Source organism: Ambystoma mexicanum, chromosome 9 (genome assembly GCF_040938575.1).
Source record: "Ambystoma mexicanum isolate Mex_15411 chromosome 9, UKY_AmexF1_1, whole genome shotgun sequence".
NCBI classification, from domain to species: Eukaryota; Metazoa; Chordata; class Amphibia; order Caudata; family Ambystomatidae; genus Ambystoma; species Ambystoma mexicanum.
Genome location: NC_090931.1, coordinates 877,837,716 through 877,909,804, shown reverse-complemented (window position 1 = coordinate 877,909,804; position 72,089 = coordinate 877,837,716).

Genomic DNA, 72,089 nt, shown 5'->3' with positions numbered 1-72,089 from the left:
GTATCCCTGGGATAATCATAGGGAGGGACGAGAAGAGGTAAAGCAGCCAAGGCAGAACATTCATTGTAACGAATATCATCCAACAGTACCAGCTATGATGTCCTTTTTGAAAGTCTCAAGCATTGGGTCGTAGTTGACAGAACAGAGATTAGCTAGGTCTCTCGGGAGCCAAATGTCTAAATACGTTACCGCCAGCTTCTCCACCCTCATTCCAATACATTTGGTTCTGTTGTCTAGGCTGGATTCCCCGGCCGGATTGGCATAACACAGCATTTAGCCACATTAATCTTAAGGCCCGAGAACTGCCCAAAGGTCGATAGCTGGGAAAGAAGGCTAGGAACAGATGAGTGTAAGTCATCTAAATAGGCCAGGATGTGATTGGCAAAGGGTGACAAATTGGAATGTGATTCTCCACACTGGATCACTTTAATAGCCCGGTTGGCCCAAATGGCTGTAGCCAGTGGCTCCATTGACTTTGCGTACAATAACAGCGAAAGGGGGCTTCACTGTCTTGTATCTGTAGATAGGGAAAAGAGGGGTTTAACATTCCATTAACCTGCACTCTCACTGTTGGGGAGCTATGCAGTGCAGATTTCCATTTACAAACATTTGACTCAAACCTAATTTTCTCCAGTACATTTGTCATGTATAGCCATTTGACTCAACGCCTTTTCGGAGTCCAACGAGATCATTGCTGCATCAGGATCAGATCTCTGAACTATATGTATAAGGTCTATGGTCTTTATTACGTTGTCCTATTCCCTGCCTGCCCTGAATGAAACCGACTTGATCCCGATGGATCATAGATGGGAGGACCTATTGAACCCTTTGCCCTAGCAGCTTCGCTAACATCATCACATCCGTATTGAGGAGAGGTATGGGCCTATATGAAGAGCACGCCATTGGGTCCCTACCTGACTTTTGAATGACCACTATGATTACCTCCAGCATAGAGACAGGGAGGGCTCCTCCCTCCAGTATAGCATTAAAGACCCGTGCCAGGTGTGGGGTCAATGTGGATCTAAACATTTTGTAAAATCGAACAGCAATCCGGTCATCCCTGGAGTAGGTCCAGTCTTCATAGTTTTGATTGTCCAAACCACCTCGTCTGGTATTATCAGCTCATCAATGCTGCCCGATGTCCCATCCGAGAGCCCCGGAATAGGGAGGGTGTCAAGAAAGCTTGCTATATGGGACCCATCTCCCGTATACTCAGACGATTACAGTGATTCATAAAGGTTTTTTTAATTCTCCCCCCATGTTCGTGGGGACATAAACCACCCCTCCATCCAGCCTCTTAATACTACCAACCATTTTTACGTTCTTCTCTTAGTGTCTAAGCTAGAATTGTATCCCCTCTAATCCCCTTTTTCCTGGTATTCTTGCTTCAAAGACCTGAGCTTTTTTTTTGTATAGAACACTAATAGGCTGTGTAATTGTGATTTCTAATGTCTCAGCTGTGCTGCTCTTTGTGGGTTCATACCTGTAGTCTTTGCACTCCGTGGCTGTAAGTCCTCCATTTGAGCTCAAAGGTCTGCTTCCACTCTCTGCCTTTCCCATTTATTTCGGGAACCTATTCCAATTAGGATGCCCCTCATAGTGATCTTAAACCCATACATACGGAGCACTGACCTCACCTTTGTCATTAAACTCAAAATAGTAATTTATGTTCCACAACAGAGCCTGGGCTATCTCCCCATCCTTTAATAGAAAATCATTACAGGTCCATCTCCTCTTGGGCCAGTGCTTCCGTGAAAGTCTGCTGGCGGGTGCTGTTCTGCCCGCCAGGGGTCAGACCTGGCGGGCAGAACGGCACCTGCCAGCAGACTCGTCGTTTGCCGGTCTGGAAACAATGGTGCTGTAAACTTACCAGCACTGTTGTTTCCGGACTAGCAAACTTTTAATGCGGGCCATAGTCTTTTAGGGATGTGTCCAAAGAGACAAGGAAAATTCTTGAGAGTCATGGACTCAGGAGTAAAATGCGAAGGGAGACTCATCCAGAGGGGATAAAGTGAGAGAGAGTCAGTCAGGCCCAGATCCATATTAATCACATTAAACTCCTTGGCCTTAAGCACTCTATCCGGACTTCTCCTGTGTCTTTCATCCTTTTCCTATCCCTTAGCGGGTCTAGGACCATATTGAAATCGCGTCCAACAACTAGTGACCCCCCCAACAAAATCCTTAAGTATCTCCTTGAGAGCAGTCCAGTAGAAGACCTGGGCTTCATTCGGAAAATAGACAGAGGCTATTGTGATCGTGCTTCCCCTTAGGAGACCTATCACAGCTACATAATGCCCTTCAGGATCTCTAAGGACCTTAGCAACTGAGAGTCCCAACCTAGATGACAGGACTATGGCTACCCCTCTCTTATAAACACTGCCCGAAGTATTGAAAACCTCCCCAATCCCTCTGATTTCAGACACTGAGACTCCCCCCTGGTCCAAGGAGTTTCCTGAAGGAAGAGCAGATCAAGCCTGGAGCACTGGAATTATCTGACTACTAATGAGCACTAGGTGGGGAATCTATACCTTGGGCATTGAGAGAACACATCAGGTCAATATTGGCATCAGTTATAACACCACGTAGAAGTTAAACTCTGAACCACTCCTGAAACACTAGCCCTACGACTCATCCTTCTGTAAATACTTGGCCCTGAGACTAGCCAGGTCAACATTTGGGAATGCTGAAAAACCCCTAACAACAATTAAATATTTCAATAACATAAGGAACTCGAATTTACCCCCCCCCTCACCCCAGTGGCATCCAGTCCATCCAGTCCCCCAGGTTAACATCACCAGGCCAGTACCGAACCACCAGGAAGGCCCCAACCACTGATTTGTGAAACTCAAATATACTCCTTTTAGAGCCCCTCTCCTCCCCTTCCCCCGTAGATAAAAAATCCCCAAAAACAGTTTTTTACTAGACCATCACCCTAGTACACAGCCCATTGCCTGGGTCCCCTACAACTGCATGTGTGCATACCAGATGGGCAAAAGCCCCCTGGTCTGATCCCCACATGGTATCTACAGTCTGCCCCCCTTGGCCACCATGGTGAACAGAGAAAACACATCACAAACATGTCAGCACAAAAAGGAAGGGTCACTGGCGGCCAGGGTGGGAAATGGAATAGGTATTACACATTGTCAACCAAAGTGTCATGTTTTGCCCCTTGTGAGAGTGTTCAGTTTCTTGAAATTCCTCGTCTCCTGCTCCCCTTCACCTTTTGAAAGCTCTCTTTGTTTGCCTCCTCGTCAACTGGGACCAGCTCATCAGGGGACCCCATATATTCGCTCCTGACCATCTGCATGTCTTTCTTAATCAATTTGTATTTGTGGCCCTTGCGATCAAATAAGATAGAAAAACGGCATCCCCACTGACATTGGACTCCTTCCTCAGTAAGCCATTGGGTGAGGGGGGCACACATTCTTCTTTTTTGTCAAAGTCAATGCAGAGAAGTCCTGAAAGACTGTTATTGTCGAAGAACCCAGGGAGACTGGGTCTTCTTTCCTCACCTTTTCAAGAATCCTTATTTTCTGCTCAAAATAGTGGAAGCGGGCCAGCACAGATCTTGGCCCCCTGCCCCATCTACCCGCTCAGTGAGCCCCATCTATTGTGGGCTGCACGATTGCATAATTGGCAAAAAAAGAGTTTTACCACCTCATAAATGGATCTTTTAATGTCTCTCTCAGTTTCTCCTTCTTTCTCTTGGGACCCAAAAAAATGAAGGTTATTCCTCCTCTTCCAATTTTCAAAGTCGTCCACCTTCAGGGTCATTTTAGCTTCCCTTGTTTCAAGTTCTGACAACCTCCTGTCGATTTTAAGTTCCACTGTATCAAGCGAGGATTGAGTGTTTCCTGACCATAGTACAGAAATGTAGACAGGGAAATATGCCCAGCTACCTACAGTACCTACTACCTGCAAAGACGTATAGCAGAGCCTTGAGATCGAACAACCACCATCTCCTATTCGTTCCAAACTGTAGAACTGTGAAGGTTTCCAATACAGCTTTTTTTTGCCATTGGACCCAAAGCCTGGAACTCTCTCCCTCCAGAGCTGAGAGGGATTGAATCTCTTGAGATTATTAAAAAGAAACTCAAGACCCATCTTTTTAACTAGGTTATTGATCTTCGTGTATCCTGTTGCAATGTTCTGAACTGCATTCTGATATTGGCTTTTATCTGTTGATTGTTATTGGTCTTCTGACGCCCTCAGGCCCCTGGGTCCATGGCCGCGCTTTATAAATAATATAAAATAAAGTAAAGTTCTCAAGACCCAGAAGTCCATCATCCAGTTTATCAACTCATTTGTCCAACATATAAAGCCTGCCTCCTATATCAGTGCAAATCCCCCCTTATTTCCCCAAATAGGGTGGCAATGTCTTTCTTAGTTGACACACTGTCATCCGCTACCTCTGCCATGTGAGGTGGATGGGTTCCAGCTCTTTTCGGGGCTGAACGGGACTCTTACAGTGAAACCTCTTAAGGGAAGTCTTCAAGTCCATTAAGCAGGAGGGAGAAGAAAGCGGGATCCTCCATGCTCCCAACCCGGTAGAATTATCAGCAGCCAGGAAGGAAAGGAAAGGAGGCATGGAATGAGGCAACAGGGCTGAGGAGAGGCTCAGGATGTAGGGCTCACCCACTAACCAAGCCCAGTGGACACATTCCCAAGTGCCTGTACAAGGAAACACTGGATCTGCCATCTCTTAGGGTATGCAACAGCCTATAGCACCCTAACAATGGTATCCACTGACAGGGGGTATCTGGCCCTTTCTGGGGCACAACTTCCTCAGCACCTATGGGCCTTGTTCAGCTCCCCAACAACAATCAAGGGCCAAAAATGGAAACCTGAAAAACCCCTCAGTACCTGTTGAGGTCTCTCCAACGCGCTAAAAAAAAACAAAGTCCAGAGTCCAGGTTCAAGGGGCTGCTAGACTGCAATCGAGCCCCCCCCCCCACACTCACCAGAAACAGAAGAAACCGGGTTCCTGGATGCAGAATGCAAGGGCCACAGGCAGCAGCACCTGGGAAGGAGATTACCAATCTATGCCCCCAACCCAGCAGGGTGGTGCTGTCCTGAATTAACAGTTTGCACCAGGTCCAGCCTCACACTTCACGGGCATCAAGCATGAAATTCCTGGTGCCGGGCTGTAACCCCTTGCTGGGGACTGGGCACAGCTCCCGTCAAGCAGAGAGCAGTGGGAAGCTCCTATGACCTCCACTTCGTTGTTGCTTGCCCGGGGAAGATGCACACACCTATGGGCATCTGGGCAAAATCTGAGCCTCAGGCTCTGGGGCCGCTTCTCCTGTCAGCCCCTCTGCGAAGCTAACTGTCGCACTGGCAAGAGAACTGTGCTTTGGCCAGACTCGGGCAACGGGTCACAAGATCCTGCCACTACTGAGTCTGTGCTCCCTTACCAGAGAGCAAGCTTGATCCCGGGCCTGCGGGTTCTCTCCTCCTGCCTCACTGCAGCCCCTTCCACACCTCTTCTCACCAGAGAGGCCCTGCACCGATGGGACTGCCAATGTGTCATGGAACTCAGTAGCCTCGGCAGCTGCCCCTCAGTCATCCCGGTGCACAGAGAGCTTATTCCTGCTCCGAAATCCAGCAATCGCTGAAACCGACTCACAGAACAGGGCCCATGGTTATAGGACCCAGGATGAGCCACAGTCCCGAATCACAGGAGGCCGTTGAAGGCTCAGATGGATGAGGTGGGGTTTTCTTTCTCTTTCTACCAGCTGATCTTCTTTTGAAGATATCTCAACTCCTGAATCACGGAAGGGTATGGCCAGTACACAACGTTCAAGGGGGTAAGGAGGGCAAAGTGCGGGCTCAGGTCACTTTTCCACCCTGTGGAGCGGGAGCAGTACGCTTAAGCAGTTACCATTAGTGCACCCCCTTGTGGCCTCTCGGACAAACTTGTTTTAAAGTTTGTCCTAAGTTCAACCATGTAGCCCAAAGAGGGGCATGTAGTTGGAGCCATATTCAGTCTCAGGCAGCATTCAGAGAGGCATGTGGTTGTTGCTGAAGTTGTAGCAGAGGAAGCTTTTGGTGCTGCGGTGGGGAGGTTGAGTGACTCCTAAGGGGGCACTGGCATTCAGTGTCTGCTGGTGAATTTTGCGGGTCACAAAATTTCTGAAGAAGGGCTAAAACCAAAACGAGTTGGTTGAAGGGATCAAGAGAATACAGTCACCGAGAGACAAAGATGAATTGAGGTCCTTTCTGGGGACAATAGAATTCTACCATAGATTTGTAGATAACTTTGTAGATGGCGTGTGGAAAATGAGGTCTCTTCTGAAGAAAGGGATACATTTTAAATGGGATGTTGAGTGTGAGGAGGAGTTTTGTGAAAGCAAAGGAAAATTGATATGTCTAAGGCGTTAGCCATGTTCGATACGCGCAAGGAAACAATTCTGGCTGTGGATGCCAGTGAAGGTGGTATAGGTGCAGTTTTGTTGCAGGTGGATATTGAGGGGAACGAGGTGTTGGTAACACATGCCTCCAGGATGTTGAGGGGTGCGGAACAGAATGATTCAATGCTTGAAAAGGAGGCCCTGGCTTGCCATTGGGACATCGAAAAGTTGAGGAATTTTTGGTGGGGTAAGGAATTTATTTTACGGAAGGATCACAAACCGCTTAAAGCAATCTTTGAAAGTAAAGGGTTAGACAAGGTATCAAGGAGGGTCGCTTGCTGGGTGACTAGACTGCAATGTCATAAGTTTAAAATTGAAGTGATACTTGGCAAAGACAATGTTCAGGCAGATCATGTTTCGAGGTTGAGAGCAGATGACAAAGTCAAAAATATGGATAGTATGAGTGAAATCACCACTGATATGGTGTTTGTCACTAGTGAAGGAGTGATAACCAAGGAAGAGTGGGTAAGAGCACTGGAGAGTGCTGAAATGTGGAGACGGATTGTTGGATTTGTGTGGGATGGATGGCCTGAGAAGAGGTTGTTAAGTGGTGAAGAGAGGGCGTTGTGGGAAGTGAGATTGGAATTGAGTTTGAAGGAAGGACTGGTGTATCGCTGGGACCGTCCGGTGGTACCCAATGGGTTGAGAAGTAGGTTGATCGAGGTAGGACACCAGGGTCATATTGGAATCTTTAAGACCAAAGAAATAATAAAAGATTGATTATTGGTGGCCATGATTTGATTGGGATGTGGAAAGGGTTGTTGGAAGGTGTGAAGAGTGTGCTAGGTCGGGGGAAAATGTTCAGGCTAAATTGTAACCAATGAATAAAGTAGAGGTTCCGGGAGGTGTCTGGCAAGATCTGGCTATGGACATTCTTGGGCCAATGGACTTAGGGTGTGGACGTGGAAGATTCGTGGTTCTGCTGATAGATACCTTTTCACGATGGAGTGAGTTCAAAGTGGTCCACTACAAGGAGCATTCGGTGTAGGGGAGTTCTCCCTGGAAATATGTTTTAAATAATTGGTTAAAATGTCACACACATTTTGTGAATAAATGAGTGAAAAGTGAAACAAATTGAATTCAGTTTTGTAGGGTAACTTTAGAAAATATCCAGCAGATGCCAGGTCACCAAAAGAATCAAAAGAACACAGGAGTTATTCCCAACTCATTTTGATGATGCCTTTGTACACAATAAAACCCAATAGTATATCTGTGTGAGAAGACTTTGTCATGCTGGCTCTGCCCATATGTGTCAGTATCCCAACAAAAGAACACTCACTTTTGCTTTGCTCATAATGCCACTGTTAATGCCAACTCACCTCAGGAAATGTATCCATGCTGGCTGTACCCATGACAGTATCCCCACATAAGAGAACTCACTTTAGCTGCACAAAATACCTGTACTAATGCATAGCACTTCATGAAAAAATGTCAATGCATTGTCTATGTCCACTATACGAATATACACTTTGGCTTTGCTCATACTGCCAGCAATAATGTCAGGCCACTTCACAGAAACATGTCCATGCTTTGGCGGTGACCATTAGACCAATACCAACGCATTTGAACAGTCAGTTTGGCTTTGCCCACAATGCCAGTACAAATGTCATACCATGCAGGCAGGGTGTGCTCATATATGTTGGTATCCCCACTTAAGAATACACTATTTGGCTTTGCTGATTATGCCACTTGCTATGCAATGCTATATCAAGAAAACATGTCCATAGTGGCTGTGACCACAACAGTATCCCCACATAAGAACACTCACTTTGGCTGCTCATAATACCAGTACAAATACAAATGTCACTACAAGATAGCCTGTCCATGATTTGGCTATGTCCATGAGACCAGCATCCCCATATAACAACACTCAGTTTTGCTTTACTCGTACTGCCAATAATAATGTCATGTCATTTCAAGATAACATCTCTGCTGAGGCTGTGCTCATTAGAACAGTATCACCATGTAAGAAAACTCTGTTTGTTGTTGCTCATAATGCCAGTATTATTTCCATGGCATGCAGGCAGTCTGTGCCCAAATACGCCAATATCTCCACTTAAGAATGCTCTCTTTGGCTTTGCTCTTTTTGCCACTGATAAAACCATGCCGCCTCTGCCCAGGACAATATCCCCACATGAGAACACTCACTTTGACATTGCTCTTAATGCAAATAATTTAGTTTTTAAACTGATGAAATGTAGTTATATATTGTTGATTTTATGGTTGTACCTAAATAAATCAATTACAACAATGCCAGTAATAATGCCATGCTACATTACGAAAACATGTCCATACTTGCAGTGCCAATGATACTATCCCTATGTTAATGTTAAAGGACATTTATACTGCGCACTATCACCACTGGAGTGGTCCCCTGGCGCTCTCTCAGATCTGAAATTTAGGTAAGAACACGAACTTTGGCTTGGCAGTAAATGCCACTTAATGTCATGCCATATCAAGAAAGCATGTCCCTGCTCGTAGGTCAGTATCCCCATGTCAGCACACTCACTGTGGCTTTGCCCATAATGCAAGGCAGTTCAAGGAAACATGGCATTGCTGGTGTGCCAAACTCCCCAGGCCATGATCTGACAACGGGTAACCTGCCCCCTTCTGCTGATCCCACTATTGCATTCCACAAATTCATTCTTACTCACTGCCCCCCATTTACACATATTCTTTCTTACTCACATTCACCAGACCTCCCTCCCATGGCCCTCTTAGAACAAACAGACAGACACAAAAACACCTTCTTTCTTTAATAGAAAATGTACATTTTCTTACACAGGAAGGGGTAGCACATGTGCTGTTTGGTTATTGCTTGCTAATTGCCAGCTCGGGATCAGAAAGAGGTTGCCAAGCAATGATCTTGTGTCACCTCGAGCTTGAGCATGTGATGACCTCCTTACCAGGGACCTCAAGCCAACTCACAACATTATATGCACAGGGTGCTGCTAAGTTCATGCCTGCCAGTTTGCAAGAACAGGGAAACATGAGGCAGCTGGACTCAACCAGGCCTAGTCCAACTGAGCCAGAAGGCCAGTCCTTATCAGACATTTAAGGGTATTCATCTCTAACCAGTTTAAAAAATGCCCTGGTATGTACTTCTGACCAGGAGGGCTCCTATGATGTGAAGACCAGGGAGTTAGACTGGCAGAAAATAAAGTTACAAAGGGACCACCTGGTCTGCTTTGCAGACAGAAAAGAACCAGAATCCAGGCCTCAAAAGAGTATTTTAAAAACATTCACACATTCAGAGAGGTGGTGGGAATTCTCCACCATACCCGGAAGAAGGGATGAGGAAGAGGAGTACACCCCTGTGCAAAAAGGGGAGTCCAAGGGAAGTGACCCTGAGAGCTCACAGTACCACAGGGGAGAAGAGACCAGACAACTTCATTCTGGGAGGTATTCCCAGTGTCATAGATGTAGGGAGCAACAAGAGGACAGGGAGAGGACCACCAATGGTAGCAGCTCTGATTCAGAGGATGAGTGGACTCAGGTGCAGCAGAAAAGGAAGGCTGCCAAACAGAGGAGAGGTCTTGTAAAAGACCGAATTGGGCAAATAAAGGCCATAAAGAGCTTTATGACACCCTATGACAAAAATGCCACAATACTCAGTATGGGAACATCTAGAACGGTATGACCAAATGATACTGTCATTTGGTATCAAGAATGATCTAAATTCCATGGAGTTCGTCAAATGGACATGGGGCCTCATTACACGGATGGCGGAGAACCATGGCGCTATTAGCGCCATGGTTCATGCCGGTAAAATACCGGCTCCGCCTTGGCGGAAAGGGGAATTAGCGCCCCATTCCAAGGTTGGTGGGGCGGTAATTCCCCCTTCCACCATTGCCCTTCCCCATTCCCATTTTTGGCCCATAGGGCTCAATGGGAATGGGGAAGGCGCTAATTACGGTACCGCAAATTGCGGTACCGTAATTAGCTCCCTGGGTCCCTTTGCGGGTTGGTTTTTAACGCCTGCAAAAAGCAGGCGTTAAATCCCCCAACCCGCAAAGGGACCTCGTAGTAAGGCGGTAAGGATTTACCGGTACCAGTATTTTACCGGTAGCGGTAAATCCTTACCGCCATCCGTGTAATGAGGCCCATTGTCCCTGGAATACTCCAGCTTCTTTGCAGGGCTGGAGGATCAAGATCACCAAAGATGGTCCACCTATAAGGTGGCTATCTTAAAGCATTTCTCTGTTCACAGGAACCCTCAGGAGGCCCGCAAGACAGCCTACAACTTGCAGTGAGGGAAAGACCAAGCACCTTCAGAGTTTGGGCATTTTCCCAGACCTCTAGGCGGGTGAACACAAATAGCCGGGAGTTCATTAACACTTACTTCCATGAACTCCCGAAAAACATTATGAACAGACTGGTAAGGGACTTCCATGAGCGTAGGACCCTGTATTAGGTGATACACCAGGCCCCCGGATTTATGAAGTACAAAAGCCCTCTGAAAATAAAAATAACGATACAAACCCCAAACCGTCAAACAAACCCACCGCTGCAAAGGTGGCAGAGGTGAAAAATACCCCCATATTGGACTTGGAAATGGGGTGGGCTAAAATACTCCTCCCACTAACACTAATTAGCAGAAGGAGAGGCAGAGGAGACCCTCTGATCCAACCCAATCAGGTGGTAGCCAGACAGGGTATCCGACCTATGCTCCTTTTGAAACTGCCACCTAAATTAATCCTAGATACAAGGGTAAAAGACCCATCTTGGGGTATGTATGGACTCCCCTGGTACAAGAGGGGTGGGGTCCAATTAGGAAAGTACTGCCCCAGGAAGTTACCCTCAGAACTTCCCTCAGGAGGGAAGAAATACTCCACAGCCAACCTAAGTTTCTTTCCCGGATACCCTTCAAACCCCAATTTCCTGAACAATCCTTTCTCTTCCCACTTTCAGGACAATAGATTTTCATATCACGGAGAAGGAAGACCAAGGATGGAGGGTTATCAGGGAAACTCTCAATACCTGAGATACTCTGGGAGAAGGGACCGCTATCCTTTCCGGGAGCAGCAAAGGTATGAATCCAGACCCCCCTACCAACCAGAAAGGATGTCTCAACTAGAGTGCCAGGTCCAACATTTGACACAATACCTGGGTCACATGTTGAGGGCTCAGAAGAGCCCTCAAATGGAAATTGCTGCCCAGAACAGCTCAACACCCAGGTCTGGTGCCCCGGAGCTATGACGGGAAGAAACCTCCGACAACCAACAGGTTCCAGAGGAAGGGGGTCGGGGAAAGGGAGATGCACAGCCCTACAGGAAGCTTCCTTTCTCACCAGAACAAAACCCCTGGAAACCTCTGAACCTGAACACAAACCTTCTACCCCCAAAAAGCTGGAACCTAGAGAACAGAGGGTAAGTAGGAGAAAGCCAAAGAGAACCCACTTTGTGGAGGAATTCTGCATTATCCTGGTTGTTTGAAGGGAAAGAATCCCTTGAGGGTTCAGGGAAGAAAATCTTCTCTTTCAGGGATGGACGGATCCCTCCCGAGGAAAAATAGGTCCCAAAAGACCCTGACTTAGACTGGGTAAGTATGGAGACGGACCCAGAGCAACACATTCTTAAACCCCAGCAATGTCACCCAGATGACTCTGAAAGCACTGAGGGATCCTCCAACCAAACAGGTTCGGGTAACTGTCTCCAGGAATAGGCGAACAGCAAAGAATCAGGGGAAAACGGGGACTTCGCAATCCCATAGATTTCTGGGTACAAAATCTTCTTTAAAGATTCCCAGATTCTGACACAGAAAACTGTTCAAGATCACACAGTGTCAGGGTTCAACATAAAACAACTAACTGCCAAACAGGCACAAAATGCACATTTTCTTAGTTCCCTTGAAGAAAGAAAAGGAAGATTTTATGCCTCTGTCAAGGTACAGGGTCAATGTGCATCATCAGCGCTGGTGGATACTGGATCCCAAGCCACTCTCCTGTCCAAAAAGGCCTTTGACCAAATTAATTCAGAAAGGGGGTAGAGTCACCAAATTCCCCTCACACCTCTTCCTGGACAACTCCAAAACTTCGATGGAAATCATAAGGAAATCATATTTCCATCGAAGGGACTGAGGATCTGGAGATCAGGATTGGGCGGCGTAGGGTTTAACACCCTGTGATAGTCGTCAATCCAGACGGCACACCTTGTCCACTGGGAAATGACCCCTTTGGAGGTTATCACCCCTGATTGACTGTGTGAACAAGGTTCTCTGGACTCAGACTATCCAACCGATCAAATGAAAACAAAGTACCAATTATGTGAGTTTAAATGGCACATGCCACATGATTGAACAATGGTTTGACCAAATAGAATTCCACTTTAGCAACAATCAGGTCCCAGACATCACTGTCATCTCGGTAGGAGAGCAAACTGGTGATGGGAACCCTTCTCCATTTTTTAAAATTAACCTTCCTCCGAGTTTTAGTGGCATTCCACACTGGAAGGAAATACTCTGAAATTGTACACCAATTCACAATCTGAAGAAAACCAAAATCACAAAAGGTGATGAAAAACCAGCTCAAAGTTTGACCGACATCCAGAGAAAGGGTGAACAGCTGTTTTTCCCCATTCAGGTAAATGAAGGGGGAGCCTCTTCTCGCCAGAGTATGCCTGAATAATGGAAGAAGCTTCATCAGTGAAGCATTATTCAGGAAACTCCCAAAAGATCAGACCATTCCAATGTTTAAGTTGATTGATAAGTGGGAAATGGGCCTGGAAATTCCAAATTCCAAGCTTCTCCTGCCTAGCAGGTGCATGCTAAAAATGTCCATTTGCGACAAAAGCCTAGAACATAATTGTTGGGTTGTGAGAGATGTCCACTCCACCTTTTACTTAGGCAGTGACATTATCTATCGATTTGCAATTAATTTGGACCTAATTAATTATAAAGACTGGCCCGACTGGGTGAGGGGGGGTAACCTCATGGCCTTTTGACAACCCTGAGAAAGCGTTTCGGTCAGCTCAATTGCTGCCAAATGCGGTTGAAGTTCAAATGGGAGAAAAGGTCACCATCCCAGGACAGGTACGACAATTTACAAATCCCCTAAAAATTATGCAAGGACAGAACCTTAAAAACAAGGACGCTTATATACATTTGAATTATCACCTCCAACAGCAAGGTTTGTATTTACATCCGACACCCCTAGTTGAGCTAGAACCAGTGGACGAGGTGTACAAAAAGAGGTAGTGGATCTATGTTCCCTGCTGGTCTGGCCCTGATCTCCACAAACCTCATCACCACGCCCCCTCCAACACACAATCCAAACCCCCAAACAAACACACCTGTTATTTAAGAGAATGTTTAGTGCGGTGCACTGAAATGCAAGCTTCAACCCCACACTACACTTTATTTTAAAACGAAACCTTTCCAGAATGGTTATCTATATAAATAGAAATGTAAATGTTCGTTTGTTCAAAACCTCAAATCTCAGAAAGTTCTTCACCGATTGCTTTGAAATTTTGACACAACGTTGCATTCGAATAGGTGCGTGTTATTACATACCTACTACACATAGATCTCACAGCTGTGACAGGTAAAACATGCTTTTTCTGAAAAATAGCAGCATCTGTTGGACATAAAAGCAACACACGCTAGCTTAAATACATGCCGAGGAAGCAGCAAAGCGACGTGACGTAAAAGCAACACATGCTGGCTCAAATACATGCCAAGGAAGCAGCAGAGCGACGTGCAGCCAGACTTTGGGATGCACGGTTGCGAGCACAGCAATTGCCTTCTGCAGCTTCAGATCTGCTTTGAATGCGACAGGCTGAGAGTGGCTGAGCAGATCAGCGTCAAACATGACTCTGTGCTCAGCAATCACGCAATTATGATCGCCTTGCATTCCGGTACAACCCAGCTGATGATTAAGGTTCGAGCCGGCATGTTCTCATCGGCAGCATGACTGAAGTGTGTCCTTATTGGAAGGCTCTGAAATTTGATGGAGAAACAAAAGGAATGTGTTGTGCCGCCGGGAAAATTAAAGTGCCTCAACTTGGAGAACTGCCAGAGCCATTAAAAACTACCCACAAGCATTTTGCGTCAAACACGACTCTGTGCTCAGCAATCACATGATTAAAATCGCCTTGCATTCCGCTACAACCCAGCTGATGATTATAGTTTCAGCCGGCATGTTCTCATCGGCACCATGACTCAAGTGTGTCCTTATTGGAAGGCTCTGAAATTTGATGGAAAAACGAAAGGAATATGTTGCATTGTGAAATTAAACATATTACAAACGTGCGCTTTCTCTTTTCTTTCTTTTCCATTTAAACATCCTGAGCCACAGCAACGCATGGCCGGGGACAGCTAGTTTTTCAAATAAAAGTATAGGAACAGTGAAACTTAAAAATAAAAAGTATAGGAACACCGCTCCAAACCGCTCCCACCCACTTCAATCTTTGCCTAGAACATGACACTATTCAAATACTGGTGGATAACAGCGACCCTAAAAGTATGACTCTGTGCACAGAACCCTTTATTGGAATGGCGGTTGATGCCCTAAATCATTCTATTGACTTAGATAATGAGATCATGGGACCAATTCCAAATGATAGTTACAATTTGGACGACGATATCCCTCCGGAATTTTTTTTTCACATGGCAGGTGGGGAATTTCTAAGTGTACTCTTCCTGCCCGTATGGGGGGTGGAGGGGAGAGGTGACCTGTGACATCAGGAAGCATGAGGTGGTATTTCAAGTCAACAGTGACTACATACCATCCTTGAAACCTTATGTCCAGGCAAATACTATAACAAGAGATCTCTCCACCAAACTGGAAGATACCGCTGAAATTGCCAAACCCAGGGTCTTTCCAGACTATAAGCAAATGGTCAAAGAATGAATCAATCTCGCTGATGCCTGTGAGGCTGAGGAGAAAAAGCAGAAGCTGAAACATGTATTTGGGATTTTCAGGATATCTTTGCTGTGGATTTGTACGACTGTGGACGCACCGAGATACACTCAACCTCCATAGCTACAGAATCCCAGATATGGCTCCCATATTTGTGAAGCAATACCGGTTGCACCTTGCGTCTATGGAGTCACTCACAAAGATTATCAGAAATGTAGAATTCTGTGGGTTAATTTGTCCAGTGCACAGTACCTTTAACAACCCGGTACTGGGGATACTCAAACCCAATGGCTAATGGAAACTGTGTGCTGGCCTTAGAGAGTTAAATAAAACGTGTCCACATGTCAAGCTGGTCCCTTCCCTACATCGATCAGGGACTGGCTCAGATCCAAGGGTCAAAGGTGTATACCGCCATTGACCTGACCAATGGTTACTGGACAGTACCCGTGAGTAGGGAAGACCAGAACAATCTTGCCTTTACCTTCGGGGGGCAGCAATACATGAGGTTCTGAACCACCTTTGGATACATAAACTCTGGCAACAAATGTAATATCTTACTACATAAGGCCATGCCCAACTTGGGCGAAAGGGGAAACCTAGCCTATGTAGATGATGTCTTAATGAAGAGCTCAACTGTGGAGGAACGCGTAGCTGAAATACACTATGTACTGAACCAGTTTCAGAAAGCCAGAGCAAAACTGTCCTTTCAGAAGGCTCAGTGGTGTAAGACCAGCATGAAGATCTTAGGGCATAAAATCAACTCTGAGTATCTCAGTCCCCAGGCGGAAATGGTGGAAGCATTATTGAAATTAAAAGACCTTACAACTCTGCGAGAACTAAGAATTCTTCTTGGACTCACTAATTATAGTAGAAAGTACTACGCAGAGGTTACACGACCCTTGGTCAATTTATTAAAGGCCGGGCTCCAGTGAGAGTGGGGTCCCAAACAATCACAGGCTGTAAAACAACTAAAGAGAAGCCTCTCCCAAGCACCTTATTTGGCTTACCCTATAAAGAACAAGGAGTTGTTCTTGGAGACAGGATTCTCAAATACTTGCTTAACAGCAGTGTTATACCAAAAGCACAACAAGGTCAACAAAGTAATCTCCTACGCGAGCAAGTCTTTGTCCACTATGCAGGAAAAATTCAACAATTGCGAAAATGGCCCTCCTGGCAACAGTGTGGGAGTTGAAGAATTACTGCCCATTCATCCAGGGGGATCACATCCTCACCAGCCCTTCAATATCTCCAAAGTGACCGAATCCGAACAGGGAACATGAGTAATTCCAGAATTACTTCCTGGATTCTGTCCATGCAAGGCTTTCCTGTGGAGGTCAGATATGGCCATAACAAGAAGAGTCCCCTAGCGCAAGGATTGGTGACTTGCATGACTGTGCTCAAGAAAATTGTCTTGAGGATGAAATTCTAAAGACCAAAGACAATATGGAGGCCTACCGTACTTCCCCGCACAAAGTCTATAAAGAGGACACATGCCAGGGGATATCCACAGTTTATGTGGATGGTTCTGATAATCACAGGGAAAAATAACTACTGGCTGGCATTGAGAATGCCTGGGTGAATGATGCCCCGGAGACCTCTGCTGGGTACAAAAGAGGTCCCCAAAGTAGTCAGGTGGCAGAGTTGATGGCAGTCCATCAAGCCATCCTCATTGCCGTGCAACACCAACCAAAAGAACTGGTCATAATCGCGGATTCAGATTATGTCAGGAATGGGTTAGTGGAGCACCTGATTAATTGGAAAATATGAGGCATGCTGTGTGCGAATAACAAACTGCTAAAGCATGGAAAATTATTCCAAGCAATTGATTATCTGGACACCTCTAGTGAAATGTCCAACTATTGGAAAAGACTTTAGAGGTCACTCCAAAATAGAGGGACCAAACAAAACTGGAAATGACTTGGATGACCAGTTGGCCAAAACCAGAGCCATCCACAGGATCTCATAGAAACCAAATCCCTGTTGGGGGAAATCCAGGTTGCTGCTGTCAGGAAGTCCCAAACACATTCTCAAAATGAACTTTCAACTGCCCAGTGGAGTAAAGAAGCCCAAGATGCTGATTTGATTATGGCAGAAAAGAGGACCCGATTATTGGGAAATGTTATCAACATATTGAAGACCCAGTGAATTTTCCTCTGACAATATCCAATTATATCGGGAAAGAGGATTTCCGGGTGTTGATGAAGTTTTCCAAAATGTTCTGAATCCAAGACGGTTTGTTGGTGCAGAGATCCACATCTAGAGGAGACCAGTTGTGAGGTGCATTTCAGGCTCTAAGCAGAAATCTCCTTCACCTAAAAAGCACCTTTAAACATTGCCATGAAAAACACCTGTCCTCCGCTTCCTTGGCACATGTGTGGCAAGCATGTGAACCCAGCAACCCAAAGAATGGCTCTGTATTTGCTGTTCTGCCATCAGAATACCAGGGAGGATAGCTCAGTGGCAACATGCTCGCCTTGGAAGCAAGACGACATGAAGCAACCGTGCTTAGAAACCTATGGGTATTTGAGTGAGTTATAAATATGCAACTAAGACAACAACAACAAAAAATTCTGTAACAGCGCCCCGATACCCCTGGGCTGTCTGAGCGCTTTAAAAATGCAAATACATAAATAAAGTTGTGCACTGCATTGAAAAACGGCTCCACATTTGCTGTTCTGTCATCTGAATACCAAAGTTGTGCACTGCATTCAAGACGGCCCTGCGTTTGTTTCTTCTTTCATCTGAAATACCGCAAAGTTATGCGCTGAATTTAAAAACAGCCCTGCGTGCTTTATTCCATCTGAATGCCAAAAAGTTAGGCAATACATCTGAAAACAGCCTTGTCTTACTGTTCATTCACATGAGGGGCAAGGATTTCACATTGCAACCCAACATGGTTTTTTGTTTTTCCTTTCATGTAAACGGCAGCATTCTGAAACACTGCAAATTAATGAAAAACGGCTTGGCTTTTTCTTCTGTGTCAAATCAAAAGAACCTTGTGCAGAGAGTCTACCCCTTCATGTCTATGGATCAACTACAAATGCAAACCCATTCAAGAAGGATAAATCAAAAGAATCTCCTGACTTACAGAACCGCAATTCAAATATGGGATGAAATCCGGCTTGCACACTTGTAAAACAGGAAAAAGGAAATCACTTTTAAAAGCTACCAAAAAAGGGTAGGTTTGCTTGCACAGAATTGTCAATGAATATGTTGGGGTTTGGGGCCTGATAAAGGCATGTATATTATGTATTTCCTCCACAAGACTTCAATCATCTTGTCAGATTCAGGAATACTAGTGAAACCAGTTTGGCTCAGGCATGAAAAACTCAATTGGAAGTCTTTCCTCCCACTTGAAGTCACACAAATAAGTGAACTATTCTGCAATGACATACAAGGTGGCTGAGGGTGTGATAATTACCTGTTCCGCCAGACTAGAAGGCAGCCCTAGCAGAGAAGACAAAGAAAGCCAGTGGGGCTAATGCTTGACCAAGAAGTGCGAGTTCCTCCAGCACCCACTCTGAAGGACAAACTGACAAACTTCAAAGGGGCAATAAAAGTATTTTGTTGCAAGCTGGGCCAGGTGGAGACAGTTTGCTGTGGGGAATGAAGCACCACTCTCCTATATGTGACAGATCCTCCAAAATGACATTAAAATAGTGATTCATTTTAGGCATTTTTCCCAGCACAGAATAAGAAGAAAATGTTGTTTTGTGCTATATTTCCATGCAATTTTCATGCGGATGTGAAGAGACTAAGTACATTTTCCTAGCACTTTGTGGACTGAAATGGCTAGCAAAGACTTGTTTCTGGCTGATGTATAAATAGGACAACGAGGAAAATTGGTGGACAGATGGGAAATGAGATTATGAACATGTTGAATTATTTGCAGAATTATAACAGTTGTGCATTTCGTGAAAAGCTTAAAAATGCTCCAAAGGGCTATGCTACCTTGCACAAAGTTGGCAATCGGACTGTTTCATTCTCTGTGGCCACTGAAACCACCTATCTACTTCTTATGGCGCTGGCTAGTATAAGTTGGATGTTATGATGCATGACTCCGTGTTGCTAAAAAGTGGACCTGAGAAACAAAGAACTGTCATAAATGACCAAACAGACAAATGATGCTCTCTCCCCTGAACCAATAAGGCCAGGGGCAGAGAGAAGAATGATAGACTGTACAATCCTGGGGGTAGGGGTAATTTTAGAGTTCTCCCCTAGAATGTAAAATGGGTGATGTCATTTGGGCTATATAAAAGAGTGGACTGTACTAGACACAGGATCAGACACACACACAAGAATCCAGGGAGACAAGAGAAAAAGGACAGAGGCAGCTGATCCCATCCAAGAGAGTGCAGAGACCAGACCCTTGCCCAGCTGATCCCATCCAAGAAAGTGCAGAGACCAGGCTCCTTGCCTAGCTGTTCATAGAGTCCTGAGATCCAGCTGACTTTCCAGAATCGAAAACCAAGGCTTACTTTGTAAGTAGCAAATAACCCCAGTCCTAAATTGCATACCCCTCTCCTTTTGTAACATAAAACCCATTGAAAGTCCCAAATTGCCAGTACAATCCTTTCACCTTTCCATGGAAGAATCTGTATTAGCCTGTGTATTTTAGCGCATTCCTTTGAGAAGTCTTTCAGTTGTCTGCATAGGTCCTTAGTATCATTTTGAAATTAATCAATTAATTTTCCATTGAAATTCACGTTCAATGTTGTTGCCATTAAAAATTAACAATTTTGTTGAGTGTTTTACTAACTATAGTCATTAAAGTATAGGCTCAACAGAATTAGTCCTTGTCACTGAAAACAAAATTAGTCCACATGTATTTTGTGCTTACTGGACAAATTCCAATTTGCATCTGTGCCATTGAAAACCCAAACCGTAGTCCTAAAACAGGTTTTAATTTTATTTTCTGACTTCCCATTTTGGGGTGGTGGACTGTATTCCAAATTCGATTTTTCTCTCTTTATTCTTACTCCTTGCCACTGCCTTTCATCCAATAGGAATTAAGTTAGCTGATGTTTGGGGGTGAATGTTGCAGTGGGAGTACATAACCATAGGGCAATCACATGCTTTAAAACTCTTTTTCCTGTTTGCCATTAAAGATTCATGTGAACTGTTTTTAGGATTTTTGAACCCATTGTTCAGTATGAAACATTGTATTGTGTGCCACAACATTTGTGGGATCTGTAAAATTGTATTTTTAATATTTTCCTTTTTCCATTAAATAATAAATCAATAAATATCTTATTGATATACACAGCCTGGTCCCATTGTGACACAGGGTGTTAGGGTGTGAGACGGGTGGTGGGCCTACTCAAATAAAGAACCCATGTTTTTTTAAAGATAAAACGTGTTTATTGTGTGCCACATTTGTTGTCAGGGGAAGGGGACCCTGGTGGGTGCGTGCCGTGTTCTAAAACTGTGACACAGTGGGTGGTACATAACTCATTCCGAAGCATGATTTTAAGTCGTGTCCCTGAAGTGGCCACTGCCGGTCATAGGGGGTTTCATACAACCTTAGAAATGTTATCTTGAGAGAGGTTGCATACTGGCCAAACATGGGTCAGGACCTCGACCTTTACCTAAAGTGGTGTCTAGTGTGTGCTCAGTTTCAGCCAATCTCCCACACACACAGAGCTCCCCTACAGAAAAAGGGAATGGCACTGCCTTGGTCAGATTTGCAAGTCAATTTCATCAGGCAGTGATTCACTCCTCTAGATTAAATAAATACATGTTGACTGTGACATGCTTTTTTACCAAGTGGGTGTAATGTCTTCTAGCCCCAAATTGCAGGGCGGAAACAACTGCCAGCTTAATGATCAATCACATCTTCTCTCATTTCGGCCTTCCCCAAAAGACTGAGTCAGACCGCAGAAGTAATTTTACCAGTGAGGTGATGACAAAGATGTGGGAGATACTCATGGTGAAGAGAAAACTCGACATTGCCTACCACCCAGCCTCGAACGGGGGAGCTGAGAGTTACAATAAAATAATTGTGGGCATCTTGAAGAAGTTTGTGGCAGACTCTGGACCTAGGTGGGACATCCGATTACCGCTTGTCCTGATGGCCATCAGGTCTACACGATCTTCTGGGAAAAAATGGCACCATTCGAGCTCATGACTGTATTACCTCAGCATCTGCTCTACAGAGCTCAAGAGCAGACCCAGATCAACGCGTCCTCGACCCATGATTACGTTGAGAATTTAGGAAAACACCTTCAGCACACTTTTGCTTAAGCTTAGAGAAATTTAGAAAAGTTGACAGAGGGGATAAAAACACACTACGACTTAAAGACCACCAAGAAAGAGTACGAAGTAGGAGACTGGGTCTACTTGTACAATTTCAAGGGAACCAGACCAAAGAGCGGAAGTTCCTCCCCTCCTGGCTTGGTGCTTTCGAAATTGTTGATAAACTCTCACCTGTCACCTATAAGATCCACATCCCTAAAGGAGAACAGACGGTAGAGAAATGGGTTCATATCAATCAGTTGAAAAGCGGTCACCCCAGACAGAATTTAAAACTGATTGAAGAACCCAGTGAGGGTAGAGCCCAGGAACCATCTGAAGAATACAGGTAAAGAATGGGAACCCTGATGGAAATAATCACACATTTACAGGGAGTACAGCAACTTGTACTTATTAGTAATGTACCAAGAGTAATGGTCAGTTTCTGAATTGTAGATTCCAAAGGAAATGTAATGTGTAGCTCCTTGTTTTGTTGTCAATTTGCACATCAATCATACCAGGGAAATTAGTACTGTATGAAATACTTTACCTCTCTTTTATTCTCGGCAGATTAAATAACTCCTTGCCTCTACAGGCCGGAGGTGGAGCTACCGGAAAGGGAGGGGTCCAGGAGCAAAACCCAAAATCTGAAAAGAGTGGAGTGCAGACCAGAACGCCACTCCCTTAGGACAGGGAAAAGAGCGGATGTGCTCCAGAGATCCCTGGATTGAACCCAGGTCACAAGGAAACAGAAGCCCCACTCTCATCTTGCTCTTCTCTCTGTCTCACTGGAATCAAAGACCCAGGAGGGGGGACCTGTGGGGTAAAATATAGCCCCTGAATGCCAGAAAAAAAGAAGCCAGATATGTGTAATGCCCATTGAAGTATAAGGCCAGCACAGAAATGGTGATGTCAGACATGAGGCCTATTGAACCAAAAACAGGCCTAAGTAAAGAAAGTGTGCTTGAATCTCAAAAAGGCAAAGATATGCACAATGTATTTCAGCAAGGAAATGAAAGACATGTGGCTGACATTGCCGTTTTACTCAATCCATGGATAGCTGCACTTTTACTTAAAGAGACAGAAGCAAGTACATTATCTTCAATGTAATACCAGATTGTGCTCCATTCATCTAAATTGAAACCCAGATTCTTGCATTCACAAGAAATAAAAGTAGTTCCTTTTTTGTTTTTCCTCATTCACATGACAATATGGAGGGAGAAGTGCTCACTAGACTTTCAGAGTTGAACATGATTTTCTCATATAGCTGCCCTATGCATATGGACAATCCAGAAGTGATACTTGTGTATTTTGAAACTGTGAAATGAAGGAAGTGCAGTACATATGGATAAGGCCCAGGTGCTGGTAGGGTGGAACTCCCAGGCATGCAGAGTGATGTAATAGGAGTCCGCGGATGCCAAACTCATGCAAGGCCTAACTCCTTCCCAACCCAAAGGAACGTAATGGTCCAGAAAAGTAGCAAGTTCAACTGGGTTTATCACAGCCAACAAACCACAGGGATCAAAAGCACAGAGGTGAGCACAGGCATATCTCAGCAAATTCTGGCTCACATGCCAGTTTTGATGACGAATGGCGTCACAACATCGTCACATTTCGTGCCTATTTCAGAAATCTAACTCCTCTCTGGATAGGCTATTGAGTGGTAGTTCCCCTATAGGAGCCCATGTAGTGGTTAGGTCATTGGATGGGGCGATGTCAGGTGTCAGGCTGGACTATCCCCAAAAATTGCTACTTACTGATTGTTACAGTGTGCAGACCCCGTGATTGGTCAGTGATCCCAGCTACCCACCCCTAGGGTCATGATTTGTGATTGGCTGAGCTGAGAGCCCCCAGGACTGGGATAAAATCAATTCCCAGCTCGGTATGCACCTGTTCACGGTGCTATGTGCAACTATGTGTCTGCAGCATAACCGTGTGTGGATCACCATTGCCATGAGTGTGCTCCCTATCCCATCGCCTGGCTGTTGCTCGAGTGTAACAATTTTGTTGCAACCATTGTCTGGTCTTTGAGACAGTTGCTCTTCGCAGTCACCAAATCTTGGCTCCAAATCAGCTCGGCTGGGTCATGTGTTTGGAGACCGCGTTTGTGAACTCTGTGGCGTCCAAATTATTTGGTTTTTATGAGGAATTGGGTTCTTCTGCCGTTGGTGTTACTTCGGTTTAGGGTAAGGAATGTCACTTGCAACATTGAGACATTGGTGGATGCTCTGCTCCGGGCGCAGCAGTTCTCTGCGTGGCTTCAGGATTTCTAAGCTGGTGTCAGCCTACTATGAGTTCCTAAGCCATGGTCTGGTCTCTATTGCAGGTGCCTTCCATAGTGTCCATAGGTTAGTGTGTTATGGTCCAGTCAGGCCCCTCAAGTGCTCCTGCCAGTCCATAGGGTTATTTTCATGTAAGCATCTGCAAGCATTCACACCTGGTCTTCTTTCTTCTTACGTTTCTGTGCTGCTGCGGTAAGCTAATGGCAAAATAATAAACATGCAGACAGTATCTATATGTCACTGTCCTCTAGCTCATAGAACTGTACGCATGTGTTCTTCGTGCAGTTGGGTGTGTGAATGTTCCGAATGGGTGGATGGCACTTGTGCTTCATGTCTGACGCTGCTACATCATCATGGTGTCTCTAATGCCTTGAGGCATGGTTCTCAGTGTTGTAGTCGATTCTGTCCATGTAGCTGTCTCCAGTTGGCTCTTGGGCATCTTCATCCACTTTGGGTAGAGTCCACACTGATTCTGAGTTGTAGGGTCAGATAAGAGGATATTTCTTGCGGTAGTTGTCCATCATCAGAGCAGTGGGGATTGGTGTGAGGTTGTACAATCGGTGGCCATATTGTCTTTGGTGCTTCTTCCGGTTGGAGGGTCTTCCGGAATGGGGAGCGTATTCTGACCTTCTCTCTTCAGTCCCCCCTCTGGTCAACTTGTCGACTACACCACCACAATCTCTACTATCATCCACCAAACTCCACACCTCTGTTATCCCTGCCAGGTGTCCATAGTAGTTGACATGATCTTCAAATGACCAGTACATGTAGACACACCCACATTTAGGTTTGCACCACACCCATTTACCCACGTACTTCTTTGGGTTGCATGGATTTTCTTCCTTCATTCCAGGTGGGAATATGTCATATTCTGCTATCTTTTGTCTTAGTCTCTCTCTTTCCTTGACAATGTCATCCATTGCTTCTCCATTTTCCAGTCCCATTAGTACTTGCATCCCTACCACCTCTTCTGCCATTTTCTTGCACCTGCCAGTACATATATTGATCCCACATAGAGATGCTGCTCCCACTGCTAGTCCTCCAACTATCACCATCAACCCATCAGCCAGCGAAGAAGGCATCCATGACCAAAGATAGGCAAACCAGCTCTTGTCCTTCCACGTTCCTTTTGTCTCTTCTTCTATTTTTGCATGTGTCTGGGCCAGTTGGGCGACTGCATCTGAGAGTGTTCCATTATCTTCGTCATTGGCAGGTCTGAATGGTCAGCAGGAACTCCATATTTTTGCGCAAACACTTCCTTCCATAACTGTGAGGAGATCCAGGACATGTATATTCTGGAGTGCCACCAACCTTATAGCTCTGAGCTCTTCTTTTATTGCGTTGAACCCGTTCACTGTTGAGTTTATGGCTACCATCAACTCCCATCTGCAACCATTGGCATTTGCATATGTCTGTACTCCTTGTATTAGTGATGCAAAGAACATTTGCGTTCTGCTGAATAATCTGTGAGATGCTGGTACTTCATTCAGTGCTGTGTTACGCTCACCTGGCTCTCACAGGGGTGTCGGTCGGACCCGGACAGCTGCGGTCTCCACCCACGTGATGCGTAGTGCAGCGATGACTGACTGGATCTGCCCTCCTAATCTTGTCTGCTTAACCCGTAGAAATATTCTCCTGCAACAGAGAGATGGATTTAGCCACTTGTGGATTCTAGTGATGGCACCCCCACAGTCCTCCCCGACTAATCACCTCCAAAATGCCCTCACAGCAATCTCACCTTATATTCTTGAAAGATGAGCTCTCCATCCTGCGTGGATTTGCAGGGGCGCGTCGATTCCAGTTACTTCACTGGTTTGAAGGCTCGGGAGAGTTCTGGAGAGTATGGACTCTGAGGTTCCTGGTGAGGACCAGTAAGTATTAAGTTCATACAGTTCAATGTGTCCGATGTTCACTCTTGTTCCCCCCTTCCTTTCTTGTCTTGCAGCTGGCTCGTGAAAAGATGCTCTTGTGGCAGCTGGTGGCGCTCAGGTAAGAGTCTGTATTACCTGGCGCTGTCCGGTAAATGTTGCACGTGGAAAACGTGTTTTGTCTCTTTACAGATGCGGCACGTGAAAATATGGAGAGTCACAAAAGGATGCCTCCGGTGGTAAATCAGGTAAGTCTAAGGTGGTAAGAATTATATTTGTTGGTTCCCCCGGCTCACTTTGTGGTTTTCTTTTGTCTCCTAGGTGCCGAAGTTCGGCAAAGAAATGATGGAGACCTTGTCCTTCTTTAGAAGGACAAGGTCCCCTATTAGCACAGCTGGTTCCTTTTGTGTTTCCTTCTCTTGGTCATTAGTATCTCCTTGTATGTTGTCTTCTGGCCTGCCCTGTGTCCACTGTATCTGGCGAGAGATAAAAGAAGTGCTAGAAACCAGTGAAGTGACATACAAAAACATTTCTTGAGCCAACACGTCAGCAGTATTCTCACAGTCCTTTAGCTCCCCAGTGGGAGGAGACAATGGGAGGTGCATGCGTTGTCCTGTTACTACCTCGTGGGGCATTAAATGGTGGTCATACCCTGGCTTGTTGCACAGTTCAAATAGTGCTAATGGCAGACAGTGCAACCAATTTTTCTTGGTGCTTTGCTGAATTTGGGCAATTTGTTCCTTCAGGAGACCATTGAGGCTTTCACACATCCCATTTGCTTGTGGGTGGTACGCACATGTGAATTTGTATTTAATTCCTAGCAGTGTGGTGATGTGTTGGAATATTTCATTGGCGAAGTGAGGGCCAATGTCAGACCTCAGGACCTCACAAATGCCCCATCTTGGGAATACTTCCCTGACCAGGAATTTAGGTGCTTGGAGAGCATCGGCATCGGAACACGGTCCAGCCTCTATCCATCTTGAGAAGGAACAGACAACCACTATTGTAACGCTCACCTGATTCCCACAGAGGCGCCGGTCTTGACTGGGCGAATACCGTATCTTCAAAGGTGATGTGTAACACACGGTTGGCTGTTTGGGCTGGACCTCTGTGCACTGTATGTCTGACTCGAAGAGTAAGATGTCTGCAGATAGAAAATATGGGATTAATGAACTGGGTTATTGGGTGTCTCTCTCTTCTTCCCTTTCTCTTCTCCTGTAGAACCCCAAAGGTTAACGCTCTCACCTTAGGTAAGTGAACGCCGTGCTCTCCATCTGCCTCGGGGCAGGGTGCCGTAACCAGTTTCTTCACTGGATAAGGGTGCAGGCCTCTTGACTTCAGAGGACTGCTGTCTGTCGTTTACTGCACGAACGGTAAGTTCCGAGCATTTCAAATGTCTTTAAAAGTCTTTTGTAATGATGTCTCTTGTTTTGCAGGGTTCCGGCGATGGCGGATGACGGGCCGAAGTGAGTTGAGGATGGAACCCGTGTGAGGAATAGAAGCGCCTGGAAGCACGTAAGTAAGCGCTTGTTGCCTGCTTCACGATGCGCACTAACTGTCCTTTTATCTTGCAGGTACAAGTTCGGAGCTGCTGAAGGGTGCCGGAATACCCACTGGGTTCGGCATGGGAAGGAGTAATGGCACGTGAGTATTAAAGTTACCCAATGTCTTTAAACGCACCTTCTTTTGTCTTTCAGATGCGAGATGCAGCGCCGAAGGCCTCCGGAGCGTGCAAAGAGTTGGTAAGCTTTTGTCTTTCAGATGCCGGAATGCAGTGCGAAGACCTCTGGAGCACGCGAAGAGTAGGTAAGCCTTTGTCTTTCAGATGCCGGAATGCAGCGCGAGGCGTTGGTGACAGCCAATGGACCAGGTAAGAGATGCGCTGTTACTGAAGACCGTAGTGCTAACCTGTTCTTTCTTGTCTTTATAGGTGTTGCTGAAGACTGGATTCAGGATGGTAAGCCTTTTTCCCTTAGGCCCAGGATCAGATGCAGAAGACACGATGAGCGTTCTGCTGCAGAGGATGCAGAATAACGCAAAGCAAGATTCATCCATCGGGTGTGGTTTAAATAGCCTCCTGTAGTGCTTAGGTTCTCCTTCCACAGCCTCGCCTAGAAGAAAAAGAGTTCCTGCTTTCCAGAAGAGTTCCAGTGTTCTGAACCTAGGGAGTGGCTCCTGCCCCACCCAACAGGAAAAGTAGTCCCAAACAGAAGAGGATCAGAGGCTCAACTGGCAGGTAAGTAAGCAGCATGGTCTGCTGCAGGTAAGTCCACCCAAGCATTATGAGCCCGGCGCTTCCAGCGCTGGGACTGGGCATATTTATGAGCCTGGTGCCACCACCAGGACAGGGTCCAAAAGGTCCCAATTGGGACTGATTGGCACTCGGAACCTGGGTTATGGGTCTGCTTCCAAGGGAGTTGGGTAAGTCCTGACCTTTTGGAAGCAGAGATCATGACAGCACCCCCTCCCAAACCGGGCTTCTCCGGGGGTTTGGGCTTGTCAGGAAATGTTCGGTGAAATCTTTTGATTAGACGAGGAGCGTGGACATATTCTGCAGGTTCCCAGGATCTTTCTTGGGGGCCGTAGCCTTTCCAGTCAATTAGGTAAAATAGTTTAGATTTGGAGATCTTGGAGTCCAGAATGCTTTTGACTTCAAACTCGAGTTCTCCATCGACTAGGATAGGTTTTGGAGATTTAGTTAGTCGGGTTTGAGGTTGCACGGGTTTTAATAGAGAGACGTGGAAGACCGGATGTATCTTCATGTGAGGGGGCAAGTCCAACTTGACCGCTACTGGGTTTACTATGGTAGTGATGGAATAGGGACCAAGGTACCTTGGGTTGAATGTGCGTGGTCCTTTTAGAGGTAGATATTTGGTGGATAACCAGACTTGATCTCCTACTTGATATTGGGGGGCTTCCTTCCGATGTTGATCTGCTCCTTTCTTGTATTGTTCCTTAGCCCTTTGAAGGTGAGAAACGGCTTCCTTAAAGGCTTGGGTGATTGTAGAATGCAGGTAGTCTACTGCTGGTGTTCCAAGATCTTGGAGTGGATCCAACTCCGAGGTTCGAGGGTGACTGCCGTATAAAAGAAAAAACGGGGTTTTCCCAGTTCCCGAGTGGACAGAGTTATTGTAGGCATATTCGGCTATCCAAAGGATATCTTTCCAAGTTTTTTCAGTTTGTTGCAGCATGCAGCGTAAATACTGTTCCAGAGTTTGATTGGTCCTCTCGGTTTGTCTGTCGGTTTGAGGGTGGTGACTGGTCGATAGTCTCACATCAATTTGAGCCGACCGACAGCAACTTCGCCAAAATGAGAAATAAATTGACTACCTCGATCCGAAATTAGAACTGAAGGAAAACCGTGCAGTCGGACGATGTTTTCGAGAAATTCTCGGGCCAGTGTTGCTGCTGTTGGCAAGCCTTTGAGTGGAATGAAATGCGCCATCTTGGAGAATAAGTCCACGATTACTAGGATCGTATTGTATCCGGAGCATGGAGGTAGATCGGTGATGAAGTCCATAGAAAGCGTATGCCAAGGGCGAGGTGGGATGTCAATAGGGCGTAAGAGGCCGGCTGGTTTTTCCTTTTGACTCTTGTTTTGGGCGCATACTCCACAGGACATTATAAAGTCTCTGATATCTTTTTTCCAAGACGGCCACCAGAAGTAGCGCTTGATCTTTTCTGAGGTTTTGGCCATACCGGGATGTCCTTCCATTAAAGAATCGTGATAACAAGAGATTACCTTGGGCAGGTATAATCGTTCTTGGAAATACAATAAGTTGTCCTTCACTGCAAAGTCCTTTCCCTGCAGATGCCAATTCTGTATGTCTGCTGGAGTTACAAGTTGCCTGGCTTTATCCTTAACTTCCTCTATGGATTGTGTGGCGATTACACCCAGAATTCTTTGTTCGGGAATGATAGGTACAGGTTTAGGGTTGATCAAGTGTTCTTCCACTCCCATCCGAGAAAGGGCATCAGCTTTACCGTTTTTTGTACCAGGTCGATAGGTAATTATGAAGTCAAACTCGGCAAAGAATAGTGCCCAACGGAGTTGTCTAGAGGATTGGGCTTTTGCGGTTTTCAAATATTGCAGGTTTCGGTGATCCGTAATCACAGTAACGGTGTGTCGGGCCCCCAGATTATAATGCCGCCAAGCCTTAAAGGCAGACTTGATAGCCAGAAGTTCCTTATCAGTAAGGCGAGAATTTGCGGGACCAAAAAGCCACGGGATGCAACTGATTGGTTACTGGGTCCTTTTGTGATAGAACTGCCCCCATGGCAAGGCTCGAAGCATCAGTTTCAACGATGTAGGGGAGTTCGGGGCGAGAGTGTTTTAAAATTGGTGCAGAGATAAATTTAGTCTTCAAATTCTGGAAAGCTTGTTCCGCCTCGGTAGACCATTCAAAACGTTTGTTTTTCTTTAACAAGGCGGTGATGGGCTGGACTATTCGGGAGAATTCGGGGATAAACCTGCGGTAAAAGTTAGCGAAGCCTAACATGCTTTGAACACCTTTCACGGAGGATGGTGATGGCCATTTGAGAATTGCATCGACCTTCTTTGAATCCGTACGCACTCCGCTAGGTGATAATATGAATCCCAAGAATTCAACTTCAGTTACGTTGAAAACACATTTTTCCAACTTAGCGAAAAGTTTGTGTTGACGCAATCTCTCGAGGACCATTTTCACGTGTTTCCGATGTTCAGATTCCGATGAAGAATAAACGAGGATGTCGTCAATGTAAACAACAACACACACATCTATGAGCTCTCTGAGGACATCGTTCATAAAATATTGAAAGGCTGCCGGGGCATTGCAAAGTCCGAAGGGCATGACCTGATATTCAAATAGCCCATACTTGGTGCAGAAGGCCGTCTTCCATTCATCGCCCTCTTTTACTCGTACCAAGTGGTAGGCTCCTCTAAGATCCAGTTTGTATATATGCATGCTTTTCTGACTTGGTCCAGGAGTTCAGGGATCAAAGGTAACGGATATCTATTCTTAACGGTGATCTGATTCAGGGCGCGATAATCTATACAAGTTCTAAGGTCTCCTTTTTTTGGAACGAAGAACAAAGCTGAAGAAGCAGGGGACTTGGAAGGACGAATAAACCCATTCGCTAGGTATTGATCCAGGTATTGTCGGAGGTGAAGGTTCTCAGGCTCGGTGAGGGCATAAATTCTACTACAAGGAGGAGTAGATCCAGGTATCAGGTCTATCTGGCAGTCATAAGACCTATGAGGAGGTAGAGAGTTAGCCTGATCCTTCCGGAAAACATCTTGGAATTCTAGGTATTCGGGAGGTAACTGGGGAGTCTCCGAAGAAATTGCTGCCAGTGCAACACCAGGTGGAGGGTGACAAGTAGAGACACATTCTGGAAACTGAACCGTTCTTGATCGCCAATCGATCTGAGGATTGTGTTTCTCTAACCAAGGTATTCCTAGAATAATCTGGAACTGAGGGGCCTTGATCACATCGAACACGATCTTCTCATGGTGTCCATCTTGACTTACTAGCGTCACTTCTTGAGTGGTATGCGTTACTGGTCCGGAGGCTATCTCCGTACCATCCACCGTAGTAATGACGTCCTTTACAGCCTTGGAACAAAGAGTTAGATTCATCCTCAAAACCATTTCATGATCCACATAATTGCCGATGGCACCGCTGTCGACGTAAGCTTCAATCGCATGTAATCGATCCGGATGATCAGGGCTAATGAGGACCATAGGTATCACGAAATGCGAGGTCACGGAACTGGTTTTAACGCTCGGCAAGATGACCTCTATTCTTGTCGGGCGAGGTCGTTTCCCTGCTCAGAGTTTGTGACCTTGGTAACTGCAGCTCCTACTGCCTTCTTGGCTGGTTTCACCGGACAGTCTCGAAGAAAGGGCCCTGAGTTTCCGCAATAGAGGCATAATTGCAACTGTTTTCTCCTTTCCTGCTCCCTTTGTGTTAGTGGTCCTTTCAGGCCCCCTATTTGCATGGGTTCCCTGGAGTCTACTCCTTTGGAAGGAGTTGGTGGTTTGGAAAATACTCGAGCATCAAACTTGGAACGATCGGCCTTCCTGTTCTGCAGTCTGTGATCTATTTGAACGACTAAGTCTATATAGTCCGAACAGTCTTGCGGGGGATTCACTACTTGGGCTAACACATCTTTGAGCTCTCCACGTAGACCTCTATAAAACAGCGTAATCCTTTTGTCCTCAGGCCATTGAGTTTCCACTATCAGTCTGTTGAAAGACGCAATATAAGCCAAAAGGTCTTGATTACCCTGTCGCAACGAAAGAAGCTCATTGTCCAAGGCCTGCCCCTGTGAATGTCTTGCGAACAGTTTTTCCATACTGAGCTGAAAAGCTTGAAAATCATGGAGAACCGGATCATCTTGATTAACTAGAGGGATCGACCAGTCTGCCGCATTGCCACTAAGGTACGAAAGCACGAAAGCTACTTTAGCTTGATCAGTTGGAAAGGCTGCTGGCCGGCATAAGAAATGCAACCGGCACTGATTAATAAATACTGCAAACCTCTTTGGGTCACCAGAAAACCGTTCGGGCGGAGCCAGAGGTACATTCCCAGTTCGGTTGATCTGCAGTGGATTCATAGAGGATGTTGAAGGAAGATTTGCCCCTGATGCGGGTAACGGGGTCTGTCCAGCTTGTGACTGTAGCAATTGTCTAGCGAGATCGTCTGTTCGCTCCTTGGAAATAATCAGTTCCCTTCTTAGAGCGTTCGTTTCCTGACGGGCTGCATGCACTTCTGCTCTTAGTTCCCCAAGTAACTGGGGTAGCTGGTCGGTATCCGAGGTTTCCATAGCGCCTGGGCGGGAGTTTTGCGGTAGGCTTTGCGTTCTGTAACGCTCACCTGATTCCCACAGAGGCGCCGGTCTTGACTGGGCGAATACCGTATCTTCAAAGGTGATGTGTAACACACGGTTGGCTCTTTGGGCTGGACCTCTGTGCACTGTATGTCTGACTCGAAGAGTAAGATGTCTGCAGATAGAAAATATGGGATTAATGAACTGGGTTATTGGGTGTCTCTCTCTTCTTCCCTTTCTCTTCTCCTGTAGAACCCCAAAGGTTAACGCTCTCACCTTAGGTAAGTGAACGCCGTGCTCTCCATCTGCCTCGGGGCAGGGTGCCGTAACCAGTTTCTTCACTGGATAAGGGTGCAGGCCTCTTGACTTCAGAGGACTGCTGTCCGTCGTTTACTGCACGAACGGTAAGTTCCGAGCATTTCAAATGTCTTTAAAAGACTTTTGTAATGATGTCTCTTGTTTTGCAGGGTTCCGGCGATGGCGGATGACGGGCCGAAGTGAGTTGAGGATGGAACCCGTGTGAGGAATAGAAGCGCCTGGAAGCACGTAAGTAAGCGCTTGTTGCATGCTTCACGATGCGCACTAACTGTCCTTTTATCTTGCAGGTACAAGTTCGGAGCTGCTGAAGGGTGCCGGAATACCCACTGGGTTCGGCGTGGGAAGGAGTAATGGCACGTGAGTATTAAAGTTACCCAATGTCTTTAAACGCACCTTCTTTTGTCTTTCAGATGCGGGATGCAGCGCTGAAGGCCTCCGGAGCGTGCAAAGAGTTGGTAAGCTTTTGTCTTTCAGATGCCGGAATGCAGTGCGAAGACCTCTGGAGCACGCGAAGAGTAGGTAAGCCTTTGTCTTTCAGATGCTGGAATGCAGCGTGAGGCGTTGGTGACAGCCAATGGACCAGGTAAGAGATGCGCTGTTACTGAAGACCGTAGTGCTAACCTGTTCTTTCTTATCTTTATAGGTGTTGCTGAAGACTGGATTCAGGATGGTAAGCCTTTTTCCCTTAGGCCCAGGATCAGATGCAGAAGACACGATGAGCGTTCTGCTGCAGAGGATGCAGAATAACGCAAAGCAAGATTCATCCATCGGGTGTGGTTTAAATAGCCTCCTGTAGTGCTTAGGTATCTCCTTCCACAGCCTTGCCTAGAAGAAAAAGAGTTCCTGCTTTCCAGAAGAGTTCCAGTGTTCTGAACCTAGGGAGTGGCTCCTGCCCCACCCAACAGGAAAAGTAGTCCCAAACAGAAGAGGATCAGAGGCTCAACTGGCAGGTAAGTAAGCAGCATGGTCTGCTGCAGGTAAGTCCACCCAAGCATTATGAGCCCGGCGCTTCCAGCGCTGGGACTGGGCATATTTATGAGCCTGGTGCCACTGGCGCCAGGACAGGGTCCAAAAGGTCCCAATTGGGACTGATTGGCACTCGGAACCTGGGTTATGGGTCTGCTTCCAAGGGAGTTGGGTAAGTCCTGACCTTTTGGAAGCAGAGATCATGACAACTATCATGTCATGGTTTTCTTGACATACTTGGATCATGTCCACGTTGTCAACATGGAGATGCAGAAATGGGTCTTCGAGTCTAGGAATGGCTCCTATCAGAACTCTCTGGGTGTATCCAGCAGTGAACTGCTGGCACATTAAACAGTTAATGATAAAATGTGGCACATGCTCAGTTAAGTTTGGACAGAACCATGATTCTCCAATGTGTGCTGTACTGACCTCTTTTCCTGTGTGTGTTGGATGATGCAACTCTGTTAGCGCTGTTTTTTGGTAATGCAAGTGGCATGACCACTTTTCCTGTGTTGTTTTGCCTCCATCGGGCCTCTGTGGGGGAAATTGAACATCCTCTCTTTACCCAGAATTCCTTTTCATCCATGGGGGCAGCTCCCTGCAGTTCCATTATTTGCGTTTCTGGTAGGTAATTGTATCCATCCTTCAACAGCATCTGCCTCACCCCCTACCTCTGTCTTATTACTTCCCCCTTAAATTCCCACATCTCTCCAAAATATGATGCACACCTTGCCTCATAGTTTTCTGCTTAATTTCCCCTTGAGATTGCATCCTTACCTTTAGTATGTGCTTGGCACTTCACTATAGTTACTCCTGTGGGTATGTTTTTACTTCAATCAGTTCTCCTAACAAGAGGGCATGTTGCACTGGTGTTTCATCAGCCCTCCTGTAACCTCTCCTGAGCCACCTTGGCAATCCTGAATGTATAGTTGAGGTGACATAGGCACTGTCTGAGTAGATTGTCTCCCTCTTTTCCTCACTGTTTTGTAGATCCAGCATGAGTGCTACCGGTTCTGCTGCCTGTGCTGAATGGTGAGGCGGTAACTGAGCACTCGCCACTGCCTCACTTGTCCAATCCTTCAATCTTACTACAGCAGCCCCAGTTAGCCTTATCCCATCACTTTGATCAATAGTTGAAGAGCCGTCAATGTGGAGTACCCCTCCCCCTCAAGTGCATCTTCCTCCACTTGGCGTGTCTCAGTGAATTGCTCTATGTTTGTGGTACAGTCATGAGCCCAGTCTCCTGGTTGATAGATGTCTGCCATAAATAAGGCTGGATTTACAATTTTGCATCTTATTATCTTCAATTCTGCTTTTGACAGTATTATCTCATAACATGATGCTCTTTGTGTTGTCAATGTGCTCTTTGGCTTGTGCAGTATTGCAAACAGGGCATGTTCCATGTAAAGAGTGGTTGTGCACCTCATAGTTATTGTTGAGTCACGTTTCACTGCGAAGGCTGCAGCAGCCAATGATCGTTCACACGGATAGTGTCCTTTCATCACTGGGTCAAGTTGTGCACGGTAGTAAGCAATTGGTTTATGGCCCATGCTGTGTCAGTACTGCCTTCATTACTACACCATCGGTGTGTGAAAAAAGGAAGCATTCTTTTTTTAGTCTGAGGTCCCTAACACTGGAGCGGTGCGTATTGCTCCCTTCAGCTCGTTGAAAGCATCAGTCATCTCTTGTGTACACACCAGTGGCTTTACTCCTCTCTGTGCTTCCTTATGGGCAGTTAAAAGTGGTCCTGTGTATGCGCTGTAGTCATAAACCCATGCTCTGCAATAGTTGCACAGGCCGAGGAACTGCTGCAACTCCCTCACTGTTTTAGGCTGTGGTGTGCTGTGTATTGTCTGGGCTCTCTTTGGGACAATGTGCCTGCCGTCCTTGGATATTAGCTGTCCAAAGTACAGTACTTACTTTTGACAGTACTGAAGTTTGGCCTGGTCTACCTTGTACCCCTTGTCAGCTAGTACTGTGAGCATGTTCACCGAGTCTGTCCTGCACTCTTCTTCTGTCTTGCTGCAAATGAGGATATCATCTACATACTGTAAGACTGTGTTTTCTGTCTGGATGTTCCCCAAATCCATCTGGATTACTCTGTTAAAGATAGATGGTGACTCACAGTACCCTTGTGGTAATCTAGTGTGTTTCCACTTCTGGTTGCGGTACATAAAGCTTGTCAAATCATGTGAGTCTGGGTGTAGTGGTACTGAGAAGAATGCATTTTTTAGATCGATCACGGTGAAGAAAGTGGCTTCCGCCAGAATGCCACACAGTGTTGTTTCAGGGTTGGCTGCTACTGGATACTCTGCCTCCATAATGTGGTTAAGAGGGCGTAAATCTTGTAGAAAATGCCACAACCCCCCGTTCGCCATGTGTATGGGTTACACTGCATGTTGCACAGAGAATCTGAAGGTACCAGGATGCCTTTCTCAATTAGGGTGTTGATTGTTTCATAAATGCCCTCATCCGCTTCTTTGGGGGGGTATTGCTTTACACATGGCAGTATAACTCCAAGTTTTACTTTTATCTTCATGCCCCCTATGCTTTGTATGCACCCCACATCATAGGGACTTGTGGTCCATAAGCTGTTGGGTAACTTGGCCAAATCTTCTTCCCAGAAATGGTGGCGGCGCTTCTAGTGCCATTTCCATTTTCTGTGCAACCTCTCTGTATGTGATGTGTAGCCAGAATCTCACACTCATCTCTAAAATCATCTGTTTCCTCTCTTTATTCTGAGAACATTTCCTTGTCCATTACCTGTGTCTGCGTGCATCCCTCTGCCACTGCAATTATTGCCCTCCATGCTTTCCCTTGGTCATCAGTTGCATGTACTGCAATCCAATCCCCCCTTGCCACAACTGCCTCCATGTCTATAGATGCAATTGTTCCCTCCTTCTCATCCAATGGTGTCTCTGGTCTAAACAGATACTCACCTGGCATTCTCCACACCTTCCCTGCTATCCCTGGCATCCACATGAGGGCTATGTCTGTCCCATACTGGAACAACTCAGGGTCTGATGGAACCCCCTCTCTACTGTGTTCAAACAATATGCTTGTACTATCTGTCTTACATTAAGCAGGTGTATCCCGGGTCTGGAGCATACTATGCCCTTATCTATGAATGAGATGGTCATGTTTAGTCTGCTCATTATGTTGCATCCCAATATGTTCACAGGTGCTTGTTTGGAGTAAAGCAATGGTAAAGGTAAGTTGTGATTTCCTATAGATAGGGAGATGTTATCAGTAAAAGGAACCACTTCTCGAGCCCCAGAGAATCCTTGAGTGTTCATGGCATTGCCTGACAATGCAAATGTCCCTTCTCGAATAAATGAACTAGTCACCCAGTGTCAGCAAGAAAGGAAAATGTTTTGTCACCTATGGCCACCCTTAAGCGAGGTTCCTCACATGATTGGGTGTGACTGACAGGATGGGACACAACAAGTTTGTCTGTGGGCTGTCCTATTGAGGGTACAATGATAATCCATTCCCAGGTAAGGGTTGCTCCCCACTATGGTGATCCCTCCCACTCTTCGGACAGATACTGTTGCCCTTGTGTCCATGGGTTCTGGGGAGTGATAGTCCTGTACTTGTGTTAGCTGTTGTGCTGCTTGCAAATATTGGGGTAGTGGTGCTGTCATTTGTGGTGCTGGTTGTTGGGGTGCTGTCATGGATGCTGTTGTTGGTGTAGCCTGAGGCTGTGTCTGTACTGGATGTGGTGCTTATTGTTGGGGAATCTGCAACTGTACTTGTTGCTGCATGTCTTGGGGGTAATAGCCATCCTGCCCCCCCTTGGTAGCCCTGCTGCCCCTTTTCTCCCCACCCTTGTTGCATCCCCCTATTCCTGCAGGTGCGGAGATGTGTCCTAGCTGCACTGGGGTGGTTCTCTTCCTTGCCATGGGAAACCTACCCTAATTCTCTTAGTCCTTGGGGCACTTGTTGATTTTAACCCCAGAACCACCCTGGAGATTGGTGTGACTGTGGTCTGAAACCCCACCCCCTCAGGAAACGTCCCCTCCCCTGATAATTCTTTTGGACCCTGTTCCTTCCCATGTATCCTCCTCCCATGGGTGGTGCATACTGTTGCATAAGGTAGTTTCTGTGGCTGCAATTGAGGCTGTGTTGTCAGTGGTTGTGTCTGTAGAGGAGGTCCCACATAAAGCCTGCACACCAACCGCCTATTTCGAAGTACCAGAAACGTTCACACTGAAATATGTGAGTATGATGAGCAAATAAACCAGCAGAGAGCCGCAGTGGGGCTCTGTCCAGTACCTATTAGAAGAACAGCACCTATTGAAGTACCAGTACCAAGGAAAGTAAGGTATCCATTGAAGAAACCCTATCAACAAATGAAACGAAATGAAGATTGTCTAAGTACAGTCCCTGAAGAGATCAAAAAGGTCTTAATGGAAGACGAATGGTGACGTCAAGAGAACCCTGATTGACTCACATATAGAAGAAACGACAACCAGAGAATGATGCAAATAGACAAAACGCCATGAACAAGGATATCATGGACTTAAAGTGTAAGGGTGATGTCAAATGAAAGAAGCTTAAGCTGTAAGCATGGCAAAGATATTTGACCAGTTTACACCTGTACCTATGCTTGCAACCGCAAGAAAGCTAAGGACATTGTGTGGCTTGCTATGCTTAGTAGAAGCGCCACTATACATAATCTACCTCAAACGAAGCACGATAAGTGTATTTCCACTTTGCACTAGAAGCGGAATCAACCCAGGTTACTAAAGGCCACACTATAAAAAGCTTCATATTTAGCAAAATCGAGAAGAGACGGTTGAAACGAAACTCAGCTGAGGCAACTCATGCCAGGAAAGCCAAGGTCATACCAATAGAAGAGATGAACAGTAACTACATTTAATTGAAACTAAGAACAGAATATCCTGCCTCTGAAAGGTAGAGATAAGAAGACAAAGGCAGGTGGTGGGTAAAACAAGAATCAAATACACAAATTGATGGAAAAGAGGCAAATTCACAGTGTCCGCATCACGTGACCAGCCAAGCAAGGAGAAGCTAGGACTCCCACCTCTGCATGGCACCAGGCCAGGCGGAGATATCGGAACTGTTCCAGACAGAAGATGCAGTCTTGAGGCCAACCACAGTGAAATAATTGACACATGGCTACTAAAGTGGTGATTGATTGTAACTATAATTGGAAGAAGGCTGGGTAACTAAGGGGCACCCCGCACCCGGACGACCATTCTGCGTGCTGCTAAGCCAAGTGAAAAAGTATGCATGGGGTTGGTGCCAACCCAATCAAAATGGACCAAATAATCTAGGGTCCTATAGTTAGTAGAACCAATAGGACGTTGTACTATTAGCAATGTCTGCAGTAGTTGCTTTTGAAGGAAGGGCTTAGATGCCCACCTGACAGTGTTTACCCAATCCCCTCACTCCATTGCCATATACAGATAGTCCCTATATTAAAATTACCTTTCCCGAACCAATAGAATTGCATGTCAACTTCTGAGTGTTACACTTCAATGATGAGAGTTTACAGTATAAATGCTATGATTTTTGTGAATATATCGTTGGAGTTGAAGTGAGAAGGAAGATCGCACCATTGCTGATATTCATAACTCCCCGTTTTTTGTACTTGTCATTAAAGGACTCCCTTTGCCAAACCGTTAAGTTGTCCTTATTGATTGGTATTGAAGTATATATCTGCACCCCCATCCATCTCACGGGCTGCTACCTTGTCTTAAAGTCCTTCTGAGCAAACCCCGACTATGGGCCGGTTGGGGGTCTCGGAGCACACTTGGTAAAAGAGATTGGATGGTTATCGATTATCGATTAGAATAAGACACCCATGGACCGTCGACATAAAGTAACTCTAGGTCCTCAGTAATATCATGAGTCCTTTGCCATTCGGCTGAGTATACCGTGAAGCTCCCCGTAGACAGTGGTAGAGTAAAAATGAAATCTGAAGAACAAGATCTGAAGGGACCTGTGCTTCCCTACATAACCCCTTTCCACTCCTATGAGCAGCTGAGCGGGAAAAAAGCCAGAGAAGGCGGTGACGAAGGCGGTGATCCCGAGGATTCAGAGAGGAAACATGCAAACGGTGAGTGAAAAAGACTAATGCTTTGGCAAATGTATATACCTTACAACAAGTACTTCCCAACAAGTAAGGGAAAATGTAACGGAGGGAGGTGGGAAAACAAAATATAGTCAGAAGTAGAGAAGAATATATATATATATATATATATATATATATATGGAAGGAAATAATGACTCAAGAATAATTAAGTAGACGGAAAGAGGATACCGGGGAAGAAACCAGAGAAGTGAGAGGATTTGCCCAATTCCTACACTTTTAATATAGGCGGCTAGAAGAAACCTGCATCCAGAGAACCAAATGAAGGGGAACGAATAGGCCACCACAGCGATTAAAGGCACTTTTTTGTGAAAGGGATGGGTTTAAACTCCATGTTGGGGTTAGAGTATTAGAGGCAGAGGTGTATGTGGCCAGCAGGAGTTTGTCTAGTCTGTTAACATCTGTCTTATGTGTTGTTTTTTGTGACGTCATAAGTCTAACATTTTCCTTAGAGGAATTGACATAAGATTTACGCGATTAAATAACTGAGATATTGTAGTATACGAATTGATGTTAATTGAGTAAAATAGAAGATATAACATTTTGTGGAGAAAGCAGGATTGGAGCTTGCGTGATTGGTGCTCACTCATATTGTTGGAATTGTTTAAGTCGTGTAAAGCATTAAGAAGTGTTATATAAAGGGAAAGGAACAGATTTAAGCATGGAAGACATAACTCCATTGGCACAACTGTGCAAACAGTTGCCGAAACATGCACCTAAGCTGCAAAAATTCTGTGCAGAATGGGTTAAAGGAACTGCCCACAAAATGTTTATGCCTTGGTCACAGGGCAGGTCATTATCTAAAGCTGTTTTGCAACATATGACGACATACTTGCACGCCACATACACAGGCAAAAGGTTAGACAAATGCCTAGCGAGTCTAGAGTTGTGGAAAATGTATCAACAAGACAAGGAAGAGGAACCACCATCAGACTGGATACTTAACGTATGTACAGAGGGTGGGTGAGACGCCCTCAGCACCACCCACCCCGTCTGAAACTAAAATTGAAAATGATAAGGTGGAAGGGTTATACCCGCTCAGGGAACTTAAAGCAGCCAAAGGGTATAGCAACCGTGCATATTAGGCACCTACGCAAAGTAGTGATGAAAATCAAGAAAAAGATAGAAATAGAGATATTACCTCCAAAGTCCTAAGGGACAAGGAGAGTCGTGATGACAAGAGAAGAGGCTAGACACTGGTAAGTACATCTCTCGAGGCAGAGAGAGAAGGTAAAAGATGGAAAAGAAGCGAGGATAGAACTGATGAGATAGCATTCGCAAAGAACGAATGGATGGGAGGGCAGATTTTATTGAAACTCGATGGCAAAGGCATTGATGACGCGAAACAAAAGGAGAAGTTAGACAATGTACAGAGAAAGGAGAAGGAAAAAGAAAAAGGATAGAGAGACGAAAGAATAAGGAAAAAAGATAGACAGAGACGAGAACAGTTATATCGTGAAGGGCTAGAAAGGCAGTACGATTGTAAAAAGAGAGCAGCCAATGATCAAGACAGACAGGAAGAGCGAAGGTTAGAAGAAGAGAAAAGGATACAAGAGAAAAGAATAAAGAGACGAAGGGATGAGGAAATCCGAATGGCAAATGAACGTAGAGACGCAAAGAAAGAGGAAGAAGATAGGGTCAGAGAAGAAGCAAGGAAGCGCTGAGAATTAGATGACAATGTAGAATGTAAGCGAAGACAGAGAGCACGCGATCTTGAATATCTGGAAAGAGGTTAAAAAACCTGATCCAGTGGTAGACTGGGAGGATATAGAAGAATTATTTCCTGAGTATGATTCGGTACCAGGCACATCTAGAGTGAATATTGAGGATGACTTCGACACCAGAAGCATCAGAGAAATTATCGATAGGATATATAATGAAATGGGGCTAGAATAAGTACCCCAAGGGGAGGGGGAAGACGAGCGCCTGGAGAGCACTCAGCTTTACAACACTGAGGATGTCTCCCGAAGTAGTGGGAATAGAGAACTATCCCTAGATAGATTGGAAATAAGCAGGAACAAAAAGGACACAAGAAGTTGCACAGTTGGGGGCACACAATGTCTGACACACAAAGAGGAGCAGGAGGAAAAGGAGGAAGAGAGGAGATGCGAAGAACGATTCTCAAGGGGAAAAGTGAAAAAATGGTCAGACACTAGTGAGCCTGCACCGAGGGCATCAGAGTTAGCCACACCGTCAGACCGACATGAATAAATATCTCACGGTCACAGGGGGGTGTCTCCACCACCCTATGTGAGTCGGCTAAGGACATTGCCAGGTAGGCGGTGATGCGGGAACATTACCCCTGCAATAGATAGAAGAACAATGAGAGAAAAGAGAGAGCGCTATGCGTTCCAATTTCTGTTGGTCGAGAAAGGAGGGGCGAGACCACAATATATTCCATGGCCACACATGGATCGGGAAAACCTGAAAAATAAGGTTCCAATGCTATCATCAGGAGCCAGAAAATGGATACACGAGCTGGACAAAATGACGGGAGGGAACATCAAGATCTCTTAATCGCCAGACTTGGTGATAGAGCAGACGATGTGTGGGCACAGGCAGCTTACCCTGGTGTGACCACAGTCAATTATGCGCATGACAGAGCTTCATTTACCAATTGCAGAGCCGCGGTATGGAAATCACTACGACTGCTATACCCAGATACTTCCGACATGGGAGCTATCATGACACGTAAAATGAAGCAGTTCCGAAGATCTGTTGATTTACATAGAGAATTTTCAAGATGCATGGGTACTCAAGACTCAGGAATCTTGGGGGAAATCTATACCCGTGTTCTACCATATATCGTGCAAAGGGTTGCCAGAACCGGTACAGAAACAGCTCAAGAAATTGGTAGGAATCGAGGCCAAGCCATAGTCAGAAATACAGTTGACCATCGCACACTATTGCCGGCTGCTGCAAAAAAAGAACCGCAAAAAGGAAGCTGCACGAAAGGGTGAAGAGGCAAAATTAGTGCAGAAGAAATTGTCAAAGTATGCTCTCAAAGAAACAATGATTACTAGCACAGCTGAATCGAGCATGCCACAAGTCAATAATCCCCAGAAGAATAATCAGGGCAGTACGGAGTTTTACACCAGGGGAAGAGGATTTACAGGAAGAGGATGGCAGAGTAATCAGGGAGGTTTTCAGAGTAATCAGGGATGTTTTCAAAACATGCAAAATGGCAATCAAGATATGTCAAATGGGCAAGTGGTCCGACCAACGCCTGTATCTTGGTTGTGTGGGAACACAGGGCATTTAGCGTGCACATGCAGAAATCAAGGTATGATGCAAAACAGCCAAGGAATAGGAGCAGGCATGGTGAATCCACCTGTGTTTTTACAGCAGGGAGTTGCACAGAATCAGACGGTGCAACAGCAAGACCCAGGAGCACAGCAAAACTCGCAACCTCAGAATTTGATGAGTTTTCCACAAGGACAGTCTCAACAGTCGCCTATGCAACTGTCACAGACAGTGAGTACAGGACAGGCTGCAAACCCTGGAATGAGGAATAATACTGGTGATGGGGACGTCCATTCACACAAGGTGGGACAAAATTATATATGGACTAGGACAGTTCACTGGGATCCCTGATGTGTTCTAACCTATCAGTGACACCAAACCCTCACCGGGAACCAAGGGAGGATATCATTATGAGGGATAAAGAATATTCCTTCCTCGTTGACACGAGTGCAACACGTTCGTGTATACGTGAAGGCGAGTTTTCCTTGTCCGGCGATGCTATAAATACTCAGAGTTTCACAGGAGCTACAAGTCACGTTCACTTTACAAACACACTTCCAGTCTCTATAGGAGAATGTGAAATGAATGTGCCTCTATTATATTCACGACAAACCCCAGTAAACATTTTGGGTCGAGATCTAATGACGAAGTTAAATTTGACAATCTTGTTCACGGAGGAGGGCATAGTATGATCAACTCCAGGAATGCAGTATTCAAACATATGCAAAATTATTAGAGCATATGCAGGTCACACAGCTATGAGGGCTGTACCATTGGAGTCCGAAATATTCGCGTATGGAATATGTGTGCTAATGGCAGGGCTGCCAGGCCTTACAGACAAGATCATGAGGACTACACAGGAATTTCTATTCAGGCCAATAACACCTATGCACGAGGAAAGGGGACAAGTATTTCCCTTGGTGATACACACAGCTGCAATACGAGGTAAAATGGCTTTGATTGATGGTTGTGATGATGAAGACCGACAATGGTGCACAGTAATCACCAGTAAAGAGTGGCACAGATTGACTGACGTCACTGATGACGAACTGTTTGACGAGCAAGCAGATATGGGAGAAACAACAGTTGAGGTAAACCTCACTTTTTGGGTGAGGATAATCAAAAGAGAAGTGCCTCAGAGAATGATGTTGGCACAGAACCGTCCTGAATATTTTGATGATGACATGGCCCAGGTGCCTGTCTCAGTATGGACTACAGGTGCCTATGATGTAGGCTTATTGAAAGGAGTCAGAGAAGTGAAAATTAAACTGAAGCCAGGAGCCATTCTTCCAAAGGCATGACAATACCCATGTCAGGGAGGAAGATGAAGGAATTTTTAAGACAATTTCAGCTATGATGGAGCAGGGCATTTTAGTGACGTCAGAGTCGTCATGCAATACTGCAGTTTACCCTATCAAAAAATCAAAGGGAGGGTCTTGGAGGCTAATTCAAGATCTGAGGCCGATAAATGATATTGTTGAAGCGGAGTTCACTTTAGTCCCTAAACCGGCTACAATCCTATGTAATATACCTGTTGATGCAAAATATTTCACAGTGATTGAATTGAAAAATGTGTTTTTCTCAATCCCGTTGAACTGTGACTCACAAGATCTGACGTCATTCACGTTCAGACCGATGTGTCTCAAAAGCACAAGGCTACCCCAGGGGTACTGTGAGTATCCTATCTTTAACTGAGTCCTACAGATGGACCTAAGCAATATTGCATTAGAAAGTGTTGTCTTGCAATATGTGGATGACATCTTAATTTGCAGCACGACAGAAGTGCAATGCAGACACGATTCTGTTCAGCGATTGACTATATTGGCTGAGAAAGGATATAAGGTTGACAAAGAGAAGTTACAGTATTGTCAATGAGAAGTACTCTACATAGGTCAGCTGATCTCACACGAGGGGAAAAGAGTTACCCAAGAAAGAGATGAAGCCATACTAAACACAGATGCAGAGTTTCTTAGGCCTGTGCAATTATGTCAGGGCATGGGTCTTCGACTACAGGTCTTACGCCAAGCCTTTGCTCAGGCCCTAAAGAAAGCACAGGTGACGAAAGAAAAGATTGAATGGTCTGAGACCATGGAGGAAGGATTTGCTGAACTCAAAAGACCAATTTACACAGCACCAGTTTTAGGAATCCCCAATTATGCAGAGGAATTTTACCTGTTCTCACACACGGATGGCAGCGTTATGACGGCAGTGTTCACACAGAGAACCACATTGGGGTACAAGCCCCTGGCATACTATAATGTAAATTTGGACCCAGTGATGAGAGGTCATTTCCCTTGCGAACAAATTTGAGCTGCCGCAGCGTTCACCATAGAGAAAACTACTACCATTGTAATGGGATGCTCAATGACATTGTACGTTGCACACTCGCTATTTGCTATTCTAGAGAAACCGAAGGGCACACTGACATCTCAGAGAGCTTCTGCTTATGAAGAGATCATATTGAATCCTTGAATCAAGATGGTTTGATGCAAAACAGTGGACCCAGCTATGTTCATAGCAGAGCCAGTCACTGAAGGAGAGCCAATATATGACTGTGCGAATTATGAAGAATTCTATGATGAAATCCCCAGAGTGAAAGAAAATGCATTGGCAGAAGGAGAAATTGGCTTTGTTGACGGTTCTTCGAGAATCCATCAAAACGATGGCCAAAGATATACAGGAGTCGCTGTGATGAAGCACACAGCAAATGGAGAAGTTTGAGTACTCCTTAGTGCACGAATACCATCTCATTATTCAACACAGGCTGCAGAATTATCGCGATTGATAATCACGCAGACCAGGAAGTAACTGTGTACAGTGACTCCGCCTATGAGACATCAACAGTGCATGCAGGCTTAGCACTCTGGAAAAGGAGGGGCTACCGCCGAGCAGACAGCTCACCAGTACAGCACGCAGCCTTATTGAACAGACTGATTAAGGCACTACAGCTCCCAGTGGGCATAGCAGTCATGAAATGCGCCGCCCACATGAAGGGGACAGATTTTATCTCATGAGGAAATCAAGCAGCAGACACAGAAGCCAAGTGTATGGCATCCAAGAGTGAGACGATCATGGAAGTGGTAGTAGCTCACACAAATGAGAAAATTATTGTTGCACTTATTGCACCTGAAAGCTACAATAATCTGGGGCAAACACAGTTGATGGAACTCCAAGGAGAGGCATCACATATGGATAATGCAAGGGTGTTATTTAAACCCCTCTGAAAGCTTGTGGCGACAAGACAGTACTGGTAAACCAGTTAAGCCTATAGCCCTGTTAAAATTAGCACTGGAGCAGTTACACTATCCGGCACACATGACAAAAGAGAATCTAGTGGCAACGCTCGCGGAAGACTGGTTCATGCCGAACTTAACCGAGCATGTTTCATTTTTATAGTGAATTGTTTAATCTGCCAACAGTTCACAGCTGCGCACACATTAAAAGTAATGAGAGGAGTCATCCCAAGGCCAAATGGGCCTTTTCAGAACATGCATGTCGATAACATCGACATGATTCAAGTATGTAACGGGCAAAGATACCTAATTGCTGTGGTGTGTCCATTCTCTAGATGGATAGAGACAGGTCCATGTATATACCCAGACTCTACCTGTGCGGCCACATTTTTAGTGAGGGAGGTATTCCCCAGGTGGGGGGTATGTCAGGTCATGAGATCAGATAACAGGACCCATTTTGTAAACAAAGTTTTTGAACAGATTAGCTTGCTGCTTGGTATAATGCACAAGTTCTTGCCTGCGTATTACCCACAAGGTAACAGGATATGTGAGAAGCTAAATGGCCTATTAAAGGAGAGGAATGGGTGCACTGCCTTCCTTTGGCACTGTATGCACTCAGGAATCAACCTGGTTCCGACCATCATCTTACGCCACACGAAATAGCCACAGGAAGAAGAATGCGCCCTCCTGACACCCCAAGACAAAGCTAGATGTGATGCCCAGTCAACAGGAGAAATCTTAGGGTCTGAAATGCAAAATTACTTGAATTGCATGACATCTTGCCTTACTGTAATTTCAGACCAGCTGCAGCGACGACGAAAAGGGTGCAGGGCAGTACGGAACACAGAAGGAGATACTACTACAGGCACAGCTCAAGGACTGTGTTCCATCCGTTTTCCCCTGGAGACACCATCTTGGTAAAGAACCATATGAGGAAAAGGTGGGACGAGCCAAGGTTTAACGGTCCCTTTACAGAGGAAGACTCCACTCCGTCTGCAGTAAAGCTACAAGGAAGGAGAGCTTGGATCTTTTTAGGTGACCTCAAACCATACATCGGAGAAGGCCCTCTGCCTGCACCCCAGCGCAAGGAGACTACAGACGATGGGGAAGAACCACAGCACATGCAGATGAGATCCATGACAAGGACGAAGGACGCATGATTAGCAGCAAAGTAAAGACAAAACTTTTGTGCAATAGTTGTGGTTTCACTTTGGACATTCCTAAGCATAAGAGAGGATAAGGACATAAAAATGGAAACTCTGTGCATCCTATTTGAAGGGTGAAGAAGAAAATTGCACTTATAAACCACAACATAGTCTGTTGACTTTGAACTTTGGACTAAGGCACACTGAAGCCTTGACTAGAAAAGAATATGCCAAATTTTGATCGGGGACACAAATTGGAAGAAAATACAGTATCCAGATTCCTTCCACACAGAGACCTTGTTCGGAATCACTTATGGTGTCCCACAGTAGCGACATCATCAAAGATGTGGTGACATACTTCGATCTAGTACTAAGATCGTACCCGTCATTGTTGGGGAGGATCACCAGTGTCACTGACTTTTTTCAATATCCTGAAAACGAAAAAAGATTATAAAGAGATTGCTTACTGTGATTGCCGAGCAGTTCCTCCTATTTCCTGAGTACAGCCAGGAAAAACCAAATGTCCCAAGCGGAGAAGGAAGCGAATGAGCTTATCAACTTATTGTTCTTTCGCCCAATTGAAGACTGCCCCGATCTTGTCGGGAGAACGGCAGATGTATTAACTTTTCTTCGAGATCCAGCAAATACAGAACAACTGAGCATAATTCTAAACAGCATAGTAATACAAGTTGCTCTCCACGCAAATGGAAAGTACAGACACTGTTCACAGTGAAGTGAAAGCCTACAGTGCTGAAACTCAGCAAGACAGGACAAATGTCCCTGTCACCAGAAGACAGTAGGTTGGCAAGTAATGTTTTCTTTCGCCTAATCACGGATTTTCCAGAGCTAGTGGGGAGACCTGTAGATGTTGACATCCTCACATTCATCAGAGACCCAGCTAATTCTACACAGATGGGCATGGTCTTGCATGGCATCATGATGCAAGTGGAACTTTCTAACCACGAACAGAACTATTTGAGAACATTTTAAACTTTCCACCGAGGGACAAATCGAGCGAGCAGTGCCAGAGATCTCATTTTTTATTTTTCATATGAATAAGGACACAACATGTCTTCGGGAATGAAGCAGATCAGGGGCACAGACTGGGAATTAGTATATTTTGAACATGCACAATAGAGAGACTTGTTGGATTATTACCTGTTTTAACACACACATAGAAAAAGAGAACTGTATCCAGAAATAATAGACAATCCAGTGTTCAAACAAAGAGAGACAATTGTTTAAATACCTGCAGCCCGCAAACAGAATCAAACAGAATCCAGAGACAATATTATTTAGCATTTGTATTAAAAGTTAGCACATTTTGATGGATGATCGAGATGGGGGTCCAGAACAGCACTCTAGTACTCCCGCAGGAAGAAAGACGTTGATATTTCTCTGGAAGTAAATGCTGCCGCTTAACCTACAGAGTCATAATGTATTTATGTATTATATTCATCATTGTTTTACTGTCATTAACGGTACAAAAAGTGTTCCAATTCCAGTGCACCCACCTAATGATGCATGCTTGAAGACTACGGCGGCACCCAGACCTTACATAGTCATTCCAGTCCCTAGAAGATCTGATTGTGGAATGAATGAACTTGAGAAGGATGTGATTAGCAATGACACACGCACACATGTGGTAATAAGCAAAATGAAAAGCCGGAGACAGGGTCAGCAGGACATGAATGTAAAAAGGTTACTGACTACCACACAATCATTAAATGCACATACACCAGGCCTAGTGTTAATGGGGGTTATTCCGAGGTTGGAGGTAAGTAACAGTCCTTACGGGCATTGAGCAAATAGCGTGTCCGTGTAGGGCTATTACGAATTTGCGGGCACGAGCTTTGCGCCATGCCGGTAAGGGCATCACTGCCATGCCGCAAAAGGCCTGAAATGTATCATGCAGATTGCACTACCGGCATGAACCAATGCGGCATTAGCGGCCACCGTAAATAAGCGGAACCGGAAGTAGCGTCATCGCACAGGAACGGGAAGGAGCACGGCAGCCATCTTTAAAAACACAATCCATTGCTATCCTCAGCAGCCAAGACCTGTATGATACTGCTGTTGGTGAAATATCATACTGTACCATACCACAATACCCAAGGCTGTTAAGAAGGGCGCCTCCTGGCAGCGCAAGGAGTGCGTCAATGAAGATGAGCTGGCCATGCTAGCTGAGACCCTGCAAGAACATGCTGACATCGTGTTCACCCAGAGCATGAAGAGGGAGGCCATCATACGCAAAAAGGAGATCTGGGCACGGTGGGTGACACCCCCAACACTATCAAGGACTGCAGGAGGCGTGAGGCGGTGGGACGACTTGCGGCTGCGAGTCCGCAACATACTCTCTGCCAACAGGAACCAGACAATGGCAACTGGCGGAGGAGCAAGCTCCCCTATTCAGTTGGCCCGATGGGAGGACATCTGTGCTAGCCTGATCAGCATGGAGGGCAAAGAAGGAGTCAGAGACATGGAGTGTGGCGCCACAACATCAGCAGATGGAGTTAAGTTTCCTAAGAAAACACTGTAATGCAGAGTCTGATGAAAGTCCACCAATATGTCTGTCCAATGAGGCAAGCCATGGCCCAACACACACACATCCCAGCAAAGTTGTCGGATGCATCACAGACACATGAAGTTGCCTGCAGCAAGGCAATGCCGTACCTGACACATACCACACAAACATGTAAATGGCATAAGTCACACTGCATGCAGGCCCCAACAAATATGCATGTCACATACCATACGTCTTCTCCAACATGAGTGACCTCTACGTATGCCTGCATCACCCACCCATGTAGCAAACAACGTGATCATCCAAACCCAAATGCCTATTACCCTCGATTGTGTAGATGATCAATTGTACAAATGTATGTATGATGCCTATCAAACCATCACTCATGCCGTCCCTCTCTTCGACCCCCACTGGCTCAGACCATGACAGCGATGCGCAGGACTCACCCCCACAGCAAACCACACCCCGGAAGAGGGCCCGGGATGAGGCCAACAGGCCTTCCACCTCAAAGGGCCAACCCAAGGCCCACCGTGCACCACCATTGAAACCACCTCAAGTTGCCAGGGCACCGGTGCTGCCAAGGGCCGTTGAGGCAGAAGCGCCAACACCTGTCGCACTGCCACAGGAAACAGCTGAGGCTCCACACTCGGCAGAGTCCAGTTCGGTTGGGGAGGTGCCAGCAACAGCACCCCAGGCTGAGGAGGAGGCACAGGAAGAGGTGTGGGTGCCCGTGGAGGACGATTCCTCCGAACTACCCTGCATACCCAGTCCACTGTCATCCCCCCAAATTACATCTTTGGAGTCAGACCACGGCACCACCCCGTCTGTCTGCGGGGAGTTAAATCAAGGGGCCATGAGTCCCATAGTGGAGAGCAGTGTGGCCGAACATGAGACCCAAGCACCGTCCACATCCACAGGTGCACCGGCAGGGCTGCAGCGTTATGAGGAGCTGACTGCCCTTGTGCAGCAGTTTGTGGATGACAATGCCCAGGCAAGGCAGGAGTGGTGGGAAAACATTGCCTCTCTAGGCAAGACAATTACTGACAACACCATCTCCATGGGATTTGCAGATAATACTAGCCGGCTGTGTGAGGAGGTATCCGCCCTGCTGCAGGTACTCAGCTGCATCGCCGATGCCATGGAGTCAGAACGTCTGGCACCCCAGTTTGAGCAGGCGGCCACACCATCGTCATCAAGCTCAACCCAGACCAGCCCACTCCGCAGGTCATCGTGCAAGACAATTACTGACAACACTGCCTCCATGGGCAAGATATTTGCAGACAATACTAGCCGTCTGTGTGAGGTGGTATCCGCCCTGCGGCAGGTACTCAGCAGCATCGCCGATGCCATGGAGTCAGAACGTCTGGCACCCCAGTTTGAGCAGGCGGCCACACCATCGTCATCAAGCTCAACCCAGACCAGCCCACTCCGCAGGTCATGAAGGCATTAGACACTTGATTGGACATCTGTGGGGGAGTTGTGGGGGGAGGAGGGTGAGAGTGTGTGGGGGAGTTGTGGGGGGAGGCGGAGGGGGTGAGGGTGGTGGAGGGTTAGTGCACTATTGTTTTCATTGTTAATTTCAATACATCCGTTGTGTCAAAAGCAAGACCTGAGTGGACATTCATCATTGCGCATGTGTCATTTATTCATATACAGTGCATAGTGTGCATGTACCCCCACACCTAGTGCCCTCTGTCCAACTATCATGTCCCCCTCTGCAGCCATGTGTGTCAGTAATATTGTGCAATCACTGACTGACCCACAGCACACGTCCCTCCTGTGCATCGGCACTGCAATGATGTGCAGCCACTTCTTCTTCATCCCCTTCATCATCACCAGGTGGTTGCAGTTCAATGTCAGGGGGCAGGGGCACATTGCGTCTGATACACATGTTGTGCAGCATGACACATGCCATGATCCTTTTGGCCACCTTCTCATGCCTGTAGAGCAGTGCCCCACCCGACGGGATAAGGCAGCGAAACCATGCACTCAACAGGCCAAAGGTCTGCTCAATGACCACACGGGTATGGGTGTGGGATCGATAGTAGTCCTCCTCGTGCCTGTTCTGTGGGGTATCGGGCAGGGGTGAGGAGCCACGTCATCAAGGTATAGCCACTGTCACCTGCATGGGAGGCAAAAAATAAAAAGGTATATGTCAGTCGATTCATGATGGACAGCTGTACTAGTCACACATGCCGGCAGACTATCGTTGGTCACATGCACATGTCCCTGATTGTATGCACGCCATTTTTAGGCCCTCAATGTGTCCTGTGCCAAGGAATAATGGTGTGGGTTGCATCTTCAAGATGATGCAAGTTGTGCTCTGCCGTCTGGTTGCTCATGCATTGTGTACGCATACAGCTGTGTCCGTGTCCATTTAGTGATGTGTAGTGTTCTGTAGGACTTTCTGATGGGGAGCGTTGGCAGTAAGCTCTGCAATGTTAGGCATTCAACGCTGATTTTTCCAATGGTGACATGCAGCATTCCTGTGGTTGATCCGGGATATCGGGCACAACAATGTGTGATGATCTTGCTGGCGTTGTATACCATCTGCACCTTGATGGAGTGGTATTGCTTGCTCTTATGGTACACCAGCTCCATAGCATGCGGGGCCACCAACTCCAAGTGGGTGCAGTCAAGGGCACCTATATAATTTGGCATGCCTGCCAGTGCATGGAGGCCAACGTTTGTTTCAAGAATCTCATGGGGAGTCTGTGGTAGGGATATGTATTCCGTTGTGTGCTTGAGGAGGGCATCCAGCACTTGCTTCAGAATGTGAGAAAATAAGGGTGGTGATATGCCATGCATGTGCCCAACTGTGTGCTGGTAGGTGCCTGGCGCCTGTGGAAAGGAAGTGGAGCACAGACAGTGCCTTCAGTAGAGGGGGGATGGTGGTGCGCATTTCAATGAGGCAGACAATGTCATCATGTATCATGTCCACGATGGTGTTGATGGTGTCCCGGTCCAGAAGGTACAGGGTGTGGTTCTGCTCCGGGGTTGGGTTGAGAGGACTGGCTCTGATGTTAGGGATTGGGGGCTGCCTGCGTGGTTACGCTGGCTGCACTGGTGGGGCATGCTGGGCCCGTCTCACGCTCCTTCTCCTGCTGCGTCTCCTCTGTGGTGCCTGCTGTTGCTGTTGTTGGTGTTGCAATGCAAGCATGTCCTCCAGCTCAATTATTGATACTACTATTAGAATTATCTTGGTGTGGAAAGGGGTGTGGTGTGTGGGTGTGCTCCTTTTGTACAGGCCCAGACTCCATTGCCTCCACCTGTGCTGATAGTGTGCACCTGTGGCAGTTGGGAACACTGCACATAGCATTTTACGGTTGGTCCGCGATGCCGGTATTTACGGCATGTAGGTCTCCACTATTTGCGCCTTCAAGATGCCGGTATTTGCCTGTCCGCCTGACTTGTGATTTACTCCCTTTAGCAGCATGCCGCTATTGCCGGTTTGATGGGACGCATGCCTGCACCCATGCCGCTATTAGCGGCACCGTTATTTACGGTGCCGCTAATAGCGGGTTGGCAGGTCAGAATAGCCCAGAGCGGTAAATGATGCCGGTAATTCTTTACCAGCATCGGCTTTCCCTTACCTCCAACCTCGGAGTGACCCCCCAATGACTGCAGAACTGCAATCCAAAGCATGTGAGAAGAAAAGACTGCCTACTATGAGAAATCCCACTATAAGCAAAGTAAAGAGCCAAATGAAAAAGGCGGATGTCATGGAAAGACTTGGAAAGAACGCCAACAGAAAACGCAGTATCAGAAAATCTTGATCCAACACCAAGAAAGGCAAAAACAAACTCGGAGAAGATCTCTGCATGAGCACAACTGATTGCAGATACACTATGGCCATTCATAGCCAGAGCAAGGGAAAGACAAGAGGAGTTGAAGAATAAACCCACAGAGACAACATTGCCAAACATATATGTTCCAGTGAAAGGGACAAGTACAAGTTCTACAGTGCAGCCATATACTGAACCAATGCCAGAGTGGATGTGGACATTTCTAACCAGAAAGAAAAAGATATATGAGGCCAAGGAAAGAACTGCCAGACTTTTGTCTACTCAAATGCCACAGATGAGGAGGCCTGCACCCTGGACTGGGATACCTGAGAATCCTCCAGCAAGAAGGAGCCATACAGATGCATTCAGGGATGTAGTTATAGCGAACTACATGAAAACCTTAAGAATCAAGAGAAGCATGCACGGAGACAACAACAAACTAAATGATTACTTGGACAGCACAGCACATTTGGGAAACAACATGTGGTACCAGCACATGAAAGAAGTTGGAAGACGAAGTTCAGAAGGGGAATGATTTGTTTGTGCACTCCTACCGTACAGCGTGGGGAAGTCCAAGATCTTCGTAGCTGTAGAAATTGATGTCCAGGCAGCACACTGTCTTTCGCATGTAGCAATGTGTAAGACCAGAGGCCAGTTCATGGGTAGTGATGCCTCACTGAAATGGGCAACTGAAGCAATCGATCCAAATGAAGATGATTATGTCCTGGACATAAAGACAAGAAACAATGGAAAAACAAAACACATTGTGATCAGATACGAGAAGCCTGGAGTAAAAAGAGCAGAAATCATAAGAGAAGCAAATCAGAAGCTAAATGTCCAAGGAAAAACTCCAGAAGAGGCTCGAAGTTGAAAGAACCGAGGCCAAATGCAGATTTGGGGAACAGGCTTTCACCAGACGGATGGGAGAAAGGAGTAGTGATATGCAGAACATCGATGGTCATAGGTCAATACGGGCCAACCATCAACATAGTGCGAAATGGATGCAAGCCATTGTGGCCAAAGCTTGCAAAACTGCTGACATGGGTCGAAGACAGAGGAGGACCCTTGCAGATAGTACCACTGGAAAGCCCAACTTTCTGCTTCAGGAATAATGGCACTAGAAAAATGGGAGAGAATCAGCACTGTGGACGAGTTTTTGACGCTCCAGGAATGGTGCACGGAACTGCAGTAATTATGGATCATTATTGGGCATGTGGATCCAAAGCATACATCAGACTGCCGAGAAACTGGGGAGGTATATGCACAATAGTCAATGTCCATGTTCCAGCATTGGTGATCCCGAAAAGTGACTTGAACATTGACAGTTTCCCGAAAGCAGATGCTCACCTGAGGAAGAAGAGATCTGTGGAACTGCTAACTCGAATGAAGAGGGAGAATTACTTTTCTGCCAAATCTGAAAAAAGCTTTTCATGCAATCCCACATGAACATAGGCTGTTTAGCCTCACCTCATCAGTGCTCGCAATCTTCATGCCGAAGATTCCAAGCTGGAGCAAATACTAAATGGTTGCAGATAACCAGATGGGAGTTACTGCAGACCATCAACACAACCATAAAGGGATTCAATGCAATCAAGGAGGAGTTAAGGGCAATCCAATTGATGACTCTCCAGAACAGATATGTACTTGACATGATCACAGCTATGGATGGAGGTTTTTGTGCAAAAATAGGAGAATCTTGTTGCACATTTTTATACCTTCTCACAATGAGGAAAATGGAACCCTAATAGAAGCCATAGGTATGCTGACAAAACTACAGAATCAGATGATTGATGAAACCGACGAAGTTGATGATGACAGTTGGTTTGGATCACTGTTCTCATGGGTTCCACAATGGATGGCAAATGCATTCAAGTTCCTGGGAGCCCTGCTAGTGATAATATTGCTAGGATTCTGTGTTATCAAGATAGTAATCTCTCAGTGCCAGAAAACTGCGAAGAAAGCCATGGGGATGAAGATCATGATTGATGTTAAGCCAGGATGGAAGCTCAAAGACCTGACTGACGAGGAAATAAGAGATCATGTGAAGGACAGCATTCACACATCAGAAGGAACAAAGTTTCTCTATCCCAGAAAGCACAGAAATTATGTGGGAAGGTGGGTTTATTGCAGCCCAAATGGACAATGTCAACTGATGACGTGGAACAAAGACGAACACGTAAGGACAGCAGGAAGTCTAAAAGGAGTCAAAGATATGGACTCCAAAGAGACATTTCTTCAGACCATTATGTATAGACCCAGAAGATGAAGAAAGAATGGATCCAGGCGATGAAGTGAAGGTGAATACAGAGGAACAAAAGAAGACAGATCCAAAGAAAGAGGTGAAAGCGGTCAATGAATCGCCCAGAGGGGAGAGTGTAGAGGAGGTCCGAAATAAAGCCTGCACTCCAACCGCCCATTTCGAAGTACCAGGAACGTTCACAACGAAATATGTGATGTATGATGAACAAATAAACCAGCAGAGAGCCGCAGTGGGCCTTTGTCCAGTACCTATCAGAAGAACAGCACCTATTGAAATACCAGTACCAAGGAAACCATGGACACTAAGGTATCCATTGAGGAAACCCTATCAACAAATGAAACGAAATGAAGATCGTCTAAGTACAGTCCCTGAAGATACCAAAAAGGTCTTAATGGAAGACGAATGGTGACGTCACGAGAACCCGGACTGACTCACATATAGAAGAAATGACAATCAGAGAATGATGCAAATAGACGAAATGCCATGAACAAGGATATCGTGAACTTAAAGTGTAAGGGCAATGTCAAATGTAAGAAGCTTAAGCTGTAAGCATGGCAACAATATTTGACCAGTTTACACCTGTACATATGCTTGGAACCGCAAGAAAGCTAAGAAAATCATGCGGCTTGCTATGCTTAATAGAAAGATAGTGCGGCAAGCGCCACTATACATAATCTACCTCAAACGAAGCTCATTATATAAGTGTATTTCCACTTTGCACGAGAAGCAGAATCAACCCAGGATACTAAAGGCCACACGAGAAAAAGCTTCATATTTAGCAAAATTGAGAAGAGACAGCTGAAACGAAACTCAGCAGAGGCAACTCGTGCCAGGAAAGCCAAGGTTGTACCAATAGAAGAGACGAACAGTAGCTACATTTAATTGAAACTAAGAACAGAATATCCTGCCTCTGAAAGGTCGAGATAAGAAGAAGAAGGCAGGTGGTAGGTGAAACGAGAATCAAATACACAAATTGATGGAAAAGAGGCAAATTCACGGTGTCCGAATCATATGACCAGCTGAGCAAGAAAAAGCTAGGACTCACACCTACGCATGGCACCAGGCCAGGCAGAGCTATCAGAACTTTTCCAGACAGAAGATGCAGTCTCGAGGCCAACCACAGTGAAATAAGTGACACATGGCGTCTAAAGTGATGATTGATTGTAACGATAATTGGAGGAAGGCTGGGTAAATAAGAGGTACCCCGCACCTGGCCGACCATTCTGCGTGCTGCTAAGCAAAGTGGAAAGGTATGCATGGGGTTGGTGCCAACCCAATAAAAATGGACCAAATAATCTAGGGTCCTATAGTTAGTACAACCAGTAGGATGACGTACTTTTAGTGAGGTCTGCAGTAGTCGTTTTTGAAGGAAGGGCTTAGATGCCCACCTGACAGTGTTTATCCAATCCCCTCACTCTGTTACCATATACAGATATAGTACCTATATTAAAGTTACCTTTCCCAAACCAATAGAATTGCATGTCAACTTTTGAGTGTTACACGTCTATGATGAGAGTTTTCAGTAGAAATGCTATGATTTTTGTGAAGATCGTTGGAGTTGAAACGAGAAGGAAGATCGCGCCATTGCAGATATTCATAACTCCCTGTTTTTTGTACTGGTAATTAAACTGACTCCCTTTGCCAAACCGTTGAGTTGTCCTTATTGATTGGTGTTGAAGTATATATCTGCACCCCCGTCCATCTCACGGGTGCTGCTATCTTGTCTTAAGGTGCTTCTGAGCAAAGCTCGACTATGGGCCAGTTGGGGGTCTCAGAGGACATGTCTGTGAGGTGGGGCTTGTTATTAGTGCCCCTTCCAGTGCATATTTTGTCAATTTCTTTTGTACTAACTTCTTCTCATTTGCTTTTCTCTCTTCTGCCTTTTGTTTGGCTATCTCCTACCATAGCCTACAATGATGTAATACAGTGAGCTGTATTTCTGGCCAGGCCTTTTCTTCCATTCCCACCAGTTTCTTTACATTTTTCTGCACAGACTCTGGTAGTCCCTGTATGAATATGTGATAAAGGATTGCTATTGTTTTGTCCCACGGCTCTCAAGTTTCAAGGTGCCAAAGCTCTTGAATCTCTTGAATGCAATTAACAGGATCCTCATCATCACGCATCTTGTGTGATGTAATAGCTCCTATGTCTGATGTGTCGTGATATTTTGTCCTCATTGCTTGCCACACTGCAGCTCTGCAATTGGCGAATAGTGACCCGTCATGGGGTCCAGCAGTCCCTTGGCGTCTCCCACTGCTAGCCTGTGCCCTGCTCCATCTAATTATCCATTTGCCAGCCTCCGCACTTAGTGAGGGCACTCTGTATTTAACGTTTTCCTTGTCTGTGTGCTTCCCAGGCACGTACTGTGGCCTTGTCCCCCCTCTTTCTAGCAGAGCATCTGGGAGTATGCTGCTGTTTTTTGTGGTGTCCATCTATATTGTCTAATCTGGATAGGCGCCCTTTCATCCTCAACGTCTGCGCACATGTCTATTGGTTCTAATGCAGATGTCCATTCTAATGTAGGTGTCCATACTAATGTAGGTGTTCATTGTATAAGGTCATGTGCTCTAGACAGTCATCCTCTAGATTGTGCTAGTCTGGCCTCGTCTCTCCTTTGCCCTGGGAGATCCATTATTCTGACAAGGCATGGTGTGATGTCACCATCCCCGTTTGCAGTGTGTTGCGTTTGCTTTTCTGTGGGCTGCCCTCCCTCCCTTTGGTTTGGTAACCTACACTCCCATGATGTTCCTTCACTTGACCTTGAGAGATACAGTTTGCTGACCCCCCCCTCTCTCGTCATCACTTTAATTGTCTTCATTGTCAGACCCTTCATCCATGTTGCTACAGAATCCCTCTGAAAGAATCATTTTTCACTTGATTGGGCTGGAATTGTGTTCTTCATTGAGATCAATGTCTGTCAATTTATATTTGTTCTTCACTTCTCGTGCCCCTAGGCGTGCTGTGTCATTTCCTGCTGAGCTTTCTTTATGTAAGTTTAGGCTGTCTCGTTCCCTTTGCCTCTTATCTCATATTTTCCTATCCAATTCTAGTGTGATTTGTTCACCTTCCCATCTTATCACTCACGCATCCTCATTCTCTCCATTTCATTCCGTTGCCATCCTTTCCAACCTTAACTGCTTTAGCCTTTTCTCCTCATACATACGTCATTCCTGCAGTAGTATTTTCCTCCTGCATATTGCCATCTCTTCTTCCTTCTTCTCTTCCCCCTTCCTTTCCCACTCTTCCCTCTCTTTCTGCTGCCGTTCTCTTTCCATGATCTCCTTTTGGTCCGCTCCACTATCTCTTCTCTCTCCCTCTCCAACATCACCAAGTCCTCTCTCCTTCTTCTCTCCCTCTGTTGCATGTTGCACTTCTAATTCCATTTCCCTTCTCCTTTCCCTGTTCTCACATTCTATCCTAGCTGCATTATCCTTTTGTTGTTGCTCCTCCTCATCCACCTGCGTTGCCTAATCATGCTTACCTTGTTCCAATTCCGAGCTCTCTATTGCTTTTGTTGCCCCTTCGGATGCCCCTGTTGTCATCCCTTTTAGTTTCAGAAGTATCTGTGCAGCTATCCATTCCTTCCGCCCCTATTCCCTCGAATTCTGCTTTTGTGTGCCGCAGCCCCTCCTCATTGTAGTCAGAGCTGCTGGCGGCATGCCCCGTACCTCTCTGTTGTTCGTCTTTAGTATATGGTGGTGGTTTAAACGTTGGGTTTGAACACCCCTCCACTGCACTTAGTTCCCTTAAAGGATACATGCCCTGTTCCTCCTCTGCATCATAAAATATTACATTTGGCGGGGCTGGAGGAGTGTGGACGGGTCCGCCCCTCTTCATTTACCTCCTGTTGGCTCATCATCTATAGTCTTTCTTCCTGAAACATACGCCAAAGCTCGAATATGAACATGTGTTTGGCTAGTTTCTTCCCCTTGCATGTGCTCTGTAAGTGTGTCAGTAGTGATTGCAGCACGTCCTTGGAGAAAATGCCGTTAGGCGGCCATGATCTTGCTATTTTCCCTTCAGTGCCTTTGGACCACTGTATACTATACAATTGTATCTTTATATGGTGGCAAGGTCTTACACATATGTTGGATTGCTTTACTTTACGTTCATCTTTTATAAAGCGCAAACCTTGGACCCGTAGGCATTAGGGCACTGACAAACGAAAAGCAATACATAGGCGGAGACAGAGAAGAAAATCATAAATGGAAATCCGGCGAACAGATCATATGAACAGCCAAGTTTTCAGCTTTCTCTTGAAAGGTTCTAACTTAGTCTGAGATCTAAGGTCAAGAGGGAGATTATTCCAGGCTTTGGGAGCCGCGATGTAAAGAGCTCCCTTTTCTGCCTTCATAGTTCTGCATCTTGGGATCGTTAAGAATTTCTGATTAGTAGATCTAAGGGATATGCTATAAACATTTTCCTCAATAGGATCCTGCAGATATCTAGGCATAATGCCAAGGGTGCATTTAAACGTGATCACTAGGAGGTGGAAGCGTACTCGAGCGTCCACCAGGAGCCAATATAATGCTCTTCTAGCGTCTGAGACATGGTCATGTCGGGAGAGGCCCATGACCACCCTCACTGCACTATTTTGAATTACTTGTCATCTAGTCCATTCAGTTTTGCTAAATCCAACTAAGAGGCTACAATAATCTATTTTCGCACCTACAATAGCTCTTGCTATTGTCTCTGCATTGGCCTTTGTGATGAACGGTCTCAGGTGAACTAAAAGCTTAATATAATAGGTCGCCGAAGAAACCAGGCTCCCTCTGTGGACCTTCATATATATATTTATTTATTTTTTACATTTATAAAGCACACAAGCAGTCCAGGGGCATTATGGCGCTGTTACAGGTAGGCTTACTTAGTTGCATGACATTAACAAGTGATGATGCGGATGAAAGCAGGGGAACAGACACGGAAAACAGCCTGACCGAGGTTCGTGGTTACAGTGAACCTGCTAACAGTAAAGAAATAAAATGTTATAGAAAGTGGGGTAGCGAAATGGGGAGGGACTCGTCGGTGCCGATTTTACAGACGGCTGGATGGAGGGAGTCCATAAGGGGAGGAAGCTAGTCAGTGGATTGGTGTGGGAAAGTCAGTTTAGTTGAACAGTACAGTTTTAAGATTTCTCAGAAAGGAAATGTGTGAGGTCTCAGCCCTGAGGGTGTTTGGTAAGGCATTCCAAAGTTTAGGAGTGATATGAAGGAAGCTGGCGCCGCCTGCTTTGACCCTTTTTATTGTGGGGATGTATAGTTGATTGGCGTGACAGGCTCTCTTAGGCCTGGAGGAGGTGGCTCTGCCAATTTTCTTAGACAGGTAGGGAGGGGGGGGGCTGTGAGCGCCAGGCACTTGTGGGTTAAGGCAAGTGTCTTAAAGGTAATCCTTTTTTGATAGGGAGCCAATGGGCCGCACGCCTGGCATGTGAGATGTGATCTCTTTTTGGGATGTTTAATGCAGCTCTGAGGGCATTGTTTTGAATGACTTGAAGTCTGTTCAAGTGTTTTGCAGAGGTGCTAGCTAGAAGGACATTACAATAGTCTAGTTTGGCCCTGATGGTGGCTCTAGCTATTCAGAGGCAATTCTGTTAGGACAGGTACGTTTTAACAGTTTTATTAGTTTGATTGTGAATGAAGCAGAGGAAGCAATTGCGCTTACCTGGTGTGACAGAGAGCGTGGAGTCCAGGTAAACACCTAGGGTTTTTATTGCAGGTGAGACCGAGATGATGGTATTATCAATGGTAAAGTCCCTGTACTGTTTGCTGAGTTTGCTGAGAGTTTCTTTAAGGCCGACTATGAGAATCTCAGTTTAATCTCAGTTGAGTCAGAGCCCATTTGCTGCCATCCAAGCTTGAATAGTGGCGTAGATCATGTGTAGAGATTTAGCATCTTGGTCATAGGAACCTGAGAGAGGAAATAGGACCTAAGTGTTGTCCGCATAGTTTGTGTAAGCTATGCCGAAGGTGTCCAGTTTATCGAAGAGAGGTTTGGTGAATAAATTGTAAAGGGTAGGTGCCGTGCACGAGCCCTGGGGGACTCCACAGTGGATTGTAGTTGGTGCTGCACACGCCTAGTCGGAGAAGACCTTCATAGCTCTCCCTTCTAGGAAGGAAGTGATCCAAGTGGTGGCTTCTAGAGAGAATTGAGCTGCATTGGTAAGATGTCTACTGAGAGTCTTGTGGTCCACAAGATAAAAAGCAGCAGAAAGATCTAGGAGGAGGAGAAGCACTGGTTTGCCTTCGTCCATGTTTTCAGTTAGCTGATTTTTTAGATCAAGAAGCATAGATTCAGTACCATGGCCTTGGCGGAAGTGTGATTGCCTCTTACCAAGGATGCGGTTGGACTCGAGGAAGTGCTGGATTTGATTGTATGCTGCCTTGTCGAGGATTTTTAAGTGAAATGGGACCGGGGTGATAGGTGAGTAATTATTCAGGGAGGTAGGGTCTAAGGAGTGTGCTCCGGGACCCCCAACCGGCCCATACAGTTGGGGTTTGCCCAGAAGCACTTAAAGACAAGATAGTAGCACCCGTGAGATGGATGGGGGTGCAGATTAAATACTCCAACACAAAATCAATAATGACAACTCGACGGTTTGGCAACGGTATATGGTAACTGAGTGAGGGGATTGGGTAAACACTGTCAGGTGGGCATCTAAGCACGTCCTTCAAAATGGCTACTGTAGACGTCACTAAAAGTACGACGTCTTATTGGTTCTACTCACTATAGGACCCTAAATTACTTGGCCCATTGTGATTGGGTTGGCACCAACCCCATGCATACTTTTTCACTTTGATTAGCAGCACGCAGAATGGTCAGCCAGGTACGGGGTGCCCCATGGCTCCCCGGCCTTCCTTTAACTATTGTTGCAATCAATCATCACTTTAGTAGCTATGTGTCCATTATTTCACTGTGGTTGGCCTCGAGACTGCATATCCTGTCTGGAAAAGTTCTGATATCTTTGCCTGGCTTGCTGCCATGCGTAGGTGTGAAACTCTTGCTTCTTCTTGCTCGATCTGTCATGTGATTCAGACACCGTGAATTTTCCTCTTTTCCACATAATTTGTGTATTTTATTTTCATTTCACCCACCACCTGCCTTCGTCTTCTTATTTTGACCTTTCAGAAGCAGGATATTCTGTTCTTAGTTTCAATTAATTGTAGCTACTGTTCGTCTCTTCTACTGATATGACCTTGGCTTTCCTGGCATGAGTTGCCTCTGCTAAATTTCGTTTCAGCCGCTTCTTCTCGATTTTGCTAAAATATGAAGTTTTCTCGTGTGGCCTTTAGTAACCTTGGGTTGATTCTGCTTCTTGTGCAAAATAGAATTATACTTATAAAGCGTACTTCTTTTGAGGTAGATTATGAATAGTGGCCCTTGCTGCACTATCTTTCTACTAAGCATAGCAAGCCACACGCTTTTCTTAGCTTTCTTGCGGTTCCAAGCATATCTACATGTGTAAACTGGTTGAATATATTCGTCATGATTACAGCTTAAGCTTCTTACATTTGACATCGCCCTTTCGCTTTAGGTTGACGATATCCTTATTCATGGCATTTCGTCTCTTTACGTCATTCTCTGGTTGTCATTTCTTCTATATGTCAGTCATTCTGGGTTCTCGTGACATCACCATTCATCTTCCATTAAGACCTTTTTGGTTTCTTCAGGGACTGCACTTAGGCGATCTTCATTTTGTTTCATTTGTTGATATGGTTTTCTCAATGGGTACCTTACTGTCCATGGTTTCCTTGGTATCGGTACTTAAATCGGCATTGTTCTTCTGATGGGTACTGGACAGATCCCCACTGCGGCTACCTGCTGGTTTATTTGCTCATCATATGTCACATACTTCAACGTAACGTTCCTGGTACTTCAAAATGGATGGTTGGAGTGCGGGCTGTATTTGGGACCTCCTCTACAGGAGTTTTTTTGTAGAAGAGGGCATACTCAGGATTCTTCGAGACAGTGTGGGACAAGGTCAGATGCAAATGAGGCATTAATGAAGGCTGTCAGAAGAGGTGCAAGTGAGTCAGCACTTTAATGATATTGGCTGGGCAGATGTCACCTTTGCAGATGGATGGTTTACATTTTTAAGGCGGTCTAGGACTTCGGTTTCAGTAACATCTCTAAAGGAGAAGAGGTCATTGTCTTGGCGAGTGGTATTATTGCGGTGAGATGGAAGTGGGTTGGACTTAGGCAAGGCTTCGTGGTGAGCTCGGATTTTGTTCTAGAGAAGGTCAATTTTGTAAGGCATGGCTGATGGAATACTGGAACACCATGCTTCATCTTTAAGGATGTTATCAGAGCTAGTAGTGGGGGTGACTAAGTCTCTAAATATGGTAAACATTTCCTTAGAGTGGGACTTGGCATTAGATATTCGAGTGTTGAAGGAGTAGGCCTTAGCTTGGATGATGTTTTCTTTTAGTGAGCAGACAACTTTTTGAATTCATCCTTAGAAGTATCACTAGGATTAATTTTCCATTTGTTTAGTGTGTTCCGTTTACGGGTGCGTAGTGCCTGAAGTTCTGGTGTGTACCAAGAATTAACGTGCATAGATTTTTTGGCTTTTTTTGGTTCCAGTGGGGCTATGGCGTCAATTGCTTTTTTGAGGGTGTCATTGATCATAACTGCTAACAAGCTCGGGTCATTGGAAAAAGGGGGCTTAAAAGTAGGTCCATTAGGAAAATGTAGGAGGTTGTCCTTGGATAGTTTATGTGCACTTTGAACCAGCGCTGGTGGAGCAGAGGTGAGTGGTTTAGTGGCAGTGGCTCTGGGAATGGTGAATTGAATGGGGTGATGGTCAGTCCAAGGGCATGGGGTGTTGGAGCTGACGGTGGAGGAACAGTTGTGTTCGGCCACCCAGTCTAGGGGGTGACCATTGCAGTGGGAGGGGTCGGTGATTCATGGCATGCAGCCCATGACCTTAAGTTCTTTAGCCAGTGCTTTGGCTGCTTTATCTTTAAGGTCATTGAGGCCCAGCTTAAAGTCCCCAAGAAGAATGGTTTTGTTGGAGGTCTAAAGGCTGTCCCCTAAGAGGTGGAGTAGATTACCATGAAAGTCTGTGGGCGGGCCTGGGGGCTGGTAGACAATATGCATAGTAATTGTGCAGTTAGAGGAGTTGGATAGTTTAGCAGAAATTGTGTCGGCGTTGCCTACCAAAGAGGTGTTCACTATTCTGATGGAGTGAGCTTCTTTGGTTATGATAGCAACTCCACCCCTTTTCATGACCTGTCTGTATCGTCAGTGAATGGTATAATCTGGTGCAAGAGCTAATGAGATAGCAGGCCTGGCTGCTTAATGAAGCCAGGACTCTGTGATGTCGAGGTCGAGATTGGTGAGAAGTTTGCGGATCTCAGTGGCTTGGGCGGGGAGAGAACATGTGTTTATGAGGGTGCATTTGAGAGGGGGAGAGAAGTGTTGCTATTAGTTAAGGGGGTGACTGTAGGTGCTATGGGAGGATGGTGGAGGACTGCCAATGGGAAAGGCGTAGTTGAGTGATAGGTGGAGAGATGCGAGAGAACCATGGGTGTGGGGTGAATGTTGTTGGGGAAAGGTGTGGGCCCTAAGGGGAGTGGTTTGGTGGAGACTTTGCAAAGGTAGCAGGCACGGGGTATTTGGTGTCTGAGTGGGCAGAGGCATGGAGGCGTGGAGAACGTGAGCCCAGCATAATGTTCCTCAGAAGCACTGGCCTTGGGCAAATTTGGTGTTGTATAGGATTGGTACGGGACCTTAGCCTGAATAGTCTACGCGCAAGGTAGACAGAGTGGCTAGTTGTGGCAGAGGTAAGCAGGGTAGATGCATTGTTAATTGGGCAGAAAGGGGTGGGTAGAAAAGGGGTGTTGGGATGTCGTTTGAGTTAGGGAGAGGGGTGGACATCTTAGAGAAGGAAGGGTGGAGCTAGCAGGCCGTACAGCTAGGTGTATGGCAAGGATGCAGTGGTAGCCTAGGAGGCTGGGCTAGAGCAGTAGACACTTAAACAAATGCAGTGATACCATGTTGAAACAGTGTGCTTGGCAAAGGCAATGGGCAGGCAAAATGCTAGCCTAGAAAAGAAGACAGTTGTACAGTGACCAAGATGCAAAAGAGAGTAAACTGCGCGGGACTGGCATTAAACAAGCTGTTATGGAATGGCAAAATGACAGGCAGAATGCTAGGCTGTAACAGCACACATGTGTACAGTGACCAAGATACAAAAGAGAGTAAACTGCTTGGAACTGGCATTAAACAAGCTGCTAGGGGATAGCAAGGGACAGGCAAAATACTAGGCTAGAACAGTACATATTTGTGCAGTCACATTTGTGCAGTGAAAATTAAATACAATATATGCAATCAGAAATACAATCAAGATAGATACAGGGGCTAAGCTGGGCTTGGAAGCATTGCTGAAAAGTGGTCATAAACCAGCTACTGTGGAACCGACATCAGCAACATGTGTGGGAGACGAGAAAATAAGTTGGCTGCACCCAGAAGCACACAGTTGTGTGCTCATGGAGCCCTAATGGGGCGATGCAATATACAGCAAGTCATACCTTGGTGATGGCGCGCTGGCAGGTAGGCAATAGGTGCAGCAGCGGCCCTCTAGACTCTTGCGTACTTGGTGGCTGCTGAGCACAGGGACAGAGCTCAAGACAAGTCAGGAAGCAGTGGTAGGAATAGTCTGGAGATACTGAATGTGGCATGCCAAAGGTTCCACAGGCAAGATAGTTGCTGGGGTAGTCAGCTGCACGAGCAAACTGCGGCTGAGGGTCCCCAAGAGGCAGTGATAGACGGATGTAACAGGACAGGGTCTCAGTGGGGGAGCGAATACAGAGATGGTTGGGGAGTGTGGAACATTCCTCACGTTCCTTCCGGCTCCGACAGACTTGGGAAAGGAGCCTTATTCAACTGCCTTTGTCGAGGGGCCGGCTTTCGCCTTCAGCTATCCCTGATTGGGGGAGAAGCTGAAGAACCACCAATCAACAATGGTGGACATCTTACTGAGGCTGCAGGTGAAAGAATATAGTGGTGGCCATCTTAGAATAGTTAACCCTTGTGGTTAACTTTAAACAGACAATTCGGGAACAATGAAAGAGGAACAATTACAAGCGCCGCAATCTCTGTAATACGAACAGTGAAGCGTAGCGAAATGCTCCAGGCAAATAAAATCAAAATACAAGTCATGTAGAAGACGACTTCTAATCCAACAGGCTTACCTCAGACAATACTGTAATGGCTGAGGTGTACTGCTCCTGCAGTGCACAGGAGTGTAGAGGAGGTCCCAAACACGATTCGCACCCCCACCGCCCATTTTGAGGTACCAGGAACGTTCACCCCGAAATATGTGACGTATGATGAGCAAATAAACCAGCAGAGAGCAGCAGCAGGGCTCTGCCCAGTACCTATCAGACCGACAGCCCCTATTGAAGTACCTGCACCTAAGAAACCTTGGACAGTAAGGTACCCATTGAGAAAACCATACCGACAAGTGAGACAGAATGACGATTGTCAAAATGCAATACCGGAAGAAGCCACGAAAGTCCTAAAAGAAGACGAATGGTGACATCACAAGTCCCTGGACTGACTCACACATAAAAGATAGGACGACCTATGAATGAATGATGAAGAGACGAAACACCATGGATAAGTGACATCCTGAGTTTAAAGCGAAATAAGATTGTCAAATGTTAAATGCTTATGCCATGAGCATGATGCAGATATTCAGACAGCTTACACGTGCACATATGCAAGGAACCGCAAGAAGCTATGAAAATCGTGAGGCTTTCTAAAGCTTAATAGTAAAATAAAGTGCGGCAAGCGCCACCTATACATATCTACCTCAAGAAAATAACTGCATATAAGTATACTTCCACTGTGCACAAGGGCAGAACTGACCAAAGGTTACTTAACGTCTCACGAGGAGAGTTTTGCCTCAGGAAAATCGAGAATTAAGGACCGACAGAAACTCAGACGAAGACAAGTCATGCCAAAAAGCCAAGGTCGTACCAGCTGAAGTAGGCCAATAGTAGATACATTTAATGAAGAGAAGAACAGAGTATCCTATTCTGAAAGGTCAACATAAGCCTCAGGAGGCAGGTGGCTGACGAAATTAAATCAAATGCACGAATTACATGCAGAATAAGACGACTTTCATGGTGTCTAAATCACATGACCGACCCAGCAGAAGAGATGAACCTTTCACACCTATGCATGGAATTGTGCCATGCCCAGGCGCCTTCACTTTTCCAGACCAAGAGCAGTCTCAAGGCCAAGATACAAAGAAATAGTTGACACATGACCACTGAAGTGATGATTGGTTGTTGCAATAATTGGAGGGAAACTGGGGAGTGAACAAACTCCCTGCACCTGGCCGGCTATTCTGCACATTGCTAGGCTGGTGGAAAAGTATGAGTGGGGTTGATGCCAACCCAATCATAGTGAACCAAGTAATCTAGGGTCCTATAGTTAATAGAGCCAATGAGACGTTGCACTTTTAGTGACATCTATGGCAGCCATCTTGAAGGAAGGGCTCAGATGCCCCAACTGACACTGTTTATCCAATCCCCTCACTTTGTTACCATATACAGATATAGTACCTATATTAAAATTCCCTTCCTATAACCAATACAATTGCATGCAACATTTTAAGCGTTACACGTCAGTAACAACGAGTTTTCAGTATAAAAGATGTGTTTTTTATGAAGTTTCTGAGTTGTTGAATCCGAGAAGGAAGATCAAGCAACAGCTGATGTTCATGAACTCCGCGTTTTTTGTACTGTCATTTAACGGACTCCCTTTGCCAAACTATTGAGTTGTCAATATTGATTTGATGCAAGAGTATTAATCTGCATCCCCATCCATCTCACGGGTGCTGCTACCCATCTTAAAGCGCTATTGGGCAACCCCCAGCTTTATGGGCCAGTTGGGGTCCTAGTGCACACTTGGTAGCAGAGAGAGGATGGTTTATCGACTATCGATTAGAGAAGACACCCATTGACCATCGACATAAGTAACTCTAGGTCCTCGGCAAGATCACAAGTACTTTGCCATCCGGCTAAGTAAACCGAGAAGCTCCCAGTAGATAGTGGCTAGAGTAAATTAAAAAATCTGCAGTTGAGGTCTGAAGAACCCGTGTTTTCACCCACAAATCCCTTCCCACTTCTATGAGCAGCCTTCCGGAAGAAAAGCAGGAGAGGCGGTGATGAAGGCGGTGATCCCGAGGATCCAGAGAGGAAAAACATGCGAACGGTGAGTGAGAAAGACTAAACGCTTTGGCAAATAGTAAACGCAGAGTCAAGGAGCTGAGTCCCAGTCTGCCCCAGTCCGCTCCTAGTCCACTGCCCCACCTGCCCCGCCTGCCTACTTCCTTCAACTGTGTGCAATGACTTTACTAACTGTAGGCCCGCAGACACGCAAGAAAACCTCTCAACATAGACGCCTCAATCCATGGTCCACGATGAAAGCAGCTACCGGAGAAAAGGTAAGCAAAGCTGCCGGTTGCGCGCTCCTTTCCACATCACCTTTACATGCTCTGGCTTCGGTGGAGCCTGCATTGACTTCATTGACTTTAGCAACCTTGCCATCGTCCGGCTGCATGAGTTCTGTCTCTGACCTTCTGAGTTCACAGTTTGCTGCAGGCCCTGTGGATCGAGCAGCCTCCACTCAGGCTTCATTTTCCATTACTATCAATGAACAACCTCCTTGTGAGCCAGTCATGACTGCTAATGTTCTTGTTCGTGGAGGAGCTGACTCAGGAAGCAAGTCTGCCTATCCCTCGGCCGCCCCCCTTGATGACTGTGAGACATGCTTACCAGCTCCCTCATGCGTTCTTATGGCCCCTCTTATGAACCACTCATGTCTTTCTTCCAGAATTCTGGCGGCCCCAAAATCCCCTGTATACAACCTTCAAGTAAATCCTCTCGAATCAACTGCAATTGCCTCCTCATTCCCCTGGCCAGCTTTGGCAACTGCTTCCTTGCTCAATTCAGAGACTTAGACTGCAAAAGGGATCCTGCCCTTTTTAGTCAGCGATGAGGAACTCTTAAGGATTCCGAATTCCGATGGATCAACTCAGTTTGCTCCTTACTTATGCAGGCATCAGCCTACGACAACACGGCTTCTTCTTTCAAATGCTGTCTCAATCTGTCCACCTTTTGACTGTAAGACTCTTCACCAAATGAAATCTACATTTTGTCTTCCTCCACAAGGTACCTTTACTCATGTTCTCTCACAACAACTTCCAGCGATTACGGAAACGGTTGCTGCATTTTCAAACTCTCCTTCAATTAACAATTCAACATCCTGCGAGAAAAACTTCGAGGGTTTCTGAGACGGCCTCAACCTCACTGGTTTCAATTCCTTTCCCTTGTTCACTAAACAAATCCATCCTGAAGATGAAACGGGACGCAAGCCTCTCTGGATACTACTGAATTTGGAAATGGCAGTGCCTTAGCATGTCAAGCCCCGAGGCACCTGGACTCTCTATGAAGGGCCCCAACGATTTGGCCACCGTTGATTCTTTGATCTCATTTGCTTCATCTCTTCCGAAGGTGCCTTCACCCCTCCAAACTCACCTAGACCAGAGCGATATTGCCTGGGCTAGTCGTCTGCAATGCATTGCTGAGTTAAAAGCTAAAGGCAATCCTCAAACACTACCTATGAGTGCTAAATCCGTGCTGAATGCAAGCACTGCAAATGTCTTCCCTACTCAATCTCGAGAAGACATTCATTATCCAAATCTTACTAGCAACCTTGTTCCTCCAAATCCACAATTCAATTTGGAGAGCTCATCATGCTCTTCGATGTCCCATGATTTTGTTTCGCCTCCCCTTAGTATCTCTGTTGAAGCCTTTTCCCAGATCCAAAATAATGTTCTTGCTGCCTCTGCTGTTGCACTTGCTCCATTTACCAAACTACTTGAATCTCTGATAGGGACAATAAGCGACCAAGGGGTTGCAATCTCAAACTTGACTACAAAAATCGAGAAAATTGAGCACTTTCCAGGCTTCTTGCAGGCCCAGATGGAGAAGGAAGCTGAAATATCCTTGAGGTGGCAAGATAGGTTGAGCGATTTGGCTGCTCGCCATCATTGCCAAAATTATACTCTAATTGAAAGTTTGGTTGAATCAGTGAAATGGTTGCGTAAAAACACCAAATCTCCCTCAATTGGCCAACCTGACATGGTCTGGCGCCTCCTAAACTGTTTGTCAAAGAGTTCGTACAAATCCCGCCTATGGCGGGCACCGCATCAGCTGACTCCGAAAATACTCAAAGCAAATTGAATGTTGAGACTCCTTTGACGCAAGACATCAGTCCACAGTCGAATGACTCTCCTGCACAAGACAAAGCAGTCACTCAAGATCTCTTGCCAGCCAACACCTTTAACATTTTTAAATGTCCTGCCAAAACTATAACGAGCATACAAATCAAGCTGCAAAGAGCATCTGCTAAACCCGTAAAAGATCCAAAGAAAAAACCTATTCCTCAGAAAAATGCTCAACAAAATGTGAAAAAATTCATAAGAAACATCACGACTCCAAAGAAAACAAGCTTATTTGATTGGAAACCAAATTCCACTCAGCAAGTACCCACAGCTCCAACCTGTTCTTCACGAGTCTTAGGCATCACTTCACAGCCTTCTAGGAACATGGCTAAATGTCGGCGAGTGGCATCCAGTGACATTTCTATCTCTAGTGCTACCTCTGACTCATCTATCGACCTATGCAACTTATCGACCTATTCAGTCGATACTGATGGCACTACTGATGGCTGCACCGATGCTAACGAGGCTGCTATGTTTGAGCAATCTGAGGAGATAACTTCCTTTGTAAATGCTGCCGTATTGAAGCCACTATCTGGGACACCTGAAAAACAAGCCCAACCCATTACAAAGAGGGTCAAATTGCCATTGTTAAGCTCAAGACTAAATCCTTAACCAACCATGAACCAGCGGAAATCTAGCTCGCTTATAGTATCTGGTGCAGGTGGGACTTCTAACCTAGAAAAAACATCTTGTCTGTGGAAACTTCGGCTTCAAAATTTTCATTCAGACGGAAATTAG